Source organism: Benincasa hispida, chromosome 10 (genome assembly GCF_009727055.1).
Source record: "Benincasa hispida cultivar B227 chromosome 10, ASM972705v1, whole genome shotgun sequence".
Taxonomy (NCBI): Eukaryota; Viridiplantae; Streptophyta; class Magnoliopsida; order Cucurbitales; family Cucurbitaceae; genus Benincasa; species Benincasa hispida.
Window position 1 is genome coordinate 16,595,621 of NC_052358.1, and position 69,503 is coordinate 16,665,123.

Below are 69,503 nucleotides of genomic sequence, written 5' to 3' on the forward strand. Positions count from 1 at the left end.
ATATATTAACACCTCTCTCTTAAATATTGATATTCTTTTTTTCTAAATCAATTTTCAATTAACCTCTCCTCTCTTTCTCCTTCTCTTCTTCTTCTTTTTCCATTAATGGCGGACACTGGCGTAGTCACCGTTTACGGAAATGGTGTCATTTGTGAGGCTACCAAGAAATCTCCCTTCTCCGTCAAGGCCAGTTTGGCCCAAATACTTCGCGGCGGCGTAATTATGGACGTCGTTAATGCTCAGCAGGCTCGAATCGCTGAAGAGGCCGGTGCCTGCGCCGTCATGGCCCTCGAGAAAGTTCCCGCCGACATTAGGGCTCAAGGTGGAGTCGCTCGCATGAGCGATCCTCGATTAATCAAGGAAATCAAGCAAGCCGTGACCATCCCTGTCATGGCCAATGCTCGAATTGGTCATTTCGTCGAAGCTCAAATCCTTGAAGCCATCGGCGTCGATTACATCGACGAGAGCGAGGTTCTGACTCCAGCTGATGATAAGAACCACATCAACAAGCATAATTTTCGGATCCCCTTCGTATGTGGATGCCGAAATTTAGGGGAAGCGCTACGCCGAATTCGCGAAGGCGCGGCGATGATTCGTACCAAAGGCGAAGCCGGAACTGGAAATATTGTCGAGGCTGTTCGGCATGTGAGGTCTGTGATGGGAGACATTAGAATGCTGAGGAATATGGACGATGATGAAGTTTTCTGTTACGCAAAGCGAATTGGGGCACCGTATGACTTGGTGATGCAGACCAAACAGCTCGGCCGGCTGCCGGTGGTACATTTCGCAGCTGGAGGAATTGCAACTCCGGCTGATGCGGCGATGATGATGCAATTGGGTTGCGACGGAGTATTCGTCGGCTCCGGCGTGTTCAAGAGCAGCGATCCAGAAAAACGGGCTAGGGCTATTGTAAGAGCCGTAACGCATTACAGCGATCCTGATGTGCTTGCAGAGGTGAGCTTTGGATTGGGTGAACCCGTGGCCGGAATTAACCTCAGCGATGGCAATGTGAATGTTGAGAGGTATGCAAATCGGTCGGAGTAATTTGGGTTTCTTCTTTTTCGTTTGTGAATCAGATCAGAGGCTCAATGATCCGATTTCCAGGAAGGTGATCTTCTTGAAATCTTGAAGTTTAGTAATCCTTATAGCTTTATATGATCCATTTGAGTAAATTTGTTATCTCTTTCGTTTCTTGAGGAGATACCAATAAACATATTCGTAATATGAGTTATTTTTGTCAATAATTATGTGTTTTCGTATGTGGGGCTTTTTTCTTTTTCCTTTTTTTTTTTTTTTGGCAACTTTCATGTTTTAGGATTGAGTTTTAGAATGAATGGTTTTGTTGAACCATGATTATATTACTGAATGATTAAAGCCACACAGAAAATTTGTAAATTATGAGTGTGATTTATCTTTGATGCGTGAAAAGTTTTCATCTTTATCCATCAAGGGAAGCTTTCTTTGCTGTTTTATGTCTTTTTCGTATGGTTCTATTAACACCATCTCTTGCAATCTTAAAGATTGATCGACAATGGCAAAACCAATATTAAAAATGCATATGCTTCATCAGGTTTATAGTCAAGTGTCCCTTGTTATTATGAGTCCTTGATCGGTATATTGAACATACATAGAATTAGACCAAATGTATTGTTATACTTAGACAACTTAAGCATAGTTCAATACACAAATTTTAAAACCGAGTTCCCCAGGTCCTTTGCTCGAACACTTTCGGCTTTGAACAATGCAGGGAAGGGGAAAACAAACAATAAAAATCATGGATCGGTTAAAAATCGTTGGATGTCGATGTTAGGGCATTCAAAATCAAATGCAAATGAATAGTGTGAAAATTTTCACACCATGATTGGTAGCACAGTGCAGCTGTTAGAAGGGATTATGAAAAATATTTTTCAACAAGGCCTGGAGAAGATTTGAATTAAAATCTTCTAATCTTCAGTTAATACGCCATTTTATTCTGCCTAACATGTCAATGGAGTAACTAATCCCATTTTCTGTTTAGAACTAACAACCTGCTCCAATTTCTAGCTGATGAGTTAACTCACCTTTACATAATATAAGGCAAAAGAAAAACAAACACACAAATTAGAGTAATTGCCTAATTGGCTTCCAACCAGAGAAGCAATATATAAAACAAAATTTTAGAATGTCTCGATGAAAGACTGACTATGGAGTTTCTGCAATATCTTCCTGGTTGCAACAAATTTGCAGGATGGATTCTGGGGGCTTGAAGTATGATGATAACTTCGAAGAAAGGCAAGGGTGAGGGAGGGAAATAATTCACATTCACGACCATCTAAAAGCACGGTTTTATTTGAGCGGGCGTCCTCCATCTGCATCGGTATTATCGTCGGGAACTTCATACGCAAAGTCCGTATCAAGATTCTCCATGCTTTTGCCAAAAAGGAATGATTTGGTTCCCATTGTTGTGAAGGGCATTAAGCCAAATGCTCGTGCAGTTTTGATCTCGCGTGCAACTTTCCTCTGTGCCTTGGCACTGATACGTGTCTGCAAATTGTTGAAGTGATAAAATACAATGAAGGTTGATGACTCGATTTGTTCGAAACATGATTTTTGTACAAAAAGTTTACCTTGCTCCTCTTGTGAATGATCCCAGCTTCGGTTATAAAGTTCGCCAAAAATCTAACATTCTGCAAACAACTACTCGTTAAATATGCCTACAGCAGCGGTAAAATATGATTTAACTCCCATCAAGTGTTTTATTTGCTTGGACAGGTACTCCATATTATAAATAAACTTCCTAAATAGAGCTATGGACAACACTAAATTTCAATGCCCACAAAGACTAAATTATGGGAAGACTATTTTTGGTAGCACTGAAAATAATAGTAATAATCCTATAACCAGATAATGTTACAAACGAGCAACTTTTCTCTCAGAGGCCATTGCATGATCTTACCAATTGAAAAATACAACCGCACACTGTCCAGATCAGAAACTCGTGAATTGATTAACGGCAATTTATATAAAAAGTTTGATGGTCCATGGCTACTGATGACAATACTACACTATGTCTATTATGACAGACCAAATTTCAAACCAAACGGCTTCTACTGTTCTAGGATCGGACAGTTTTGATAAAAACACAGATGTGCACACTCCCTGCCACTTCTTAAATGGAACTGTGCAGAAAACCAGAAGTAAACAACCCTATTCCAACTTGTCGCTTCTTATACTTCAAAATTTCTGAACTGCTCAAATTGACTAGATTTCTTTCTAAACCTATGTCCCTTCTTTTTTTAGTTCATACGCTACGATACTTAATAGATGAGAAGTTCATACCATAAGACATTCATATTCAACTATGCAGCTACGGGAGACGATTGCAACGGATCAAAAGGTATATTAGTGTTACCATACCACTAATTTCAATCATGTTTTAGTCCTAGTCCCATAATGAAATGAGACAGTGGATTAGTAAAATGGCAAGGTAAACGAAATTCAGGAATGCTCACCCTGAAATCAGCTTTTCTTAAGGCCTCCTCCGTTGTCACCTGAAACTCGACCCTTTTGGAAGGTTTACGTACACCTGGCTTTGTTAGATCCAGATCCTGTATACATTCAAAAGTACTTAGAATAATGGTAACATAACACAAAATCATCTACAAAAGGTGCAGAGAGGTACCAAGCACCCTAAAATGATAATATAGTGAAGTTCATATCCATCACAGATCATCCAATCCGAGTGTAACCATCCAGACACAGTTGGCCATAAAATTCACCTAGCATGCATCTTAAAGAAAAGATGGATTGGTTCTAGTAAAAGTGAATCTTTAGGTGATGTAATCATAAATTTTATATGGTAATGAGTGCCTGGCTATGCTCGGATTGGCATCACGTAATCACAGTGTAATAAAAAATAGAAGCTATGAACAATAAATGTAAGTTCTTAACAAGTATAAGAAAAATTAGTTGCTCAGCTACATGCCTTGATTTCGTATGTTGATCCAGGCTTAAAAGACATATCTGCTCTGAAAGTATAATTATCTTGTGCAATTTCCTCGGGATCATACTCAAAATAAGTGGAAGCTTTCTTCAACTTGCCATCCATCCCATCTGACAGCGTGGTAAGATCATCTTCCAGACCATGCAACGCATGAAAATTGTTTCCTCCACTCGGTCTCGAACCTATTCTTTCACGAGGTTTGCCAAGTCTATCAAGCTTCTCAAAGAAAGCATCATTTCCGGAATCGCCCATAGAAACGCCCCCAAATATCCGATGTTCGAAGTCATCAATAGACTCAAACGAATCAGGTTTTCCCTTATCATTATCAAAGCCACTATCTGTATAAAAGTTTTAAACACGAAAGTTGTAAAATACATGCCCTGAAGCACATTATCATTCATACAACCAAACGTGAGGTTCGTAAGACCAATATCCAAACAGAACACATTTGAGCAACATTAGCCTAGAATAAACCTGATGAATTTCCCCCAAAGTCGAAACGAACTTCAGCAATCACAGTATAAATCATAAATTCATGGATTCTCCAAAACAAGTGAGAAATTACCACGAGCGGCGTTTGTGGAAAGGTTTCTGAGCACAGAAGGTTGCTTTAATCTCCGAGATAAGCCACCGCCAAGGGTTCGCAGAGCAACCTGAACGGTTCTCATTTCGCAACAGAACGAAGAAGTAGCAAAGCCTGGAAAGAGTGAAGACTTACCTTTGGAGTTTGGACTCACAGCCACTGACCTGAGATTAAACAGAGAAAGACAGAGATGTAGACGAGAGAGACGGAGGGAGATCGACGGAATGGAATGAAAGAGCCGCCGTGGGGAGATCGACGGCGAGGGAACGAAGTCGCAAGCGGTGAGGTGAGGGAGGTAAGAAGATCGACACGGAGGGGAGTGAAATCGGCAAAGGTGAGGAGGCAGACTGAAAGGAGGGAAATGGGCCGTAGAGGCCCAACAAGACACCTTGACTTAGGCCCAGGTGGCCCAAACGCTACCTACAAAAGTCGAGTCAAAAGGCCCAAGGTCAAATGACCATCTTGGGCTCGCCCGTGTGATTTATGCTTCCATCAACAACAACATGGTGGAAGATCTAGTGCTGACAACGGGATCTTGCCGTAGCAAATTTTAACTTTTCATTCGAAAAAAATACCAAAACAATTTATATAGATAAGATTTTACTATCTTATTAAGAAAGATTATTAATTACACTTAAATTAAAACTGTCTAAAATTATCAACATACCTTTAATCGATTGAAAAAATGTGACAATAAATTTCAAATTTGAACCTTCATCAACTGGCTCACTTTTTCCAGAAGTAAAAGTCATTCTCGCATCAATCATTTCAAACATTGAATGAATAACCAAAATCTTTCAACTACCCAAACCCAAAACAAAACCAAAAGCTCTTCACTACCCCACTATAATCTCAAAACAAATCTAAAATCCCCTTCGATTACCCGACTACTCCATTGATATTTAGAACCTTCATAAGAAAGATCTACAATTCGAGAGTGAAATTGTTGATTAGTGGTGTTCTGATTGTTCTTTTGAGGGTTTTAGTATACAACCTTCCAAACACCAAAATGCATGCATTAGGACTTCAAAGACAAAACGAAGTTCTTAAAATCTACAAATTAACCAAGAATGACTTATGGCGAGAAAGGTAACTCATACATTCCTTTCTCATTAAATCAACATCGTGTTGCCAAATGTATTCAAAAGAAAATCAAGGGAGGGATTATAAAGAAATCGGAGAAGAGGGGAAATATCTATCTTAGATATTTTAGAGATTCAAAATACAAAAGTTGAAAAGAGTTTAGATCATATTAAATTAACAAAAGGATTAAAATATGTGTTTGCAGTGAAAGAAATCCCAATAAATTGAAATTTATGGTAATGGTTATTTTCATCCCACCTACCATTGAACAAATTCCCTAATTGTAGAATAGCTATAGCAAGTTAAAGGACAGATTAAGAACGATGAAATAATGAAAGAACTAATGATCAGTTGATTCAAAGTTTATTACGGTCATTTATAGCCTTATTTCATGAAATATGAGGCTAATTTTGTTGATAAAAACAATGGTTCGTAACACTATATTTAATGTTAAAAAATTGAGCCTTCAATTTTGTATAAGTGTTAAAATTGGACCTCAAGTTTACATAATTATATAAATATCACTTGGAAGTTTAATTTCTACAACATTATAACTTCGAAGGTTAAATTTTAATATTCGTAGAAGTTTGAGAGTCTAATACTTTCAATTAAATATTTGAGGGTATAATTGCAACTTTCATCATACTTAGAGGTGATTTTTATAAGTTGTTATTTTTTTTAATTTTCATCCCATCTTCTTTCTCCTTTTTATTTCTCATCTTCCTCTATTTGAGTGATATGTACTTCCTCTTTTTGAATTATATTCATAAAATTTTATTTCATACGATATTTATTTTCAAATATAAAACTTAATATAAAAAAAACTGACATGTTAATAAACTTTCTACTTTCATGTCCATGAATGTTCGAGACTACATATTCTACATTAGTTGACTTTTAGTACTATTAACCTCAATATTAGGAAGTCGATTTTCCACCTTATGTATTAAAAAAAAATGAAATGTTTATAATTATAATAAAATCTTAGTTACAAACACTTAGATAAAAGTAAAAATTTAGTTCTTGAATTTTAGCTAGTAACGACTTAGTCCATGTACTCTCAAATTTGTAACAATTTAGTCCACGTCCTCTTAAATTTATAACAATTTAGTCCCTAAGATTTGATAAATAACAATTTAGTACTTCAAAATTAAGTGTCAACTTTATCGTGTAATGACTTAATCTTTATACTTTATAAAAATATTGATTCCTGATCAATTTATGGGAAATAAATTTTAATAATATTTTTATAGTAAGAACTAAATCGTTATAACTAATAAAATATATAGACTTAAAAGATTAATTTGTTAAAAAATTTAGGATATAAGAATTAAATCATCGTCAAACTAAAGTATCGAGAGTAAATTATTTTATTAAGTTAAGAACAAAAGTGATTTTTGGTTTTTTCTTTTTCTTTTTTTTTCTTTTGTATATTTTTATCGTGGACCCTACTATTATATTTATTTAGCATTTAAATTTTCGACGCCGGTTTCAGCTTCTCAGTTCTCAGACTAAGGTCAACATTGGAGGGCGCTGCGCTTCAGCTTTGTCGTTAAGGAACTTAATCTGAACCGTCGATCGCCATGTCCCCAAACAAACACTGATCGTCGGATAAACTCTATCCCCCGCACCAAAGACCAAGAACACTATTTTGGCGGCTTCTATATACCCGTTTATATTTCTTGATTGATAAATTATTAAAAAAAAATAGTCCTTAATTTTATTGTTTATTTAAAAAATATTTCAAAAGTTTCATTAATTAAAACTTTGAAAGTTTATTAATTTTTTTTAAACAAACAAAAAAGAAAACTCAAGTAATTATACTTTTTAAGTGAAAGTTTGGAAAGTGCATTTAAATATATTGTCCATAGTTTAGCCGAAAATAATCAACGATGTTAAATTATAAGTTTGGCTTCTATATTTTGGAAGCTGTGATTATAATTTTAAAATTATCTCGACTACGGTTAGATATTTTAATTTGTTGGAAAAAAAAAGCATTTTTTTCAAGGTTTTTTTTTTGTTTAGTTTTTAAATGATCTTTTAAGTTTGTTGTGCTTTTCATTTTGAGCTTGATTTCGATTTAATTCTTAAATTTTAAAATATTACAATTTTATTCTTGAAGTTTGGATCTTGTCTCAATTTCGTTCTTATATTTCGAGATTTACACTTTTCATTTTGATTTTTTATTAAATACTTACTTTCTGTCTTCGGTGTTAATAAATATGAATGAAACTTTTAATATTATTTTTTATTATAATGAAAATAAGTAGAGAAAGTTAATTGATTATAATTCTTTTAAATTATTAGTAAATATTAACATTAAGAACTAAAAATTGAAAATAAGTGTTTAATGAAAAACTGGAGTCAAAAGTGTCAATTTTAAAATCTATAGATCAAATTAAAACTAAACTCGTACTTGAATGATAAGTATATAAAGAAAAAACAAAGCGGCGAATGAAATATGAAAAGACTAGACATATTAATGAATGTTAAATTAAAATATCATTTTTTTGGTCATTATATGTCGAAGTTTGTTTTATTTTATTTATTGTACGTTCAATAAATCTTAAAATCATAGAGTTCTTGACATTATATCCTCTATTATAGTGAAATGAACATATCATATGGATGAATTTCATCTTCTTTGGAGGAAGTCATCGTCTCCCTTAACAAGAAAGATAAATCAACATCCAATCAAAGCTCTTTGATAAACCTACTATTTCTTCATGTAGTCAGGTTGTTTTCAGAATATGTCAGTGTTCCGTTAACCGCTATTTTTCTTACTACCCTGGAAGAAAAGCTTTTTTGCTAGAATTTGGTGTGGTTGAGCTAGTGCTTCATACCTTACTGGATGAAGAAGGAAAGGGCATGAGCTACTCTCTTCTAGCCTTCCTCTAACAGATTCAATGGCATCGCTTATTCCTCTAAGCATGCTACCAGTCCTAGCTACTGATACTGACTGACAAAACTTGAATCAGAATCTCGTTCACTCCTGGCTGAGTCAAAAATCTTTGTGACAACAGAGGGAATAGCCTATCTGTTCTCTTTCTCTATCTTGAGTCAGGTTCGGGCATTGCTCATTTATAGTACAGAGATGAAAGACTAGCTTAACAAGAGCAGAGGCGTTTACAGCTATCTTCTCTACCATAGTTACAGTGAATGAATGCATTGAATGACTTTCCGCTTGTGAATGATAGTCTTTCATAGCAATAGCGGCCTATGGAATTCAATTGAATTAGCGATAGCGGGTCGATCACGTGACACTTGGTAGGAACTTATCGGCATGTTGAACAGCACAGTGACTAGCTTCCTGGTGATAGCTATCGTTCTGTTAGTCTCACTCAATAAGTCAGCTGCCTCTCTTCTTCTTCTTCCTCTGCTTCAGGCATGGGCAGAGCTTTTTGATCCGCCCAAATGCATCCCATAGCCTATCTTTCATCAGCATCTGTTACTGATCCAGGCGTACTTCCTTCTATCTCGATAAAAACCCTTCTTTCCTCTTTTTTTGATATGGGCAGACCACGTCAGCTAACTGGTTGATCGTTTAATCCATGTGGCAGACTTAATCTCGCTCTCGCTCACAATCTGCTCTCTCTTACAATTCAAAATTCTGTTTTTGTTGTTATTTTTTCATTAATGATTATTAACTTTTTTTCTCATTGGTCATGTATATAATATATATATATATATATATATATATTTCTATGGAAAGTAAATAAAGTGAAGACAATTATGAGCGAGATCCTCAAGCATTTCTTTAACAAACTGTCTTCCTAGCGATGCTCACGAGATTCAGCCCACATTTCTAGCGAGATTCCCTTCTAGAGCGAGATCCCCATCACAAAATTAGCGAGATTTCTTTATAGAGCGAGATCCTCAAGCATTTTTTAACAAACTGTCTTCCTAGCGATGCTCACGAGATTCAACCCACATTTATAACGAGATTCCCTTCTAGAGCGAGATCCCCATCATAAAATTAGCAAGATTTATTTCTAGAGCGAGATCCTCATCACAAAATTAGCTTCACCCACTTATCTTCCTTGTCGAGGGTTGAAGTTTCGACTTATGTATGTCGAAACTTCAACCTTCGATAACCTAATATACAAAATTAGCAAGGTTCCCTATGTCGAAATTTCAACCCTCGACAACCCTAATATACATATTGTTTACAAGTTTTTCTTTGTTTGTCGAGTTCTCAACGTTCGACCTCTACATTAATCGAATTCTCAACCCTCGACTTCTAGCCTCGAACTCCCAAAACAATAATATTTCTCTGATAAGTTTCAAAACAACAATATTTCTCTAATAAGTTTTGAAAATAACAATATTAATATTGAAGGTCCTTATTTAAATGCCTTTACTAAAGAGTTTAAGTTTTCTTACTTATTTTTTTCTCACAATTTATTTGACAACCACATTTTCTCTTGTTTTTTTTTTCCTCACAATTTTTGTTATAGATTTTGGACTTTTCTCTACTTTCCTTTTTTTTTTCTTCACATTTTTTGTTATTTCGGATTTTTTAATTTTTTTTATTTTACTTATTTCCATCTAAATATTTTTTAGCCTCATTCTCCCTTTCTTGTTTGAAACTCACAATTGTGAGTTTTTTCTTGTGAGAAAATTTTATCAACCAATATAATTTTTTAAAAAGGTTTTTTTTCTTGTTGAAAGCTTTTTATCAACCAACTTTTAGTGTGATATTTTTTCCCATACCACGAAGATAAAAAAAATAAATATAAATTCAAATTGAGTTCATACTCGTACCTGTTATAAAAATTATGTATTCATTTATGAAAGAGAGTAATCATGTTTGTAAAAGATGGAACTGGATTTTTTTTTTTTTTTTTTAATTCTCGTAATTTCTTGTTGCGAGAAGTTGTGAAAAAATTTCAACACCACCACCTCCATAAATGGACTAAAACACAAAATTACAAGAAGATATTGAAAAACTCAAAATTTAAGGTCATGAACGTAAAATTGAAGTCTGCAAGGGACGTCTAAAAAGAAAGCAAGGGTGAAAATTGAATTTAGGGAATAATATCGTTTTGGTCCTCAGGGATTTTTTTTTTTTTAAAAAAAATTTTTTTTAAAAAATAAGTGATATTATTATACAACAACAAGGGGATCCCATAGCCCGAGATAAGGCATCAAAGCAACAAGCACAAGCAAAGACAGGGTAAGAAAACCAAAACAAAGCCAACGAGATAAGACTAGAATAAAACCAACACACAAATGCAAACCACCAGAAAGAAAGGCAGAAAAAAGAACAGATAACAACGTGAAGTTTAAAAGGAAGAAACATCCATACACACATTAGATAAGACCAAGAAGGTCAACCCACCAGGAAGTAGCACGAGCACGAACTATAGAGATCATAAGATGAACCAGAGCAGACACCAACCTCGGTCGGCCTCCATGCAGCCGCCGATTACGCTTTTGCCAGATGTAGTATATGGACGCACACCAGAAAACACGGAATAATTTACTACGCACACCCTTATCCGACCCCACTCGGCACAACCAACTCAACTCTACATCCCAACCAGCCACCCAATGCGTCGAACTCAGCTGACGCAACACACTAGACCACACCTCTCTTCCAAACCCACACTCAAAAAATAAAACGATCCTGTGACTCCACACCTCATCCACACAGAAGACATCCCTCTCTGATAACACACCCAAACTCCTCAACCAATCCAGCGTACCCAACCTGTCCCTCACTGCTAACCACACACAGAAGGAGTGATGCGGGATACTACCCCCGCCCAAAAATACCAGTCTAAGACACCATAGGACGACGAGGACGTATACTCTCCTAAGCACTAGCGATAGAAAACCGACCACTAGCATCCGACACCCAAATCCAATAATCCTCTCCCCTCACCCTAGGCCCCCATTGCCTGGATACGATCCCATATCTCAAGCAGCTCCCAAGACACTATAGGCCACCTCCAACCTCCCTCACCATCCATGAACTCCGACAACCACGCTTCCAAACTACTTCTTGCATCATGAACCACCGTAGACCTGTATGAATCCAAAAGTTTGGTCCCTAGGTTTTAAATCTAGTTTCTATTTAGTCTATAAATTTTAAAGCATTACACGTTTGGTCCATAAGTTTTGAGTTTTGTTTTAATTTAGTCTCTGAGTTTCAAAATGTTACAACTTTACTACTGAGATTTGATTTTTATTTCAATTTAATCCATGGGTTCAAGATTTTACACTTTTAACCTCAAATTGTCATTAAATACTACTCTCAATTATTGACGTCAATTTTAATTAATTAATTAAAAATAATTATGAAATGAAAATTTCAATTTAATTTTACAATTGATAAAAACAGTGAAACTTAATTAATATCTTGTAATGATTTTTAATTTATTAACATAAACTAACTCTAAAGACGGAAAGTGACCAGTGAAAAATTGAGACTAATTATGTAAATTTCGAAACATAGAGACTAAATTAAAAAAAACTCAAATGTCAAAGATAACATCGTAGTATTTTGAATCTTAGAGATTAAATTGAAACCAAACACAAAACTTAAAAGAGTAAATTTGTAATATTTTAAAATTTAAAGACTAAATGGAAATTAAAACCAAAATATAGAGTAAAAAAGATATTTTTTCCTTGAATTAAAAAAAATAAAGATAACAATGAATTTAAATTGTAAAAAAAATTGAATATTAACATATTGTGTTTTAACATCGCGCGACGGTGGAAATGCCACGTCATTCTCCCAAACCAAAAACGCGTACGGCGTGATGATCCGGAATATCGATAGGTCCCTTTGGTGCACTATTTCTTCCACTGATGTGCCGACACGTGGCGCACCTGCAATCAAACCAAAAGACATCCAGTTCCCTTATGTGGGCCACAATTGTATTATTATATTAAAATACTTATCAAATTTTCAAATATTTAATTATAGTCTTTTTAGAGAATTATTTAATTATAGTCTATAATTACAATAAATTTTAGATTTATTAGTTAAATCTTAAATTTAGTCTTCTAAAATTGGTTGTTAGTTAAGAAAATACAATTGTGGTATTTATACTTGAGAGCTTTTTCAATTTTAATATTATATTTTAAATGTTTGATTTCAATTTATATACTTTCAACAAATTTTAAATTTAGTCTTATAGATGGTTTTTGTTATTTTTTAATTTTATCTTTGTTATTTATTATTGTTTTTCACTATAAATTTTGAAAACATATTCATACATGGTATATATTTGTAAGAAAATTATTATTACTTTTTAGGACAATAAGAATAGGGGAATTTAAGCCACGAAATCTCTTCATTCATATCCCAGTTGAGTTATGTACCTATGAAAAATATTAATCAATAAAAAAATTAATTTGGATGTCTAAAATCAACCATTTGAATTTACATGACTAAAATTTAATAAACTCTAAAGTATTGGAATCAAAATAATATGTTAAGCTTAATTTTACATCGAAATTGATTAAATAATAACAATAATTCAATAAAAAAAATACTATGTAAATATATTTTCATAAATCTAAAAAAATGCTAATTAAAGATACGACTTCTGAAAAACCAACAACGATTTAACTTGACTAACTTTAAAATTTATCAAAAATACATGACCAAAATAACGAAATCCAAATAGAAAGACCAAAACATAATTCTTTAAAAAGAAAAAAGAAAAGAAAAGACCAAAACATTATTGTATTTTCTAATTTATTATTTTTTAAATTTGTGCATTTGAGTTGCATTTCATTTGGGATTGAATTTGAGTTTCATTTGGGAGAGGAGAAAATGAAGACGAAAAAGACAAGAGAGAAAATATAATTAAAAAAAGAAAAAGAAAAAGTTTGAAGAGGACGGTGGCGGAGATCGAAGAGCCTTGGCTTATTCATAGAAGTAGTTTGGTCTTTTTGACTCCAACCTAATAAAGGTGAGAGAGCAGACGAAGAAAAGTCCTACTTTCATTCTAATCGCTTTACTCTCATAGCTAAAAAGCCAAGTCTAGAAACCAAAATCTAGCTCTGTTTCAGCTTCTCTTTCGATCTGCCAATTCCCGCTTTCTTTCTTTCAAGGTAATTTTCTTCAGCTTTTGTTAAGTTTATGTGTTGTTTGAACATGATTTTGAAATGGGGTTTTCTTCTTTTGAGTTTTTTTTTTTTTTTTTTTTTTTTAGTTAAATCGTTTGTTGTTAGCAAGCAACTGACTGAATTCTGAGTATTTCGTGTTGGGTACAGTTTTTCAGTTTCTGAGAATTATCCGTTTCTGTTCTTTCATTCTTCTTTTCTTTTTGCTGTTTTACCGGTAACCAAACAGGGGTTGTTCTTGTTATGTCGTTTTGCTTGTTGGGTGTCGTAATTTTTCTTCTCTTTCCATTTCTACTTGAGTTTGTTTGCTCTTCTAGTTTGAGTATGGTTTAATGGCTAAAGATTTGGATAATTTTTTCACCAATCTAAACTAATATACCTTCTTTGTGGGTTTTGGTTTTTTGTGGTTTCTTTCTTGTTCTGGACTTTCCTTTTATTGATTGCAATTTCTGATTGTGTTCCTTGCAAATTATTATTTCTGTAGAAATTTGAAGGTCTTAGGACGGATTAGATTATGATGTGCAATGGTTGCAATAGGAAATCTGCAAGCCCTAACTTCATGATGGACGGCGGATTTAAACAAGGGGGATTGCGATTTTGTATCTCTGTTTTGCTTGAATTTTCAGCTACAGATGATCTGATTGGATTTAGGAGTGCTGTTGAGGAAGATGGTTATAATATTGATGAGGCAAGTTTGTGGTATGGGAGGATTTTTGGTTCAAAAAAGATGGGGTATGAAGAAAGGACTCCTCTTATGGTTGCAGCCATGTTTGGGAGTATGAATGTTCTGTCTTATATCCTTCGCAGTGGTCGTGTTGATGTCAATCGAGCTTGTGGTTCAGATGGTGCAACAACTCTCCATTGTGCTGTTGCTGGTGGTTCTGCTGTTGCAGATCAGGTTGTCAAACTATTGCTTGATGCTTCTGCTGATGTGAGTGCTGTCGATGCAAACGGTAACCGGCCTGGTGACTTGATTGCTCCTGATTTTACTTCAGCCTCTTGTTCAAGGAAAAAAGTGTTACAAGAATTGCTAAATGGTCGTGAAGAAGCTCTCGGTTCATCTGAGTCAATATTTTATGAGAGAGAAACGTTGGAGCCACTGGAGCTATCAACCCCTCGGGCTTCACGAGATGGGACAGAGAAGAAAGAGTATCCAGTCGATCTTTCACTTCCAGACATCAAGAATGGAATCTATAGCACTGATGAGTTTAGAATGTATACTTTTAAGATCAAACCTTGTACAAGAGCTTACTCGCATGATTGGACAGAGTGTCCATTTGTTCACCCTGGAGAGAATGCAAGGAGGCGGGACCCGAGGAAATACCATTACAGTTGTGTCCCGTGTCCAGAATTCCGAAAGGGAACATGTAGACGAGGGGATGCCTGTGAATATGCTCATGGAATTTTTGAATGTTGGCTCCATCCTGCTCAATATCGTACCCGTCTTTGCAAGGATGAAACTGGATGCACCCGAAAAGTCTGTTTCTTTGCTCACAAACCAGAAGAGCTCCGCCCCTTGTATGCTTCAACCGGTTCTGCTGTGCTGTCTCCAAGATCAATATGTGGTTCTTCTCTAGACATTGCATCGATTAGTCCACTTACCCTTGGTTCTCCTTCAGCTCTGATACCTCCTTCATCAACTCCACCTTTAACTCCTTCTGGAGTTTCTTCTCCAATGGGTGGAACCATGTGGCAGACTCAATGTAATATTACGCCTCCGACCTTGCAGCTTCCAGGTAGCAGGCTAAAGGCTTCTTTGAGCGTGAGAGACATAGATTTAGATGTTGAGTTACTCAGTCTTGAAAGTCAGCGCCGTAGACAACAACAGCTAATGGATGAGATGTCCTGCCTACCTTCCCCTACCAGATGGAACAATGGCTTGCCAACCCCCGCATCTTTTCCATCCCCAAGGAGTAGAAATGGAGAACTGAATGGACTTGGAGGCATGAACCCTACTAACCTCGATGACATTTTTGGGTCCGTAGATCCTGCAATTTTGCCTCAATTACAAGGGTTTTCATTGGATTCTGTGGGATCTCAAGTACAATCCCCTTCCGGGATTCAGATGCGCCAAAGCTTGAACCAGTCTTTCCTCTCAAGCTATGCTAACAGCATTGGATCCCCTCCTGCAAGGTCGTCTCAACCATCCGTGTCTGCTGCAGCTAGCGTTCTAAGTTCTAGGGCTGCTGCTTTCGCCAAGCGTAGCCAGAGTTTTATCGAACGTAGTGTGGTGAACCGTCATTCGGGACTCTCACCCCCAGCTACATCCACTACTGCCATGCCTTTGAACCTGTCTGATTGGGGTTCGCCCGACGGAAAATTAGACTGGGGAATTCGTGGAGAAGAACTCAACAAGTTAAGGAAGTCTGCATCATTTGGATTCCGAAACAGTTGCACCAGTTCTCTGGCGACGTCCACGATGCACACTGCTGCTCCCGAGCCAGACGTGTCGTGGGTTCAGTCCCTGGTGAAGGATGCTCCATCTGAAAACTCTGTGCAGTTGAGTATGGACGAGCAACAGCAACAGCAACAGCAGCTTTGTCATCTCGACAATGGCGATTCAAAGCAAAGGTACATGGAACAGGAGCAGTTAGTTGCTTGAGCTTTGAAGTTTGGCCACATTTTTTTGCTTCCATTTAACGGATAACTGGTATTATATATTTGTATGATTTTTTAAAAAAGCTCATTGATATTCATCACAATTAGGTAGGGGAGATTTTCCCAAAGCTAAAAGAATATTGTATCCAGAGTATTGATCAAATTTGGGCAGAAGAAATGTTTCTGCCCATTCCATAACTAGTTACTTTTCATTTGAAGAATAACACATCTTATATTCAACCTTCCCTTTCTTTTGTTAAACATAACATTTTATCTCATTCTTTATCTTCTGTAATTCTGAATCCTGGATGTTCAAATGACCCTACAAAAATATTCAAAGCTTCACAATACATCTTTGATAGAATATTAAGATAAATTATAAAAGTACTAAATACTCTTGTTATTTATTTTAAAGGTGTAATATTATCTTTGATTTTTTTTTTTTTTATCAATGTTTCAAAACTATCATTGGTGTAGAAATTTGTTTGAATTTTATATGAGAATTAGGATATAGACAGTAACGTGGAACAGAGATCAGGTCGGCCACTACTATACTATTTCAAGTTTTAATTTTTGTTTAACATTCTAACGAATTTACATTTCTGTAAAAAATTCAAAGATAATATTACAAACTTTCGAGTCAATGAGCAAACTTCAGAGGCATCTTTATAATTTAGTGTAAAATTCTACCATTGTACATGTCATCGGATAATTGATAAAAATAATTCTTTTGAGTTTTAGACCCTTTTTAAAAAAACTTGTTTTTTTGACTCCACAATTTTGAAAATTAAGTAAAATTACCTTAATACCCTTTACATTTCAAAAGTTAACTCAAACCCTCCAAACTCTCACTCTCACTATTTTCTCTTGCCATTTCGGTCACTCTTACCATTTCCTCAATCTCACTCTATTTATCTCTATTTCCTTTGCCATTTTTCTTTTCATGTAAGATTATTTGAGATTTTTCAATTAAGATATGAATTCTCATTTTTTTTTACTCAATGTTAGTTTATGTTAGATGTTATAAAATGATTATTTGAAATCTAGGTTAGATTTATGTTAAATGTTAATTTTTTTTTTCTAAAAACATCATGTGAGGGGTCAATCATTTCATTCCATATCCGGTGAAGTCCGACCGGGAATCAAACTTATTCCAACATTTATTTTGTTCCCAGTGAAGCCCGGCCAGGTAATTTGAACTCATTTTCTTTCTACCCGGTGAATACTTGGTGAAGCCCAACCAGGTATCAAATTTATTCAAACATTTATTTTGTTCCCGGTGAAGCCCGACCGAGTAATTTGAATTCATTTGCTTCCAACCTGGTGAAGCCCGACCCAATATCTTAAAAAAATTGCTATTTTTAATTTTTTTAAAAAATTTTATAAATAAATATCAAATGCATGACATTATTTAAAAAAAAAACAAGTATTATTGAAAAAAAAAACAAAACAATCAACAAAGCAATAAATCAAACTCCAAAAATGTCATTTAGTTTTGTCAATTTTTCCAGAAATTAGTGAACTATTGAGAATACATACACAAAAGAAATACATACCTTCTTACGTTTTTTGTTAGAGGTTTTTAGATAAATTAATTTTAGGTGGAGAATGTGAATTAATTTGGTAGGTTGGTGGTTGAAATTGAAAGTGGAAATTTAATAAGGGGTATAAGAGTAATTATACAACCAACAAATTTGGTGAAATTTTTTTTGTGTGAAAATTATTTTAGGTGGAGAATGTGAATTAATTTGGTAGGTTGGTGGTAAGGGGCATAAGAGTAATTATACAACCATATTTACATCATTTTCATCGTCAATGGGTCAAAAAAACTTGTTTTCAAAAAATAGAACTTCTAATGGGTCATTTTGCCTAATTTTCCCATGTTATGGCATAAATAAGTGACAAACAAATGAACAAAAAAGAAAATTGACACACATATTTACGTAGTTCAATAATGGTGTATTAGCTCCATCTACAAACATAGAGAGAAACTGTTGTATTATCTCGAAGAGAAACAAAATACAAAATATAGATATAGAGATAAATAAAAGTTAGAGAATTTACATAACACTCTCGTTAAATCCTAAACAACGAGATTCTCGTATTTGGTCATGGGAAGGGTTTGATAATAAATTTAAAGAAGCTCTCAAAATTCTCCAATTAAGTTCAGTATCTAAAAGGTTAAAAGCTAAAAATTGAAAGTGGGAGAGGGGATTATGGAGCACTACCAAAAAGACAATCTTTCTTTACTGCTTTAGAAATATATTTTCTGTTTTGATGATATTCTTTTTCTTTTATGGTGTTGGTAGTGGGAAGAGCACTGGATAAAGAAAAGTAGGTTGCTATCCAATATAATGAAGGTGAAGAGAGAGGCTTCTCTTTACAATGCTAACTCCCTTCAAACTTTTTTGGGTTGATAAAGGGAAAAGAAAAGCACTTTCTACCTTTATCTTCCTAAACATTTTGTCGCTGTGATGAGGATTCTTATTGAAAATTGAAAGGCATTTATTAGGTTTTAATGGATGCGAATAGACCAACTTCTTTACTCTTTTAATTTGAATCTCTCGTCTTTTGATTGATTACATTTTATATTAAATAGTTGAATTATACTCTAATTAATCGCGTGACGGTTTTTTACGAGTAAAAGATTAACATCAAACTTACCTATCATTTGTGCGAAAAAAAATCGACATTGAAATTGTTGCTTTCCTTTATCAAACCAATGAAGGCCAACCACCTTACATATATATTTTTGAACTTCAATTTTATTGATTTATTTTGATAAAATATTATAATTCATATTCTACTTTATAGATCTCTATTTATCTTTTATCAATTGAAGCAACAAGAAATAATTAGTCCGGTTAGAATGAGCTTAGCTCGGTTGGTAAGTAGCATGTACACCATCTCTCAAGATCAAAAGTTTGATTTTTCATCTTCATAATTGTTGTACTAAAAAAGAAATAATTAATCTTATTAATACTATTAACATACTCACCTTATAATTATAATTAAATAAACAATGTGACATAACATCATATAACACAATATTAACATATAAAAATATCATTCAATTTTATAACATGTAAAATCCAATTTAAGTTAAATATATTGAACAGTCCCCAGTCTATTTAAATTTTATTGATTTGGTCAGTAAACTCTAAATTAGACTCTACCAAGAATTACTCCAATAAGAAAATAAGTTGCACTATTAAGAATTAGAGCTAAAAGTCTTTAAAAAAAAAGCATTAAAGCATACTTCCAAGCTAAGGTTTCTATTCTCGATGAATAGTTGCATCATTTCAAGCTTTAATAAGTATCTTTTCATCTAAAAAAAATACCATGAATATGAAAATTTAGATTCATTCTCGTTTTTAATGTACGATATACATATTTATTTCATATATTTGCACTTATAGAAGATTTTATATATCAACTTAAAGAATTGGGACTGAATTTAGACTATGTAGGTGAAAGATTGTGTCCTTTTATAGTGATTATATATTTATTTATTTATTATATGTATGGTTATATTTTTCTTATTTAAGTTTAAATTTCTCTAAAGCTCTATATTTTCTTTGTATTCTTGTGTTTAGAATATGTATTTTTAGAACTTTTTTCGTATACAATGTTCATATTCAAACTCATGCTTTGAGAATGATTTTCAAGTTTTAAATGATTAAAATCCTTTTTATCTCACTGAATAACAATTTGAAAATTTTATTTTAATATTTAATATTCATTTGATATTTGATTTTATACTTTTGAAATAAATATGCACTTAATCATTGAACTTCTGTCTATATATCATGTCTCTATATTTTATCACATTTTTCTCATGTTCAACATCAATATAAGAGGTAAACTGACATTTCGATCATATTATAAAAAATTTATAAAACATAGAAATAAATAAGAAACTATTAGTAATATAAATATAATATAAATAATAAACCTGTTAACTTGTTTAAAGAATTCAAAATATCTACCTATTTATTTAAATATTATTTTATATGTTATTCTCAAAATATTTATTGGCATCAACATTTTATCCAACTTTATCAAAAACTGTCGGATTAAATTTTCAAATAAAAGAGGGAAAATGAAAAGGCACGTGGTTCCAGCGTGCCACACTCTTCGCTTCACCCGCAAGCCATGCAATTTGAACCCTAATTTGAAAGCGCATTCGGACTCTTCAAGCTTCACGCATAAATGAAATTGAAAAAAAAAATTAAAAAAATGAAGATTCTATTGATATACTTATTTCGAAACAGAGTGAATTTCAAAAGAGTAATATAACAAATCGAAGCCTGAAGTCTCGCGAAGAAAAATGGATCGAGGAATTTTGTTCATGGTATTGCTACCGTTCTCTGTTTTCTGTTTCGATATCTACGATTTTTTCTCTACTGATCCGCCTCCAAATTCATCAAATTCTCCCGTTTATCATCTCTCAAACACCACCAATTTGTATCAGAAAATCGCCGCCTGTTTAAATCAGGCTGAAAAAACCAGATTGAATCTGACGGAACTAGCGTGTATGAACGAGACGCAACTAGCGAATTTGAATAAGATATATGAGACGCAACTATGAATCAGACATACAACGATACGATTCTCAACAAATTTAGCTCTCACTGTCCTTACAGGTAATGCATTTCATTTTAGTAAATAAGTCATATGAACGACTTACTTTTTTTTTTTTTTTTTTTTTCCGGCTTTAGTTTCTTGAGTGATCAATCGTTCGCTTCCGTTGAGTCTGATTCTTTGGTTCTTTAGTCAATCTGTGCGAATTTGTTGAAGTTGAATCGGGATTGTGAGAAGCGGAATTTCTCTCACGCTCGTTATATCCAGGAAAAATTAGGATGTATTTTTCTCTTCATGATTCTCGATTACAGATCATCATCTTAATTACTGGATTTTACTGCATGTTTTCAAGATTCGTTCGAGGATAAGAAATGGCTGTATCTTCCTCATTGATTCATCACATTTTCTCCTGTTCTACTTTGGTTAAGCTTTGAGGAACTTGAGTTTGATAGAAATTTTAGTGTGCGTTTTAAGTTTGATCAAGTTAATTCTCAATCTCTAGAAATTTTAATCTCATAATGAGAAAGAACTAATAACAAAATAACACAATCTTAGGATGAGGCAGATTCTCTAGGCCATGGTAGGTAATTCAGTAGTGGAAGAAGTTTGTAACATTATGCAACACTAACATCTCATTCCTTGTCTCCGTTAAACAACTTTGGACCTCAAACACGAACCTCAAATATGAAGGTTTTAAATTCAGACTAAACAACAAAAATTATTCAACTTCATAGACTAAACAATTTTAGACTTTATAACTAACATAGCCTCTAAACTCCCTTAGTTTCAACTTTTATGTCAAATAAATTCTTCAACTAAAAAAAAAAATGTGTATAATAAGTCTTCAAACTTTCTTAGATCAATAAGATCGACCTTTTTTTAAATTCACAAATTTATTGATCAAACTTAGACACATTGATAATCATTCTCATCTTCTTCATTTTTTTTCCTTCGTTTCGTCATCCACTTTTTAAGGATGTTTTCAAAATCCAAGCCAAATTCAACAAATTAAAAAAATATATATAGTTTTAAATTAGTTTATATATTGTTGTACTTGACATTTGGATATGAATTCAAAACTCAAAAACAAAAATCAAATGGCTACCAAATGGAGCTTTACGGGGTATTTAGGTGTTGAGTTGGTTATTATAATCCTTGCGAGTTATGATAATTTGTAGGTTATAATAGTCTATGTTTGAAGGATAACTATTTTAACCTGGGACCTCTAGATAATAATAGTTCGTGTTTGAACGGCAGACTATTTTAATATGGGTAGAAAATAATAAACACGGTAACAACGAGGGAAAGAGGATTAGTAGGAAATAGTAAACATGGTAACAAAAAGAGATTTTAAATAGTAATACTATAGATAATTATAAGTTATAATAGTTGACAACACCAACTATTGTAATAGCCCAATCCACCGCGTCAAGTGGTTGATATTATCCCCTAGGACCAGAACTTCTTGTTTTAGAGGGCGAATTTATCAAACTTGATCGACCATTAACGAGTAATCTTAATGTGGGAAGATTTAGTCAGAGAGATGCGAAAATAGTCCTTCAAGATCCATTAAGTGTTCAAGGCCTCTTGTTCTTTTTTTTTTAGTTCTTAAAAAGAAACCATTTGAGAAGATTCAATTGTCCGAAATGAATTTCTAAATTTGCGGATTTATCAACATCAAGTTCGTAAAAAAAACCAAATTCTTGTTGGCATTTCTATAATTTAATTGTGTATGATAGAAAATTTATGATTTTTTTTTTAATTGGAAGCCCAAAGATCTCCTTAATGTCTTACTAGATACATACAAAATTTAGTCAAGGACGTATTTGATATTATTAAAGTTTACAACGAGCTGCCAAAGTGAACTTCGCTCGATTGTAATTGAGCTGACGCCGGAGAATAGAAGACACCCATCAAAGAAAAAAAAGTACACCCACTTGGGATGAGCAAAACTCCAACAAACTTCAATTACACGAACCAGTATGTCTTTTTTTTTTTTTTTTTTTTTTTTTTTTTTTTTTGCCCTCCTTGGGATCTGAAAACTCATTGCACTGTTGCATGTTTTTGCAGAGGGACTGTTATATCGATTAAGTTGCTGGTGATACAGAATTTTCCTGGAATCGACGTTACTTTTTCACATCATCCTCCAGATCCCCGAAGTACATTGCTTCAAAACTCATATCAACTGCACAAGCTTTGATCATAATGATGGTGATGGCTGGTAAACATATTTTACTCGAACTGAAAAGGCCAATACCTTCTTGATTCTACTGTTTGACTGCACACAAGTTTTATGTCATCGCGATCCCTTGGCTTCTGGGCTGCATAACCATAAACTACCTCCAGAACACTGAGGACTTTCAACTTTTCTTCAATGATAATTTGGTACGAAGTTTTAATCCTTGGCTATAAGTACATTTTTAGAAATAATTCTAAAGAATCAGATATCATTTCCTCTTGTTTTCTATTGTTCAGGTGTTCTGTAAACGGCAGGCAGGACGGTTTTCCAGGGCGAAAGAGATGAAGGAAATCATTTGTAGTCAACTTGTTGGTTGAAGAAGAGTATGGCAGTGAATCCAGTATGTTTTTCCACATTGATGACTCCGGTAGAGATGTGAATAATTCATTTGCTTTTTAAGTTCTGTAGGATGGAAAATTGTTCATTAGTTGTAGAACTCAGTTTTCCCATCAAATCAAATCTTAGAGATGCTTCTTCACAATCTCTTCCAAAACTCTTTAGTTCCACTATCCATTTCTTTCCCACTTTTCTTTCTCTCTAAAAAAGAGAGATAGAACAGCGAACTAAACAGAAAAGCTGTTAGAATCCAAGCAGCCATATGGATTGAAATAATGGGCAATGAAATAACTTTATTGAAAAGCACTGATGAAGTTGCAGTACAGAACTTACAATTCTTATGATTGGCTTCATTTGGATTTCTATGAACATGCAATAATGCTTTGGATTTAACACAATAAGTTGATGGAAATAAACTGTACAGTGAGCTTCTGATGAGAAATTGCACTTGAGCAGCCATGAATCAGATTTTCATATGAACCACAAGGATCTGATAATTTTACTTCAGATTCACACAGAGAGAATAGTCAGCAAGAGGGTTTCTCTTGATGAACAACTTACTTCTGTAGCAGTGGTAGTACTGCACATGATATGATGATCAATGAGGCCCAACTAGAAAACTTTTTCTTTTCTTTTCTTTTCTTTTTTTTTTTTTTTCTTTTTTTTTTTTCTTTTTTCTTTTTTGTACTTTCGGTACGTGGAAGCGGGACGTTGAGTTCTTACTTCTAATTCTATATTCGGCTTATATCACGACCGAAGATGAAAGTTGTAGCCCAGTTCACTGCCACGTACAATCTGTTCCTCCAGCTTATGACACGTGTTAGATAAGCCGAACGCCAAACGAACCAACTGAGGAACCCTGCCATGGATAACCCCTTTGCTTCCTGTACAAAATACTCACAAGAGTAAGCCAACCCAAGTGCATAGAGTGAGAAAGAAAGGTAGCCCTGGAGCAACTAGCTTGATTGCTTACTTTACTCTGCCTAAGGTCGACAAGAGCCTTGTATCTTCCAATTGTTGCCATACTTCCGAGATGCTTGTAGACAAAAGGCGCTCCAAGTTCCAAGTCTTTTCCGCTACCTGCTCGTGCTCCACCTTCTTTACCAATTTTATTCAGCAAGGCTGCTAAATATTTGCCTTGGCGCTCTGCTACCTTCAGGATGCAAAAATGGTTGCAATAAAAACTTGACATCTCTTGGCAACAGTAACTACTATTGGAATAAGAAATTGCATTTTATGAATGAGCAGAAAAACCAGAATATTGGGGAACATCTTAACTTACCTGGGCCAAAGCTGGAAGAACTTGTTTCCCTGTACTCTCTAGGAACCCACTGCAATCACCTATTGCAAACACATCTTCCACAGAAGGAATACGTAACCACTCATCTATTCCAATCCTGCCAATATAACCAGAGATATATCATCTCTCTACACACAATGTTTGGATTGACTATAGAAAAATAAGCATAAATGGGAACCCTTAAGCATAACTTATAAGTGTGAGGATTCTAAGATTTGAATAAAGATGACACGAAAATTGGTCCAAAGCAGATCAAATGGGAGGGGAAAGAAATAAATTTATTGTCCATGACATTTGAAGTTGAAATTAAACTTTTTAAGGTGATAGATGGTGAGGTTAGTGAGCCTGAGAAGATGGCGATTTTCCCTGAATATGAATGGATGCCCACAAAGTTGGGGAACAACTTAACTATCTTAGGAGGCTTATAGAAAAAGAAGCATGACATCTCTGAAAAAATTGCTTGAATGTTCTGAAATCTACAAGGCAAACGAACATTTTGGATAAGTTACTAGGAAATTTTAATGTACCTGCCACCAGGAGACTTTGGAACTTCCAAGGAATTTACAAAAGGTGAGGGCCCAACACCAGTAGACCAAACTAGTAACCCATAAGGAACCTCAGAACCATCATTGAGAATGATGCTCTGAGGTTTAACATCTTTGACAATGCCGCGTACAAGTTGAACTCCTGACTGCAGGATATGAATAAATAAGATGAAAGAATTTCAAATTCAAAGCATCTCAAGAAAGGTGAAATTGAAACCTGTTATCATCATCACCAAGGAAAAAAATGGCATGACTGTGATGTATTAACTTTCCTACCTTTGTCAATTGCTTAGTAGCATAATGCCGGAGTCTATCATCAAAGGAAGACAATATCTCATTTGCCTGTTAAACAATTAAACAAATACAAGCAAGTAAATCCCCTCAAATCCTAATACGTATCCATTAAACTTCCCAGACAATGTCTTTCCTTTTAAACAAATGCCAACTTTTTTCTTTACAGAGATATTAGAAGCTCAACAACCTAATATAGAGAAACAAATCAGCCGAAACTTCGCGAAACCGAGAAAGACAATACCATAAAGAATTCGATGCTTGGGACGACATTTTACAAACCTCAATCAAAGTAACTTGGATATAATCTTTCACATGAGCATATCTTTGAGTAACATCTTTCATGATAAAATCACTAAGCTCCCCACTGAACTCAACTCCTGTTGGTCCTCCTCCAACAACAACACAGTGTAGAAGCCGACGTTTCTCTTCCTCTGAGATGCCTGCCGATCAAAAACACTCCAAATTATGTCCACTGAAAAAAGGGGAAGAAAAATTTCTAATACCAAGTTCTAACAAAACCATCAATTCTATACCTGGAACATCAGATAACATCAAGTTCAAAAGCAACTTCCTACGAATTTCCTGAGCATGATAAACCTCACGAAGAAAAATAGCGTGTTCTTTGACCCCATGAATCCCAAAAGTTAACGGCTGGGATCCCAACGCTATGATCAACTTATCATATGATAATTTAAACCTCCACGGTTCCAAAGTGTTCAACCCATCAGTAACCGTTTCACATTGCACCTTCAATAACAAATGAAAGAATCTCCTTCTCAGAAGGAACTCGCAATGATTCCATTCGATTCTATGATAATTTTAAGCAAGCCACGTTGAATCTATGAAACAGTGAGACAATTGAGAAGCATACCGAATGTTCATCAGTGTTGACGGCAGTACAATTAGCGAGGAAGAAATAAGAACCAGGTTCGCGAGAAATGGCGGGCTGGATCCGGGCGATAGGTTCAGCGACGGATCTGAATTCCAGAGTTCCAACGCAAGTTGAAGCGAGAAGAGGAGTGAAGACCATGTGGTTACGAGGCGAAACACAAACGACGTCGTATATGCTTGTGTCCAAGCCCTTCATGACTCTGCAACCTGCCCAGCCGGAACCCAAAACCACCACCCTCGGCTTCTCGCCGGTCTCCGTCGGTCCAAGTGCCGGCGGCCGTGAAACCGCCGCCGCATCGGAGATGGGGAGAGAGGTAAAATGAGAGAGGAGGAAGGGGAAGGGAAGAAATGGGTGTGGATTTGTGGATCTGAGTAGTGGTTTAGTGGGTGAAAGTTTCTTCAGATACCTGAGCCACGCCATGGATGCAATGGAATATTCAAAGATTCTTTGTTATTATTCGAATCTGTGTGGTTGGAAAATAAAGAAAACGGTGAAGATTGGGCGAAAAAGAAGAAGTAACAGAAAAAGTGGCTCTTCTTCTCATTACCTAACAAATGCTTGGGATTTGAGAGCTGCTTCCGGTTAGCCGGTTATCCTCTTCCTGGTGAAAGAAGGACAGCGAATTACACGTGGCCAACACAATGGTGAGTCAGCATTTTTTTTTCTTTCAATTTTGTGGTTTGAAGTATAATATTTGGAAGATTTATGTTTATTTGGTTTTCTTAAAATTGGATTAAATTATAAATTTAATCTGTCAAAGTTAGTTGGGTTTAAGGTTTTATATATATTTAGAATATAATATTTAGTTATGTATTAAAAATGCTATCAAAATTTTATAAATAAAAATTATATTTGTATTTAATTTATGAAATTAAGTATGACAGTCTTATATAATTGTAATAGATTAATTAATTAATTAAAAATAAATATCATTCAATATATTGATAAAAATTAATTAATTAAGAATAATAATAATTTTAATCATAAATATTTGAAAATTGAGTCCTTCGTAATTAAATTAACCAACAAATGTCATATTAATTATAATTTAATATTTAATATTTTTATAATTAATTAAGTTCAACATTAGTTTTTAATTTTAAGATAATGTAAGAAAATATATTTTAATAAATTGAGATAAAAATATGATATATTAATAAATAATATTATTAAAGAAGATTGAAAAAGTTTTATATGTTTATAATGAGAGATCAAAATAAAATTAATCTCAATAAATAGTTGCTTGATTATAAAAGAAACAAGTAATTGATTATTATTATTGAAAATAAATTTTTGTACTAAATAAATTTAACTGATCTTAATTTACTAATTAAATATATTTAAGATATTGTTTGCTAACTATTGATTGTTTATATAAAAATGTAATTTCATTCCTTTAATAATTTTTTATTGTAAAAATAAGTTAAGTAAATATTTTAATAGATTATTATTGGTTTATTAAATAAATATTTATATTGATATTGTTAAATTAATAATAAGTAATTAAGTAACTAACTATATTCAAAATGAAAAAAAGTTGAGAACCACGATTTTAGAAGGGAATATAAAATGCTCGTATGTGGGAAATGAGGATGTTTGAGAATAGCTTATTTTCATGCAAAATGTTGAAAATTGTAAAACAAACATGAGTTTTGTATGCCTGTGTCATTTCCTAGGTAAACTCATGTTTGCAGCTACAATCAGATCTAGCATCATTCATTTCTCAATTAGATTACACGATTTGATTACAAATTTCAAGACGGGTCTTACAACTTATAATAATTACGGAAAGTAGGTAAACAACAAAAATAATTAACGAGTGTAAACGTGACCTTAATTGCATTTTGGTCACTCTATTACTTTTATGTTAATTAGCTAACATAATACAATTTCTTTTATAAATAAAAATTTGGTGGACGATAAAAATGGAAGGCTATGAGGGGAGAGGGAGAAGTTGGAATGAGAAAGAAGAGGAGGAGGTGAAATATATATATATATATATATAGGGCCACCACAAGTAAATTTGAAGGGGACGATTGGTGTAAAGATCTGAAAAAAATGTTTGAAGTTTATTCGAGGGGTTATGAAGCTTATGAATCATAAATGTTTGTGTTTGGAGTGCAGTGTTTGAAAGTTGGATTTATGTTTTTAAGAAATTGTTTTGTGAAATGTATAATCTCTAATATACCGTTTTGATAATTTTGAATGAACATTTAATCGATGCATTTTAAAATAAAATTTATATTAACTATATATTTTGTAACTCTAAATCAATTCCTTTACTCAATTAAATTTCATGACAATAATTTGGTTATTTTTATAACACATTTAGTTTTTTGGTAAAAAGTAACATATTTTATGTCAAAATTAATAAATTTATTAGACATAAATTTAAAATTTCGTGTTTAATTGGATAATAGAGTTTCAAATTTGAGTTTAATAGGTTCTTAAATTCAAAAAATTTGTCATCAAAAGCTCATAAATTTTTTAAACAACATCATAAGTCTAGAGATTTAAAAATCACATTGGATACACGTTGAAAGTTCATGAGAAACATTTTTTAAAAAAAGTTTAATGATCCATTTGTTATCAACTTAAGAACTCTACTTATAACTCAACCAATATTTTATTTCACGACATTGATGAATTTGAAGATTTGCTTACTAGATCATTAAGCAAATGTTTTACATTTACAATTGACATTTTTTCTGGTCCACCTTCATAAATTTTAAGTTTAATTTTTAAAGAAATTGATTTAAAAACAAAACTGTTGAAAATATTTTTAAATATACCAAAATATTGATCTATCATTGTTTCAACATTTTACTATATTTTTAAATAAATTTGTTCATTTTTCTATATTTGAAAATAACTTTTTAACTTTTAAAAGAACCAATGTATTAGAACCGTCTGAATTTTGATTACATTTGAATTATGAGAAGATACTTTTTTTTTTTCTAGAAGTAATTTATTACGTACCTACATAGGCTACATTTACCTTATAATGTAGTTAAAAAGATAGTTTGACTTCTAATTAAGAAAAAAAAAAAAAAATTATTCGATATGTATTACAAAAGAAAACCTGGTCAATAAGTATGCTCTGTTAGGAAAGTATTTTCCTTTTTACATATTTAAAAGAAAAATTCAGCAAATCCTATAAGATCTTTTGGTTGAAGATTTTATAAATATCTAGGAAGTAAGGATGTCGAGAATAATAAATTTGGAAATAAGATTGATGAAAATCCAGATGACTGTGTTTGGTTGTGCCATGAAAATATTGTCGAGATTCTCTAGGAATAAATTATTTTTGTATTTAATTTATAAAATCAACCATGAAAATCCTGTAAAATTTTAATAGATTAATTGATAAACAATAAATCTAATTTAAAGTTTTGAGAAAAATTAATTACTTAACAATCAAATAATAATATTAATTAAATTATTAACTACAAGCATTTGTAAAATGAAAAATTTATAATTAAAGTTATTTGATTACATAATTTGTTAGGATAAATTTGATGAATTTATATAGTTATGATGTATTAATTGATAAAACAACCAACGAATCCTAATTAATCAATGATAAACTACCCATAATTATTAAAAAAATAAACTCATATTATATTAATCATAACCATCATTAACTAACTACAAATATAATTTTGCCGATGTGTTTCAAGCTCCCTTAAACACATCACAAAACTTTTCTTGAAATTATTGGAAGATTCTATATGTGAATTTATGTCTCGAAGCAGAGATAATATATTAAATCTTCTTCGGCTTCAATATATTCCATTTCTAATTTCACTACTTTCAGAGTATGATTCACAGTCTTAACTAGGATTTTTCCTCTCTTAAGAATCTCACACCATTTCTGTCATTCGATTTTTAAATCATCTATCTGTTGTTCATCTTTTCTTTGTTCATATTCTTTCAAAATTTGATATATGTAGTTAATGAAATCGTAGTATTCCAATAAGATATATCAAATTCTTCCTCTTCCTTTTTTTTCACATTCTGCTTCGTTTGATTCTGTGATTCTTCTTCTATATTTTGCTTCTTGATTTCTGCCATTTTTATGTTTGATGAATTGCCTCTTATCTTCTCTCTAATGGTGATCTTGGGAAATGTCCTTAGTAAAAATTACGAGGGAAATGATAACAATTGAACCTTCCATTTATATAGTCCTTTCATTTTCATTTTTATTGAATTCTTAGTCAAATTTTTTTATTAACAAAATTTAAAAAAAAAACTATTTTTGTTTTAAAAAAAAAAAAATGATTTGGGTTTTTAGACGTGGGTCAAAAGAAAAAGTTAGAAGTGGAAAAAGTGTTAATAGACTTAATTTTCAAAAACTAAAAAAAAAATGAAATATTTACTAAACGATACCATAATTATATCAGTCTAAATGTCTAACTTTAATGTTTGTATAAGTTTGAAGTTCAATTTTTACAATTGAAAGTTCGAGGATACAATTGCAACTACCACTATACTTTATGAGTGGTTTTTACAATTTGCTCAATAAATTAGAGTTAATTAATCTTATTTTCTCAACCTAGCAATTAAATCTTTGATTGTGCGTCAAAAAATATATCTAATATACTTTATATATACCTTATTAATCAAGTTATATGCTTTTTTTTTTTTTTTGTATATCGGTCAAGTGATATATTTTTATAAAATATATATGCAACTGATATACCGTGATTTTAATTATGTTGTTGTAGAAGTTGTTGTTTTTTGTTTGGTTTTGATAAAGTTTGCTTTCATTCGATTTCAATTGTCTGATTTAGGTGTTGGTGTTAGTTTTCTTATGTTTTCAATTTTTTTAATCTAATTTTATTGACATAACTTAATTGCATTAATTAGTCAACTAATATATCAAATGCAAAATATCAAACCTTTTATATGATTTTGATGAAATGTAAATTACACTTAATTTGATATATCAATTATAGAATGTATATGTTTCATATTTCGTATGAATGGAGAAACCTCGATCATGTAAATCCTTTCAGGATGGAAGCTTGATTTCACCTAAGTCACCCTCTTTGGTTTGTCTAAACTTGAGCAGCATGTAAGATCCATTCTTCATATTTTTTTGAGGTGACGTGATTGAGGAAAAAGAGTTTGGTATAATGAATGGTAATTTTAGTGTATTAGTTGTTAATTGTATAACTGGCTGATATATCAAATATACAATTAAATGATACACTAAACATAAAATATATTATAATGTTGATATATTTGATCATATACCAAAAAAAGGGGTAAATTTTCAATATTTTACTACAATTGTAAATTTTAATAAACCATTGCTAAATTTACAAATTTTAAAAGACTTTTTGGTATTTTTGCAACTGCCCTAAATCTTTTTATCCAACACTAACCAAAATGGAAAAGTTATCTAGCATATGTTAGATATACAAGGGACAATATGTTTGGAAAATTCAAAATGTTCATGGATGAACATCTAAGATTTTGTTTGGTAACCACTTGTTTTTTTTAAAAAAAATTAATTCTCTAAGATTTTCTTCTTGTTATTAAGGGTGAAAGTCCATTCGGTATTGTCCATTTTGGGGCCAACCAAGAATCAAACCAATTTATTTGTTTTTATTTTAAAAAAACAAAGGCTAATTGCATAAATGGAATCCAAGCCCAAAATACTAGAATATGTAGTACAATGATACAATAATTGTATGTATAGGACAAAAAATGGTAAAAAGACAAAAAAAAAAAACTCTCACCCAGCCACCATTTTGTGTGTTGCTTCCCAATTTTCTCAAATTGAAAGCTATCACTTATAGCTCTATCACGGATAGCTTTCAATTTGAGAAGTGTGCGAAGTGGCTATCACTCTATCGGTGATTGATTTTTTATTTGGGAAGTGTGTTATCAGTTGCTATTACTGATAGTTTCTATCGGTGATAACTTTCAATTTGAGAAGTGTGTTATTAGTTGCTATCGTTGATAGCTGCAATCAATGGTAACTTCCCATTTAAGAAATGTGTTATCAACTGCTATGACTAATAGTTGCTATCAGTGATGCTATTATCGGTGAATATCACTGATAATTGCTATTAGTGATAATTTTCAATTCGAGAAATGTGCTATCAATTGCTATCATTGATAACTATTATTAGTGATGTTGCTTTTAGTTATAGCTTTCAATTTGAAAAATAGGCTATCAGTTGCAATCATTGATGTGTTTTTAGCAATGATAGCCAAATAGTGGCTATCGGTGATATGTTTCTATCAATGGTAATGTTTTGATGATTTTTGTTGTTTGAATTTGATATCATGTTGTACTTGTTTGTAAATAATCAAGGTCTTTTGATTAATTTGCTGATACATGTAGTGTGCTTGTACTTCTTTATTGATAGATATAGGTATAAAATGATATTCTTTTACATTGATAGTCATAAAGGATATAGCTACTGTCAATGATATTTTCTTTTGATATCAATGTAAATGATATTATTGATGGTATTTATGTATTATGTAATATTTGGAAAGATGAGGAGTTGGGGAGATGTAAGCAAAAATTGGAGAAATAAAAAAAAATAAAAAATAAAAATAAACCGAATAAAGGAAAGAAAATTAAAAGATTAAAAAAAAATTGGAGAAAGAAAAAATTAGAAAAAATAAAAAATCGGAGATAGTAAAGAAAATTAAAATAAAAATTTGGATAAAGAAAATAAAATAAAATAAAGAGAGAAAAAAAGGGAAAAAAAAAGAAGGAAGAATAACACCTGTAAAAAAAAAAAAAAAGACAAAATTGAAAATTAGAAAAAACCCAAAAGTTGACTGGTCAACAATTTCATATTTACAAATATTTTAAAAATATACTATATTTCTAAATTCTTTTCCCATATTGTTCTACCTATTATAAATATTAAAAAAATAAAAATTGATGTTCACTAAAGAACTAAACCAATAGATTAGTTTTTATTTGATTCAATTTATTATCGATTTGGTTTCGATTTATGACATTATCTTTTTTCTTTGAAAATTTTATTTTATATCCACTTTAGTTTTGAATTGGTTCTCTTTGTTATTTTCAAATTAAATTTGGGTATACTCTTTCTTATGGATTGAAATTGGAGATTTTTATTCTCTTTTTTTTTTTTTCTGGGCAATTTTCTAAATCACACACATACATGCGTACTATAATAATTAAAATATTAAATAATATACCTAAAGTTAGAATTTATTTTTAAGAATAATATACCCTCAATTTTGATTGGTTTTTCCAATAGAAAATCGATATGAACTAGTACTTTTTTTCCCACTAAATACAATTCAAGATATCCAATTTTGATTGGCTTTTTGGTATTTTTTGTGGCACCTTTTTTTTTTTTGGAGTAATCTTGGTTATTATCTACTTTTTTTAACCAATGTTTTAAAAAATCGAACCAAATCTTAAAAATTAGGGATAACCATTTTGTTTTTAGTTTTTGATTTTTGAAAATTAAGCCTATAAACATATTTTCTAACTTTAAATTTCTTACTTTGTTATCTATTTTTAACAAATATTTTTAAAAACTAAGCTACATTTTGAAAATTATATATATAAAAAAATATATTTTTTAAATTTGTTTTGGAATTTGGCTAAGACTTCAACTCTTTTACTTTTTTTAAATAATGTAAAACATTCTAAACCAAAAATCAAAACAAAACTTAAAAATGTGCAAATTATTATAAGAAAATTGAGAGAAGCTTAATTTTTAAAAATTAAAAATTAAAAATAAAATGATTATTAAATGGAACTAAAATAATTATCAAACGCGACATAAATTAAAAAAAAAAAAAACAAAGAATTTAACTTTTGTAGTTAGTAACATTCTTAGTCTATCCTATCATCGTTGGCAATGAAGAACACTCGACAAGGATCCACAATTAGCACAATTAATGCCATACTTCAATTTTGAAGTTCCTAAAATAAGGATTTCATCTTTTTATTTCTTATCAATTCATCAAACTCAAAAAGATGGAGATTAACATGTCCAGAGAAATTTAATACCATGATTAAAAACACTAATTAACAATGATCAAGCACGTTCTTGATGATCCTGAAAAGCCACAACTAAAAAAAGTTACCAAGAATTAGATTCCAAATACATTTTCACTGAAATCTCTGTAAGATCAAGCACATTCATCTTCTTCCATTGCTTACTCTGTTTCTTCTTCATCATCATCATCAGCATCATCATCATCATCTTCTGATTTTAAATCCAGTTCCTTCAGTACTTGAATTACATCAATCATTTCACTCAGTTCTTGTTTGGAGGTCTCAAGCTCCCTTAAACACATCGGCAAAACTTTTCTCCTGTTCTTGATGTTTGAAACAAGCCTGAAATTAGTGGAAGATTCTATACGTGAATTTATGTGTCGAAGCAGAGATAATATTTGAGGAATATGTGTTTTTCTGAAAAGATATTGCTTCTCAAAATCTTCTACTGCTTCAATACATTCCATTTCTAATTTCACTGTTCTCAGGCTTCGATTCACAGTCTTTACCAGGAGTTTTCCTCTCTCAACAATCTCACTCCATTTCTGTTCATCTTCTTTCAAAATTTGATGATATATGTAGTCAATGAAATCATGGTATTCCATTACGATTTCCTCTGTTGCCAACAGAGGATCCTTTCCAACTTCAGATGAATCAGATTCTTCCTCTTCCTCATTTATCGTTGATTCTGCTTCTTCTGATTCTTTGATTCGTGATCGTTTGCTTGATCTCTCCGATTCTTCGCCATCCTTCGATTCTTCGGTAATCCGAACTTTCTTGATCTGGTTTTGAGAGTTGGATGCACCGATTTGAAGGTTGATGTCTTCTTCTTCTTCTTCTACATTTTGCTTCTTGTTTTCTGCAACTTTGGTGTTCGATGAATTGCCTCTCTCTTCTCTCTCTCTAACGGTCATCTTGCTAATCTCCTTAGTAAAAATTAAACCCAAATCATAAAAATTGAACCCTCCCACTTTTATATAGACGACTTTGTTTTTTAAAATGTTGGATTTGTTTTCAAATTTTGATTTTACTTCTTAAAAGGTCGGCTTTTTAATACGCATAATTTTCAATTTTCTAGAAATGGTAGCAGTTAGCAATAATTATATAAATTTTGAGACTAATTTAGAAGTGAAATGAATGTTAATAAATTTAATTTTTAAAAATAAAAAATAAAATAAATAGTTACAAAACGAGATCATAAACATATAAGTTGGAAGGTCTAGTTTTAATATTTGTATAAATTTGAGTGCTTAATTTTTACTATTGAAAACTTGATGATATAATTGTAATAGTCACTATATTTTATGGGTGATTTTTGTAATTTACCCATAAAAATTAAAGTTAATTAATCTTATTTTCTCAACCTAGCAATTAAATCTGAAAAATTTTAATAGGTAGCAGTTATGGAAATTTGCAAATCTAGCAGTAATTTTCTAAAATTGCAAATATAGCAAAAAAAAAATTAAGTCTGATTTTTTATTTTTTATTATTCCAATTTTATCCTTGATTGTATATCAATAAATATATGTGATATACTTTATATTTAGCATTCAACTGATATGTTCGATATGTTTTATTTTTTGTATATCGGTTAACTTATATATATATATTTTTTAAAAAAATACTTAAAAAAAAAAAACTCTCAAACACAAAGGGACAAATGATGACAAAGATCAAGGTTAATTACATCCAGAAACCAATTAGGAAAACAATAGTTCCAAGTAGTGGCAGATTCAAGAATTTCATATAAGGGGCACAATGTAATAAAAAAGGGTAAAAAATGTTTTTTTTTATTTTTTTTTATTTTTAAATATTCATAGTTTCGTGGATTAACTAATTTAATACATATTACAACTGTACTCAAGGAGTTTTCAACCCAACATGAGTTTTCAATTTCTCTTTTTCTTCCAATTAGAAAATCCTTCACTATCAAAACATTCACCTCCTGATTTTTTACTTAAATAAAATGCAACATCCTTTAAAATGCAATGGTATGATACGTAGATTCGAAGATGAACGAAAATAATCATCTTATAACTTTAACTTTGAAATTGATTAAAATAAATATATATTGAGTAATGTAAATCTGAAAAATGATTTAATAATAATAATAATAATAATACATTTTCAATAAAATGTTGATAAAACTTGAGAGTGAACATTTAGAGAAAAAAAAAATCTACGATTAAATGAATTTGCTTTTGATTTTCTCTTCGTTTAAATTTTTGTTAAAGTGACAGCGAGAAAATTTAAGTTAAGGGTTTTGACAAATATCAATTTGTAACCTTGAAACTTTAAGATTGTATCAATTTAACCCTAGACTTTAAGACTATATCAATTTAAACCCTGAAGTTTCATAAATATATTAATTTAATTATACCTTAAACTTTCATAAGTATATTAATTTAAATCTTGATTTTCATAAATATATCCAAATAAAATATAATAGATGGTTTAAATTGATATAATTATTAATTAAAATTTAAGTTAATACAATTCTCAATGTTGATGATTCAAATTGATAAAATTCTAAATAAGGATATAAATTGATATTAATGTTTTTTTTTTCTTTTGGAAAAACCTAAATTCCTTTTTTGGATCAAGGCAGCTACTAGTATGCTACAGACGCAATAAGCATCAGCACTGGAATTCGAAAAATTCAATTTTTAAAAATGTTAAAGAAAAGGCTTGAACCTAGATTAGCCTATCATCATAGGCCTTTTACCATTACATTACCTTCAAATTTTGTTAAAAATAATGGTTTTCTATATATATATATATATTTAAACAATGCTTAAAATTTATATTAAAAATGCAAAAACCAATAAGTCGAGGGGGGCACGTGCCTCCCGACCCCTATGTGGATCTGTCGGTGGTTCCAAACCTCCCTATATCTTCTGAATTGGAAGAGAAAAAAAAAAAACTATAATGAGACTTAAACTCAACTGTATAACGAGCTATAAGGTGAGCAACCTAGTTCCTCATGCGAGGACATAAAGAGAAAGAGACATTTTCTAACCTTCTCGCCAACACAAGAACCTCATCATGTGCGTTCTTCAACTTGGTCAAATCAGACAAGCTGTTGTTGATCAACCTAATCACCTCCTATGAGTCAGATTTAACCAAAATGGCATTGAGGAGGGTGATAATGAAAAAAGAAAGATGGGTCAGACCTTTAATAATTGCTTGAACCTCTAATAGCTTGATCGACCATTCCTGAGAGATCTTTTGAAACTCGACACAGATAGGATCGCCAAAGGACTTATGGACCACCCATTCAACATCGTCGCATAACTTCATAGTATTCCAAAAGGCATCAACATTTATTTTCCACGTTCCCCTGGGATGAACTACGAAAACAGTACAAGCTCGTTTCTCGATCTAGTTGACCTACAAAGGAACGAAAGGTAAATCAAACAGCTCATCAATATACAAATTTAACCTTATGTGGATGTGCTCCAAAGATGCATCCATCCCATTAATGTTGATAGTATTTTATAGAAAGTATATGCAACATTACTTGTTAATTATCGTGGTTTTAACTACGTCACCGTAGAAGTTGTTGTTTTTTGTTTCTTTTTGTTATAGAGTTGTTTTCATTTGATTTTAATTGTCTGATTTAGGTGTTGGCGTTAATTTTCTTATGTTTTCAAAGAATATTTTTATCTTATTTCGATGATATAACTTAATTGCATAAATTACGTTAACTAATATGACAAATATAAAGTATATCAATTAATTTATTGTATTTTTAAAAAATTTTTACATGATTTTGATAATATGTGAGTTTACATTTGATTACTAAGATGAACATTGTTCAACTGACATAGTATTTGCACTACCATAATTTTAAATACATCATGATTTTGATAGATGTTTGATTCCCCCATCCCATATATTTAATCTAATTCCTTTGTTTAAAAAAAATTGTTTTGGTATGTTAATTGTAAAATGTATATATTTCATATTTCGTTTGAATGGAGGAACCTCAATTATGTAAACCCAATCATGATGGAAACTTGATTTCACGTAATTCACCTTCTTTGGTTTGTCTAAACTTGACCATGAGAATTTAGTATGATTAATGATATATTTAGTGTATTAGTTGTTAATTATACGATTGGTTGATCTACCACATAATACTCTGGTCAGGAGGCTAGTGGGATTACGACACAAACGACAACTTTACTTCAATGAAAAATCCTTAAACCTTAAATCTCCGTCACTTTGACTTATTGATTACGATAGAAAGTCTTTTATTCTTTGCTAAGTTTCTTGTATTTCTAAAAAAATTGCAGAAACCCTAAGTTATTTAAATTCGATAATTTGTAAGATTTCCATATATTATTTCTTGAATAAAATCCCTGCAACAAGATTTCCTTCCAAATTGAGAGGCCAATAGTGGGGCCCCGAAAACAATCCGATGCTAATTTCGTAAATACGGAGACTCATATTTACTATGGTGCGCTCTCCCGCAGCAGATCACGCACTTTTCGAATTTCCTTTTTCAAGCATTTAATTTTTAGAAACTGCATGGAATTACAAAGAGAGACTCCAGAAGATACACACAACACCATCTTAAAGAAACGTTTATATGCGCCACGTAAACCAAACAATGACGTGTACCAATCATATTTAGCCTTATAGATTAATTACCATGTACACGACCGCATACGATTCCTCGTAATCTTGATCTCCGTTTCGTTGCTACCTTGGTGACAAAGTATCAGAGAAAAAGAGTAAGAACGGTTCATCGCATTGCCGAAACAACTTTCAAATCTCTCTCTTTTTTTGTTTCTTCGTTATGATTTGTATCTCCGTTTTTTTTTTTTTTCCCATTTGATTCTTTAAACTTTTTCTCGTAGTTTCAGAAATTTCGTAGGCAATGGTGTTTTCTTAGCCACGAATTCGTTCTTCTGTTTCTACTTCCCGTTTCAATGGCGGTTCTGCGCTTTGAGGTACAGGGTACTGGGAGGAAGAGGAAGCGGAGAACTGAAAGAAGGCTTAGCGTTGATGAAAAAGTAGAGGTAATGTAACTACATTTTAGCAGTTTATGGTGTTTTTAAGTCTTGGGATTTGAAATTAAGGGTACGGCTTCTGAGGCTTGTTTATCTTCTTTGCTGTAATCAACGCATTCTCTTTTTTCTATTTGTTTATTTATTTCGAGGTTCATTGGAGAAGTTCTGACTCCTGAGGATGATAATTATGTTTTTTTTTTTGGGCTGTTATGTGTAGCATTTTTTTTTTTTTTTTTTTTTTCCGGAAAGAGATTGGGGATTTCTTTTTGTTATGAATTTGTTACATTATGAATGTGATACATGGCAGGTGAGGAGTTTGGAAGATGGTTTTCTGGGTTCTTGGCATAGTGGGACTGTTATTGCGTGTGATAGTGGAGTTCGTCACGTTAAGTACGATCATCTTCTTCGGAATGATGGTTCTGATTTCCTTGTTGATGCTATTTCCGTTTCTGCTGGTTTAGACGATGTTAATTTCTTGAGTGGGAATACGGATGTTCGAGGAATTATAAGGCCAATACCACCTACGGTTGATTTTGGAAAGTGGGGTTTGCCTTATGGATTGTGTGTTGATGTGAATTACCAGGATGCGTGGTGGGAAGGTGTTATTTTTGATCACGAAGATGGTTCTGAAGAGAGAAAAGTTTTCTTTCCAGATTTGGGAGATGAGTTGACTGTTGGAATTGAAACAATTCGTATTACTCAGGATTGGGATGAGGCTACTGGGGATTGGCAGAGGCGTGGGACCTGGATGTTTCTCGAGTTTATTGACCAATGTGAGCAAGAATCCTATCTTCCTGTTTCTTTGAAGCAAATATGGTATGAAGTACGGGTGAAAGAAGATTTCATGAAGATTAGAGAGTGGACTTCTCCCATGAACGATTTGTGGAAGGAATTGGTGATGGAGGTTATTGACGAAAATTTAGATGTTACTCTAAAGGAAATGCTTCGGGTTTTAGAAAGTTCCTCCAGTGTAGGATGTGAATTAGGTAAAACTAATAATTGCATGGACAAGAATCCTTCAATCAATTTTGTTGACTTTGATGCAGTTGCAATTACAGGGGAATCTGAAAAAAGTGATATGATGATCAGGAATGATTTCAATCAGGAAAATGCATTTGATGCCCTTGGTTTGGTAATGGAAGAAGTGCACACACATGATAGGAGTGATTTGAATCAGGAAAATGCTTTTGATGACCTTGGTTTGGTAATGGAAGAAGTGCATACACATGATAGGTGTGATTTCAATCAGGAAAATGCATTTGATGCCCTTGATTTGGTAATGGAAGAAGTGCACACACATGATGGGAATGATTTCAATCAGGAAAATGCATTTGATTCCCTTGGTTTGGTAATGGAAGAAGTGCACACACATGATGGTTTGGATGCAGAGTTGCTGGATTCTGGTCCAAATTCTGTTAATATTCATCTAGTTCAAGGAAAACCTCTACTGGATGATGATACCAAAATGAAATCTTCGAATGATCTAGATTTTTCCTGCCTTGATGAAGCATTGTCTATGCTGCCCAGAGGATCATCATCTAAAACTTCTGATGCTGAGGGATTTTCTGGAGCTAGTGGTTCCATTAGCCGTCAGCAAGTTCCAATTATTGAGCATAAAAATGTAAAAAAACAGCTGCAATGTTCGGGGCGTAGAAGCTCTGTTAAGTGGGAATTTCTTAGTGCTACAATTCCTCTTGATGCTGCATCATGCCCTGATGCTGTTATAGAATATTCACGTTTGGGTAAAGAAAAGCCTTCACAAGCTTTGCTCGAAAATGTAAAGAAGCATCTTTTATATCTTGGCTGGAAAATTGAGTGCAGGAATGATAGGCCTATTTTTAGATATACCTCTCCCAATGGAAAGTGTTTCTGTTCTCTTCTCCAGGTGTGCAAGCTCTTGCAAGAACCCTCCACTGAGATCCCTCCATCTATTTCCAGAAATGGAATGAGAAACATGCATGGCTCAGGTCATGTAATACTCTCATCTAGTGTTGCACAGAGAGAAAGGAGTTCAAGTCCCAACAATTGCTTTCAGACTACTTTTGATGGTTCTGGCGTCGCTTTAGGACAACCTGAACTTTTGCATAAAGCTGTCATGGACTACTATAACTTGAGTAAGTTTGGAAGAAATGGAATGAAGGGCGTGGTTAAAATGCAATCAGAAGCAAGGAGGCATTTGTTATCTTTGGGATGGCGTTTGCTTGTCAACCCAAAATGTAAAGGAGACAGGCAAAGATGGCACTACACTTCACCTCTAGGAAGAACTTGTACGTCACTTGCAACAGCCTGCAAAATCTGTTTAGATGAAGAGGGTGTCGATAATAGTACAGACTCTCCTGGTAGAACAATGGAAAATATATTTTTAATACAGAAGGCCGAGGGCCAGATAGTGAATAATAAATTTTACTCTGCACCAAGTAATATGGATGAACAGGAATGCTCGATGCCTTCAGATTCTATCAGAACATTTTTTGGAAAGTCTCCTGGAATATCTCCAACCAAAGATCTCATGGAATTTAGTCATGATAAATTTCAAAGGACTAAAAAACTCAGGAGCACGACTAATTTATTTGATACTTCATCTCACTTACTTCAAAGCCAACATAATTTAGATGGTATAGTGTATGAATCTGGCGTCCAGACTGTATGCAAAAAGTATGCGAGGCCCATAAGGAGTTCTGGAGCAGTTAAGCAAAAACTGAACAGAGGAAATGTATCTGCAGGTGTCAATAAATTTTCAGAAGACATGGAACGTAGGAGGTCAATGCGTGTGTCACGCTCAAGCAAAAGAGTGCATGAGGTGGTCACTCCAAGTCCTTCGCACCACAACCCTAGAACAGTACTCTCTTGGTTGATAGACAACAATATGGTGTTGCCAAGGGCAAAGGTTTATTACTGTAGAGGGAAGAGTCGTCAACCATTGGCTGAAGGAAGGATATCTCGTGACGGAATCAAATGCTGCTGCTGTCAGAAGGTATTTACTCTCAATGGTTTTGAAATCCATGCTGGTGGTACTTCATCTCGGTCGGCTGCAAATATACTGTTGGAAGATGGAAAATCTTTGTTAGAGTGCCAGATACTTTGCAATAAAAAAATCAGGAACTTTAAAAGCGAAGCTTCTACTTGTGGTAAAGGTGATTATTCTAAAGGTGAGAATGACTATATCTGTTCAATTTGTCACTTTGGAGGCACATTAATTTTATGTGATCACTGTCCATCATCATTCCACCAAAGTTGCCTTGGTTTAAAGGTAGATATACCTCTTCTTAGCTTCTTGGTTCAATATATTAGGAATTTGCGATTAGTTGACTGTTGACTATTTTAGGATGTTCCAGAAGGTGATTGGTTTTGTCCATCATGTTGTTGCGGCATTTGTGGCCAGAACAAATTGAGTGAACACGCCAATATTGTTGATGACCCTTTCCTCACTTGTTATCAGTGTGAACGTAAATGTAGGTACTTCATCTACAAGGTTCTTCATAACATAAGATCATGCATATTTTTTGCATTGTCTGTTAATGCGTGGGTAATTCTTTTTGTACAGATCATGTCCAATGCCTAAGGGGGACCAAAAAGTTTGGAAGCTGTTCTAAACCTCATTGGTTTTGTAACAAACATTGTAAAGAGGTAGGTCTTACCCATTCTTTATTTGTTTGAAAGAAAATCTTTAACAGCTCCTACTTCTCATTTAAGTATCGATTTTCCTTTGGCCTCGTCGCATGATGGAAAGAGCTTGCAACTGCATCAAGGCAGATTGTATTCTAATATGTGCAAATAAACTTATTTCTTACCAAATTATATATTCAGTTATTATTATTATTATTACTACTACTACTATTATTTTATAATTTTAATTTAAATTTTGGGCCAGATATTGTCTTAGGTCATCTCCTAAAAACACATGGTCAAAATGAGGGAAAGAGCCATTTGATAGTGATACTAAACAACCGATTAACGAAATGTAGGGTGAAGTAAAGTAAGATTAAATCGACACTCCAATTTTCTAACTAAAGTGTATATTCTATTGACTCTAATTATGGTTATTAGAGGAATGAGGTTCTGAGAAGTAACAATGGCTGGCTGCTTTCAATAAAATTATGGGAACTAAGGTGATTTGAGTTTATGGAATTTACTGTTTTTCCTACACTTTACCTTCATAATTTGACTTCATCAAGAATCGGTAGGCAATTATTTCTGTAAGTGTAAATAAAATTATGCAAATTATATAGTAAATATTCTCAGTCTTTCTTTTCTTGATCCAGATATACTGGGGTCTTCAAAAGCTATTGGGAAAATCAATTCCAGTGGGTGGTGACAATCTAACCTGGTCACTACTGAAGGCCACAACTTCTTATGCTGATTATTTCAATCCTCCTGACCTTGAGACCTTAATAGAAAATCAGAGCAAGCTCAATGTTGCTCTCTCTGTGATGCATGAATGTTTCGAACCTGTTAGGGAACATCACACAGGGAGAGACATTGTAGATGATGTCATTTTTAGCAGAAGGTGAGAAGTATTTTTAGTTAGTAGATTTATTTTGCAGTCGTTTTTGCTTCCTTCTTAATGTATCAGCTGCTTGTACTCTGAAATTGGCAACCTCCTTTTGGTCTTATTTATTTTTTCTTCTTAAAGAATATACAAGAAAATGTAGATAGGATATCTGTGCTGGATCTATATGATCTTTAAATTTGAGAAGCTTGAAATTGGAATGAGAATTTTCAGGATGAAGACTAGTATTGGTGTTGAGAAGAGTACAGGAAAATTGTGTGGAAATAGATGGTTTCATGATCACAGCTACGAGTACCTTGCCATGTCCAGCTGATTTTGTTGTTTATGACCTGGCAGGTCAGAGCTTAAGCGATTGAACTTTCAAGGTTTCTATACAGTGCTTTTAGAAAGAAATGATGAATTAGTAAGTGTCGCTGCTATAAGGTAAGCATTACATATCTCAGTTTGTAATGGAACCTAGCATTTAAACATTCGTTTGCAATGCCTTTCACTTTTTATCATCCCTATTGCTGTTTTGATGTGGAGTTACTACTCTAGGGTCTATGGAGAGAAGGTGGCAGAAGTACCACTTGTTGGCACTCGTTTTCAGTATCGCCAACTTGGCATGTGTCGCATTTTGATGAATGAGCTTGAAGAGGTAGTTGCACTCTTACATCCATATGGTTTCCTTCATTTCCTCTCTTTTTTTGTTTAACCTTTTTTCTTCTAGCAACTTCCACTTTTTCCAAATGTCCTGAGGATGGCTTTGACTTTGTTGTAGTCTGCCTGATAATTACTGCCATTTTTTTTAATCATTTGTAGAAGCATGACATCGCAAAGTTGGTGTTTATGCACTTCTTGTGCTCGGAAATTATGATATTTCTCATGTATTTGACATGTATTTTCAGAGGCTGAGAGGACTGGGAGTTCAGAGGCTGGTCTTGCCAGCTGTTTCTAGCGTGCTCAATGCATGGACTACTTCATTTGGATTTTCAAAGATGACTGATTCTGAGAGATCAGAGTTTCTTAACTATACTTTCCTGGATTTCCAGGAAACTGTAATGTGCCAGAAATTCTTGCTGAAGAATACAGTTGTGCCTAGCTCATTAACAGGTAATTTGTCACGGGCTTATTTCAAGTGAAGTGCATGTACAAACCATACTTGATTGTAACGTGAGATCTCTGTCACACTAATTGGCAGGGAAGTCTGAACTTCATGATTATGCCAAGAAAAACAGCAATAGTTCTGATAATATTTGTGGATCCAGTGGGATAACCGAACTTCATCCAACAGCACATGCTGAGGAGAGCAGTATCTTGCAAGGACAACAGGAGTATGTCTTCTTCCCCTCTCAATCTAATATTACAAAAATGGAAATGGAATTTAAACTGGATCAACCATTGGTTATTGTTTGTTGCAAAGAAGGGCTCTATCTCCAATATAAGGGCAATCATGTGGAACAATTATGTAATTTGATGTGATTGGTTGAGGATTGTGTTTGATAAATAGAAACGGCCGTAGAGAGACGTCATTTAAGGCATGCTTCAGAGTGATTTTGAAATAGTTTAAATCCTTTGTCATGTTCAAAATCTAATCATACAAAATCAATTTAATGTTTGATTTTACAAACGCGATTTCATATAATCAAAAATTGATTTAAAATCAATTTAACATATGTTTTTGAAGTGATTTTGAAAATGATAATGATCATGTTAACCATTTCAAATTTCCTTCCAGAAATGCCCTTAATTATATGGCTATATATCTTGAGAGAACCAACCACACGGTAATTATTTTTACTTTATAGTTTCTGGGTTTCTGTTGAATTTGCTTGAGCAACTTTTTCTGCTTCAATCATGAAAACATCTTTCGGACTAGTTTCTTCAAATCTGCTTACTATATAACCCTAGTCTGCATTTATTTCTACAGACCCTTTGCAGCTAACAACAGTGATAACAGCCCCAGTTCAGAGGTTAACATGGTAATTTCGTCATTCTACTTTTAACCAACCCACCGTTCCCCGCTTGTTCCATACACCTCTGTAGCCTGTAGGGAAAACATGTTATTGACTGTTCTTCCGGTTCCTAGGGGAAGCCGGAGAACCATCTTCAAAACAATACGACAATCCACATTGACCAATTTCCCACTTGCTCAGCCGGAGGCTACAAACATTTTGAGGATCTCCAAGAGAATGCTCATGATTATTTGAAGTATTACAGGCGGAGAAGTAAGTTGATCAGTTGTTAATCAAGACTCAATTGTGCTTTCAAGCTCGACAATTGCTTTGAACAATGATAATCGCCCACGTGCATAAGCTGTTTTCTAGAATTAGTTTGTAGCTTTGAATTTTTGCGCTAGGACTTTAGGGCTTAGTTTGTGTTCTCTTGTACAGAATAATTGCAGGAGAGAATCAGTAAGCTCATTTTGGATAGTTAAGTTTTCTAGAAATGGGGTGTTGTAAATATTGACATGGATTATCAGTTTTAACTTGATGGGGGCTGATATATAAATGATGTAAACCATGTGGAGAAACAGCTATTTTGCAAGGGAACATTTAGAATGAAATTTACTTTATATAAATAATTTGTAATGAAGTTTTAATTGAATTGGTAGCTCTTGCAAGTCAAAAATTCGGTTTTTGAAGAACAAGTTTTCTTATACGGTTTTCAATTGAAAATTTCATGAATGGCAATGAAAATTGTGTTAAAAATTCATTTTGAATAAGATATTAAATAATTTGATGTGATTTGATATAGATTTTATGAAAATAAATGAAACAATCACAAAAATCTATGGAGACTAATAATCACATTTTTCTACAGAAATACTATTTGGTTGTCTCTAATTAACTATAATTAACACTATTTCAACGTTTTTACTATTTTACATTCATCATTTTTTTTATTATTTGTTACAATATTTACTATTTCCTTTTCAAACTAAAATAGTTTAGACCGAAAAAACATACTTAATTTAAACTAAAATGATGTACACCCTAAATACAAACTATTATAATTTAACTGAGATTAAAATAACCAACTCCTGACGTCTTAAGTATCAATGTATGTTTGAAGTTAAATTATTGATGAAAGAAGTTAGAAAAATAATTTTTAAAACATCATTACAAATAATTATCACCATAAAAAATAAACATATTCCAACCGTAATTAATTTGCTCTTGAAATCGAACTAAACAAAATATTTATTATAACTACCGTATAATGTTTATAAATTGTGAAGTGAAGGAACCAAACTTTTGTTACCTAGTCAATGTCTGAATTTTATATTAATTAAACTATGTTCATATTAGTGATATTAGTGATTTTGTAGCTTGTACAACCTAAAAACTGATGGTAATCCATCTCGGATATGCTTGATTCTATTTTGAAATTTTTGCAATCACTCCATACAATTAAAATGTACATCTAAACATGCTTAAAAGGAAAAATAATACATAATCCAAAGATTCTAACATAGATATATATCCATAGAAAGTTTTCATGGAAGGTCTCAAAATAATACTCTACGTGAAGACCTTCACACTCTACTTCTCTCCCGTATGGTTTGTACATTGAAGGCATACAATTTGGAGGACATGATTTATCATCAAACTGGACAAGCTACTACTATCCTATACTAGCTAAGGATTTTTACTCCTGGTGTACCGACCTCAATTCTCGGAATGGTATCAATTATCTTTGGCAGGACGATGTCGTTTACATTGTTTGCCTCATCTCCATAAGCTGAAGCATGAACTCCAAGTGCAGCTCTACCTGAAGGATCAAGATTTTTAGACCAAGCAGCATCCCATTCAACAGCCTTTGCAGTGCTGCAAGCAATGCTTGGTCCTCCTGGGACAGTAAGACGAGCTGAGTTCTGCAAAGCCATAGAAAGTGCAAAATAAGGCAAATGAAATTCACTGAGAAGTATATCAAGACTATTGTTGATGAATGTAAATTACCTGGGGGAAAAACCTCTCAAATATAGTTCTATAGTAGTAGGCTTCCTTTGATGTTGGAGTATTTTGGGGGAAGATGTGTTCAGCATTCATCATCATTTTATCAGTCACCTGAAACCATGAATCGAGCATTCATAATCAAGCATATCAACATATAACTTCCAAAAGATTAGATTTCAAAACCCTGAATGCGCTCGAAGGCAGACAGGGTTATCGAATTACATGTTGAGCAGCATGGACTTTAAGGCCATCGATCCAACCATATCCAACACCATCACTGAATTGTTCCTTTTGCCTGTACAAAACATGCTGCAAACAGGAACAAAATGTTAAGTTTTTATCGAAGTTATAGTTTTTGTATACTATTAGAACTAGAAGGGTTTTTCTTTCAAAAACCTTAGGGAGATAAGGTTGTTGCTCATCATCAAAAGCTCTCCTGAGAACCCATTTCTCGATTCGACCTTGATCACGTTTGATCTGAAATTAGAAGATTAGAATGAGAAACAAGAAAAGTCTATTAAGTTGGGGAAAAAGTTCATTTCTCTACCATTTTCCATTCTGGATCAATGGACATTGCAATATTGATAAATTCCTTATCTAGAAATGGAACTCGAACTTCCAAGCCCCAGGCTGAAGTTGCCTTGTTTGCTCTTAAGCAATCATACATGTGAAGTGCCTTTATCTGCAAGTAGGAAACAAAAGTTTATGATACGAATGCAATTTTTCTTATTCCAAACCTAATAAAAATCAAGTAATGCTCTTCATAAAACCATGTACTTTGCGACAACTTTCACGATGAAACTCCTCCTTATTAGGAGCCTTATGGAAGTACAAGTATCCACCAAAAATCTCATCAGCACCTTCACCAGAAATCACCATTTTTACTCCTAGTGACTTAATCTTTCGTGCCATAAGAAACATTGGTGTGCTTGCTCTGATTGTAGTTACATCATATGTTTCTATATGGTAGATAACATCTTCAATGGCATCAATCCCGTCCTATTATAAAAGAACATGTTAAAATTAAGTGGGGGATGTATATTTGTTTGTTGAGTTCTAGATATGACGTACCTGAACTGTGAAATGGAACTCATGGTGGACAGTTCCTAAGAAATCTGCAACTTCTCTCGCAGCCTTCAAATCTGGTGAACCCTAAACATCAGAGGATAAATCTTATTGGCTAAAAGAAACAAGAGGTGTTCAAAAAATTCGATGACCCAAAAAATCTGATCAACCCAACACAAACCATTTGAGTTGAGTTATCAACTCATTTGAGTTGGGTTCAAATAAATGAAAATTTATGGCTTGGGTTGATTCATAGGTTTATCTAAAAGAACTCAAACCAACCTGAACCAACTTAGACTTATTATTAATTTAGATAACTATGTTGATTTTACTTGTGATACAATAGTTTTTACATTTATAAATTTTTATTTTATTTAATGAGAGAACCAACCACCTATTTCATTTGACGTTCTGGGGCGGGGGTTGCCACCTAATTCGACCTACTTTTGGATTTAGAATTTGAATTGATGTCCTTTCATTGAGTCCTCCTAAATTGCATTGGTTTAGAATGAATGATGAGAACCAACCTAAAAACGCATCAGATCAAGGAATCCTTGATTTGAATTTCCAGTTCTTTCTTATTTACTACGACGATGAAGGATCAAAGGCGATGAAGAATCAAATTATCACTATATTTATTCCTTTTTCTATTTCTTTTTCCAAGTACGGGATAGGCAAAGCACGAAGGGGTGGGCATATGAGTGGTTGGATGGGTTTGATTCACACTCCATATTCTCAGAAATATTTACCATCCGAAAAGAGGGAAAAAAACAAAGTCTTTATTTAAAGAAATGCCTTGAGAAAGGTTTCTTCTATAAAATAGAAATTGAAATTGAGTTATTAACCTTAATTCAATATATGAAAATAATTAAATACATATTAAAAAAAAATTACTTATTTTTAGAACAAACATTTAAATAAATGACCCGATTATCCCAACCCAACCCACATTGGGTTGAATTTGGTTCATTATTTAATAAGAGTTATTTAAGTTGAAGAAAGTTACAACTAGAACAATTGAGTTGGATCTAAAAAGTGTTTTAACCCGGCCCAACTCAACCCATGAACACTCGTATGAGAAATTGTTCCTGGTATATATACAATCAATAATTGTAAGAACAACAAGAGTAAGAAAAAGAAACCAACCTCAAGACCAACACAAAAAGAATGGAGTTGTGTGCCCCAATGCTTGGCAGCTCTTGTGCCAGCTAAGTGACGAGATGTGATAGAGGCAACCAGTGATGAATCTAGGCCACCAGATAGCAAAACTCCAAAAGGGACATCAGTCATCATCCTTTTAATCACAGCCTGCATAAGTTAGCATGTAAGCTCGTTATCTAAATACAATTTTAGAAGACGTTAAACTCAATAAAATGCCTTCAAATCTTATCATACATTCTCCAATGCAGCCCTCAGAATAAGTGGATCATATGGGGTTGATGGAATATCCTCAGAAAACCAAGTTGGATTATACCATCTCTTGAATCTAGCTTCCTTGCTAGAGTACAAGTGACCCGGAGGAAAGATTTCGAAATGTTCACAATCATCATTCAGCCCTTTGAGCTCCGAAGATATCCAAACTGAGCCTGACATAATCAAAATTAAAATATTTAGAGAACGTTTGTGGAGCTTTGGATTAAAAGACATGAATGGGCAAATGAGATTCAATATTATTTCATTTACCATCGAGTCCCCAACCAATGTAAAGGGAAGTAATCCCAATTGCATCACGAGCAACAATAAAACTATTGTCACGTGTGTCCAATAGCACGAAAGAGAACATTCCATCCATCATGTTCACAAAATTCTCTCCATATTCTTCATACTACATAGACACCAACAATAAAATATCATAATCTCATCCTTCCTGAACTACATCAAATGAATAAATCATGGAAATATCATATCATTTCAAGAGAAGTTATTCTCGTAATCATATCTATTAATACCAAATGTGAGATAACATCACAGTCACTTCCAGTTCGAAATTTATGGTTCATCAATTTCTTCCTCAGCTCCTCATGGTTGTATATCTCTCCGTTGACCTGTTTTCAGGCAAAAACTTTTGCACATCAGCACAATAAGATAGACTTTGTATTCATTTGCCTACTTTTCCTCTCATTAGAAGAAACAAAACACACCCATGAAACTAAATTATTTAGGGGAAAAAAAATCTTTCTAGTCCTTAGATTTTGGGTCTAATTTCTATTTGTTCTCTAGGTTTCATAATATTACACCTATAGCCAATAAGTAGTTTTAATATAGTCCCTAAATTTCAAAATGTTGGTTTTATTTCAATTTGGTCCCTAGATTTCAAATTTTACATTTTTTAACATCGTTTTTTTTTTTACTAAATAATCATTTCTCATCTTTATTGTTGATGTACCTTAAGAAATTTAAAATAATTAAATGAATTGTAATTAATTAAGTTTCATTATTTTTCATTACTTTAAAAATTAAATTTAAAATTAAATTTCATGATTATTTTAAATTAATTAATAGACATTGACGTCAATGATTTAAATTGAGTATTTAATGAAAAATCGAGATTAAAAATGTAAAATATTGAGACCTAGAGACCAAATATAAACAAAACTCAAATAGGATAAAATTGTAATATTTTAAAACTTAAACACTAAATGTATAACATTTTAAAATGTGAGACCAAATCCGACTTGAATTTTATATATACTAATAATATATATACAACTTTGTTTAAAATTTGACTATTCTGTATTTAATTAATTTGTGATTTTTTAATATTTTTCTTTTAAAATTGTTATGATATTTGTCTTTATTTAAAGTTTCTAATAAATATTGTAGATATTTGATATTTAGTATTTAAATTTTATGAGATTTTAATTATTAATCATGTATTATATATAAATTTACATATTTTTAATTAAAAAGAAAAAAACAAGTTATAACCCTACCACCCGACCCAATCTAATCCAAAATTTAAGGGTTGGATTAGGTTTGAGACTTTATTTGGGTCACTTGGGTTGTCAACCCGATCAATCCGGTCCTGAAAACATCTTCAACCTCATCCAACCCGATCCATGTAAATCTTTAGAAAAAGGTTCGAGAGTGTACCGTGACGACAATGGACTCGTCTTCATTAAAGAGAGGTTGATCACCAGATGCAGGATCGATAATGGCTAAACGTTGATGGGCTAAATAGCAATCACCTTGCTGGTAAAGCCCACTCCAGTCTGGGCCACGGTGTCTCAATCTGTTAAACCAACCACAAAAAGTAGTTAATATCAATTCTATTGCATGCTAATTAATGAATTTTTTGTTTTATTTTTTCTTTTCTATCTTCAAATTATCCAGTGACGTTGCTCTAGATACAATTACAACAAAAATGTATTAAAAATAACCCCAACATCAAAATAAACAACCTAAAAGACTCATATATGAAGAGAAATGAATCTTCAACAAATCAATTATATTTCATTAGTTGATTTCTACCTCCTAAAAAGTTAAAAGGGTGTTATTATCAAACTCAAATCAAACATATATGAGATGTAAATTAAGTAATGAGACCAGAGAAAGAATGTACAAGCAAGGTTATTAACTCGTGAAACGAAATTTTAGTGTATGGTTTCAATAAAAACGAGAGAGATAAAAGGTCTTTGAAAAAAAAATTTTGTCCCCAAGTATAAGGTCTAATTTTTTTTTTTTTTGTTAGGTTTCAAAATGTTATGCATTTAGTCCTCAAACTTTAAATTTGATTTCAATTTAGTCCTTAAGTTTTAAAATGTTGCAATTTTATAGTTCACATTTGAATTTTGTGTGAATTGACCTCTAAATTTTAGGATTTTACATTTGATATTCACTTTTAAGTCAATGTCTTAATTTATATTATTTATGAAGTAAAATTTTAAATTTAATTTTAAAATGATGAAAAATAGATAAACAATAATTAATGTTAAATTTATTAAAACACATACAGTTGAAGAGCGGAACAGAGTATTTAGTGAAAAATTAAGTTTAAAAATTATTTTAAAATCTGAGATGAAATTCAAACGAAACTCAAATGTAAAAGTAAAGCTATATAATTTTGAAACAAAATAATAAAATCTAAAATAATAGAAATTAAACCGCAAAACTAGGGGTAAAAAAGTATTTTTGTTTTTATAAAAAAGTCACTTAATTACACGTGTATGCATTAAAGAAAATGGTCTTTTAACTTTTAAGGATTTTTAATTATATTTTGATCTTTTTCAATTTAGTTCCATCATCTCTTCTTCTATTTCCTCTTCTTCAAAATCCTCTGCACCTTCCTTCCTTAATTTTTCTCTACAACCCTGATAGAAAGAACTATTTTACATTTACAGATTCTCAAATCGAAAACAATGATTCGCACGATTCAAAAACTTAACTCAACTAGTATATATATATATGTTGATGGCCAAGAGTTCCGTGGTTGAAATCTCTCAAACCATTTCACAAAAGGAAAAAAAACATTATAAAAGAAAATGAAATGCAGGAAGAAGAAGAAAATTTAAGAAACACTTGCCGACGAGAGAGTTCAAGAACACGAACACGTTTTGCCTGAGAATCGTCGGAGCAACCAAGAACAGCAAGAATTCCACACATTTTGAGAGTAAAGAGAGAGAAGAAAAAATAGCTGAGATTAAGACGTAAATCGTTGTTGAAAATGTTCAGAAAATCCGCTGTTAAGGCCACGTATTTATAATGAGACGATCCGGGAAGACGTCGTCGTTTTGGTTATTATCCAGTCCGTATCCTACGTGTAGCTCCGGGACCACGGCTACAGTTGAGGTACTCTGTTCTAACACCACGTGTCTAGATTTGGTTCGCCTTTGGCAGGTCGGTTTCCATTTTGGGTTTATCCGTTTGGAAAAAAGTTGGAAGTGTTGAGTCAGCATCAGCACCGCTAGGGTTAGAATGGTCAGAGAAAATAGACAAAAGAAAAATAAAAATAAAAATATATATGTTCCATAATTCCATTCCATGAGAAAAACGAGTCATAAAATTAAGGTGGAAAAGAAAAAAGTCAAATTTGATTGGGAGTGAAATTGCCAGAAAGGGGTAATTTGAGTTTGAAAATAATGGAGTTCATGAAGTTCATGAGAGTTCCCTTTTATCTCATTAGAGATAATCTTCTTATGTGGACGTCCTTTTTTATCTCTAATTTTTCTCTCTACTTTCTTTCCTTTTTTAATTTCATCTCCAATTTTTCTCTCTAGTTTCATTCCTTTTTCAATTTTGTGTGATTAATAAATTGTTAAGGCTTCGGTGGATAATTATCTTCTTTTTTTTTAATTTTTTTTAAATTAAGTCTATACACACTACGTTCACCCCCATATTTCTTTTTTACAATCTACTTTTCATCAATGTTTAAAAATCAGAGTCAAATTTTGATAACTAAAAGAGTAATTTTTCAAAAGTTGTTTTTGTTTTTTAAATTTGGCTAAGAATTCAACTATTATACTTTAATAAATATGCAAATTATAGTAAGAAATGTAGACAAAATATGCTTAATTTTTAGAAATAAAAAATAAAAAATCAAATGGTTATCAAACGGGGCCTAGAAAAATGGTTGTTTTCAAATATAGAAAAATGAGTCAACTTACACTATTATATACCTATCATTATCTATCACAAATATTGATAGATGTCTAGCAGTATCTACCATTATCTGTTAATGATAAACAATGACATTTTGTTATATTTAAAAATATTTTCAACAATTTTTTCATTTAAGATAAGATTTAAAAAATATTTATGAAAAATCGTAGTTTTGAAAGTATTTATAAAAGTATTGTAGATGTGGTGATGTGATTTGTTTTACTAACACTCTACCAAATTGGTTTTTTTTTTATAATGGAACACTCGACTAATTTGTTTTTTTTTCCCTCTATTTTTGGTTTTTTTAAAAAAAAAATTGTTCTCTTTGCACAATGGTTTACGTGTGTTGTCGATTGTAATGGTGGAAGTTCCCAATTTTGTTACAAAGTTCTTAGTTTTTTTATATTTTTTTTTAAGGCTAAATTATAAAAAATGTCCATGAGCTTTGCATTTTGTGTCAAAATGTTTTTGAAATTTCAAAAGTTTAAAAAATACCCTTGAATTTTCAAGATGAATTCAAAAATACCATTGTCATTAGTTTTGAATGGAAACAGTTAAAGTCTTGTTTCAAAAATACCCATGAACTTTCAAAAGTTTTAAAAATACTTTTAAACTCTTTAAAAAAGAAAGTTAAAAAATATCATTTCTGTTATATGAATAGATACGGTTAATACCCTCCTACCCTGCTCCTCTATTTTCCATCTTTTTCTTCCCTCACTTCTTCAATACACTTGTATTCCCCTTTCTGTTAACTATTTCATACTTGTTTATCTAAAATAAATAAATAAATAAAATTGCACATTTTAATTAAGGTGTATGAACTATAATAAGAAGAACAATAATAAATAAAGTACCAAATAATTTCAAGACTTGCATATTTTAACAAAATTGTACGATAATAGTTGTGTGTGTTAATAGCCAAATACTTTTATATTTGACTATTTATTATTTTGGTATATTTTAATAGGAGATTTGATTTTGGAATTTTGTGAAATATTGTGAGATTTTGTATTTTAACTTAAAATTTTGGTTTTTATTTTGGTTGTTGAGAAAATTGGTGTAAACTAGGAATTGGAAAGTTAAAAGTAATATGAGAGTATCAATATTAGGTATCTATATAATTTATTTTAAAATTGGTTCTTTTCGAACTTAAACAACTTCAAACAAATTGATCATCATATTAATGGTAGAAACATTTTTTTAAAGTTTTTATTTTAATTTTTGAAGTTATTTTTTCACAAGAAATTAACAGTTTATATTCAAAAACTAATGGTGGAGGTATTTTTTTTTTAACTTTTATTAAGTCAAGAGTATTTTTAAAATTTTTGAAGGTTTGAAGGTTTGAAACTTCTGTAATATGCATGGTCCTGTATATTTTATGACAACTTATCATCATCAAACTCTAGAAATTGTGTCCCTAGTCATATTAAACTTCATCTCGATCCTCTAGTTTTATTAGTAGGTGGGATGACATCGAGTAGCATTTGACAAATATTCAACCAATTATTATGCATTACTCAGGTAATAGGATCGTCGTCAACAGGTACCCAAACAATACTTATGTGTCCCGTAACGTGATAGTGCACTCTCCAGTAGGCACATGAAACGTCCTCCATCTCTCAATCAATCCAGCGATGACATGCCAATCTATCTGAATAAATTCCAATATGGCCACTCCATAAAATCCTGATGTACGAATAGGGGTGATCATTGAAACCTCTAAAATCGAATCAAATATTAAATCAAACCAGAACCGATTCGAAATCGAATTAATGTGGTTCGGTTCAATTTAATATATTTTCAAACCAAATTATTGTGGTTCGGTTCTTCAAATTCTAAAATTGATTTGAAACTGAACGGAACCGTTATTTTAATAAATATATTAAGAAACAATATATATATATATATTTATTTGCATGTATATAATTTAGAAAATATGAAAAATCATAAAAATTAAAACAAAAAAAATATGTATGCGGTTCGGTTCAGTTTTTGTTTGATTCGATTCCATAAAAACACTTTTAAAATTTGCGGTTTGGTTTGGTTTGAATCCCAAATCGAACCGAACCGAATCGTGAGCATTCCTATGTACGAAAGTAGTGGTAGTATTCTACGGTGGAGTAGGATAGTGTACGAAGCAGTGGTAGTATTCTACGGTGGAGTAGGATAGTGTGATAAACAACCGCCTCTAGACTTCTACCGTACATCTCGCTTGTAGTACGATCTTGCCATACAATTGATGATCGAGGAATAGATTGATGGTATAAAACATCAATCGGTTCTGGATTTAAAGCCATGATATAAAATAAAAAAATTATTTAGTTCACGAGTAAAACATACAAATAAATTAGAACTTAAATAATAAATTATAATAAAAATATTGATTACATAATAAAAATATTAATTGCAAGATAAAAAAAATTAACAATAAAAATTCCTAACTCTCTGGTACCTGTCTTTGTAATGAATGACACTTCTTTCGATTGTGACCTAGTTGATTACAAAATTCACATCCTTGGTTTTGTCCCGTCAATCTCATTATGGTATCATGAACTCTTTGATCTATCAAGTTTCCTCAACAACGATGGGTTAACATGTAATACAAGCATATTAGGATGTGTGATCGCATAATCTTCATGCGGTATAAGTTGGAATTGAGGAGTAGCATACAACGTATGTTGACAATTTATAGTAATCCTCAATAAATTCTTTATAGTTTATGTTAAATCGTGAACAAACCATCATGAAATGCCAAATGCTTACTATTGTTACATGAACAATACCAGTCAGACCTATTAGACTCAATATTTGAACATTTCATCATTTAGCATTAAGGTTGTGACGTCCGATTTTCATAGAAACACACATTCGTATTGATCATATGGTTGTACTTCATATTTATTGGATCTTTGCAGCCCATTTTAATTTTTTTTTTTCGTGTTGCGTATCTAAATATTTACTCACTTAGTATTACAAATACATTTGAAATGAATTGTTGATTATTTTTTTTTATTATTATTATCAGGTGTATTTATCTTAACACTCCAAAGCAACTCTTATTTCTTATCTTCTTTTTTCAGAATAGTTTACACATTTGTAAAATGTTATTTGAGCGAGAAAATTTATCGACAACATTCCTCCTTTGAGGACTCTATTGATGCACTCTGATGGACCAATGTTGTTAGAAAAACTCATGCAACTCTGATTGAATAGACATCTAGCGTGATAAACATGATTCTTATGAAGATGGTACAATTTTTTTATGTCAGTATAACTATGCTTATTTTAGCAAGAATTTTTCAATTGTTTGAATAATAAATTAAAGGTGTTAATTTAAATTCGAGTTTGAATTCAATAAAACTCAAAATTTTACACTTTGAAATTTACACTAAAAAAGGAAAGAATGTTGAAAAAACATGGATTTAAATCTATCTTAATTTAAAAGTTAAAACTTTAATTTAAAACCAAAACATAGTGGTTTATGCCAAAATCAACAAAAAAAAAAAAAAGGAAGAATAAAAATAAAAAAACATAGTGGTGTTGATTGATTTAGCATGCCACTTTGTGTTATTTTGGAGGGAGGAAAAAAGAATCAAAATGAGAGAGAATTTGATAAAATTAAAAATGGGCCAAAAATGGTCGAGACTTCAACTTTGATCTAACTCAGTCGAAGGATGGTCGAGACTTCAATTCTCTGTCATAATTTAGTTGAATAAGTTTATTTATTTTTTATTAATTGATCGACTTGTCAAATCTTTACCTTCTATATATCTCTGCCGCATTACCACATTTTTCTAAATATTTTCAAAATCACTATATTTTTCTACTTATTTTTTCAAAATACAATATTTAAAAAAAAAATCCTAGAAAAAGGTATTGTCTCCGTCAAAGTTTAAAATGTTAGAGAGCTTAATTTTTTTTTAAAAAAAAAAAAAGAAAAAGAAAAAATCAATATAAATATTAAAAAATGCTAATGTCGTTGGATATTTTTTAAAAGATTATAAAACAATAAAAGTCAAATAAAATTATTTGAATTAAAATCAAACAATTTTATATTTTATACAAGTTAAAATGTTTTTATCTATACTATATTCACATTCATCAATGAAATTGTGTTACTTATTGTTTATGTTTTTTGGTTTTTTTTGGTATATAATGAAATGTCGATTCAATCCATGTTAAAATCGAAACCATAAAAATATTAAATGTTGATGAAAATGTCTACATGTCGAAAATATTTAATAATATGTTATCAAAGTTTGTAATTGTAGAACTTAGTAAAATAAATCAAATCTAATCATCGACTTGTATCAAAATACAATAATATTTAATTAAATTAAATATAATTGTATGAAATAGAAAGTTTCATGGTTCGAATGATATATGTTGATAAATTTATATGGACGAAACTGAAATTGGTTATTTTCCTAAAAATAATTGTACCAACTTCAACTGGTCCACACGACATATCACATTTCTTTTGTTCATGTGATTGACATTATTCGTATACTTTGACGTTATTCACTTTTTTCATGAATTTGTATTTATTTCTTTGTTGGAACAAACTTTTCTAGCAACTCTATCTATATATATATATATATGCCTCCCGGATAATAAAAGTAATAATAGTAATAAATAAAAACTCACTCATATAGTCATATGTACTTTATAGTTATGGTTGAAAACTAACATTTGGTTTTTAATTCAATTTTAAAAGCTAAAAAATACAAGTTTTAAAAATATAGGTTTTTTCTTCTTAAAATTAGCTAAGAATATAAACATTATCTCAAAAAAAAAATGAAAATTATTATAGATAAATTAAGGGAAAAAACCAAGTATTGTTTTAAAAAACTACAAAACAAAAGTTGCCACATTTACTTTAATGGGCTTACCCACAGCACACGTCCGCCGCGTGGAACATAGAACAATTATGAAATGATATTTATGTCATTCAATATTTTACCAACCGATAAATTCATTCAATATTTTACCAACCGATAAATTCATTCAATATTTTAACCCACCGACAGATCTTTTAATTATAATTTACTTTATATAGCTTTTCAATTCTTTTTCTAGTACATATTGTTTTTCCGCTTTATTAACTATTTGGTTTTTAAAAATTAAACTTATCTTTTTGAATTTCTTAAATGATTTTATTTTTTTTAAAGTAAGAAGATTGAATTTTTTTATTAAATTTAAAAAACAAATACATATTTTACAAATTACTTCTTTCACTCCTTTAAAATTCGACTTGATTTTTTATAAAATTAATAATAAATTAATAGTGAAACTAAATTTAAGATTTAAACGACCAAAATGCTATTGTAATATTTACTTGTTTAATTGTCAACTTTTCACTAATATTTTTAAAAATCAAACCAAATTTTGAATGCTAAAGTCATTTTTAGTAACCATTAGCTTGATTTTTTATTTCTCAATTTCTTAAAGTATAATTCATCTATCTTAAGTAAAATAGTTGAATTCCGAATCATATTAAAAAATAAAAATAAATTTATAAAAACTATTTTTTAAAAATTTTCAAAACTTAGTTTGATTTTTGAAAATATTGGTAGTAAATAATAAAACAAGAAATTTAGAAGTGAAATTGGTGTTTATAGACTTAAATTAAAAAAAAAAAATCAAATGGTTATCAATTAGAACTTGAACAAATAGTTTTGGAAAATTTATTTTTGTTTTTAGAATTTGATTTATTATTCGAGAAATGTAAGAACTACAATATGAAATTTATGAGAAAACAAACATAATTTTTAAAAATATAGAACAAAAAATAAAATCGTCACCAAATAAAATCTTAATATTCGTATTTCTAGATAGGAGAACAAATATGTTCATGGTTTAATAGCTTTGATCTCATCTCAATGTTGTTCTTGGATAGAAAAGATGTTTTTTCATATAAGAATCTCTCTCTTTAATGTTAATGAAGTGTTGGTTGAATTGAATGGTGTTGGTTGTTTATCTTAAAAAAAAATTGTAGTAAACAATTATATATATATATATACTACAATGATTTGACAATTTTTTAGTACACAGAGATTTTGACATCAATAAAGCCAATGGATACGACATAAAATAAGAAAATAAATAGATAAAGCCGTTGGGATAAGACATTCACGAACCACCATTCACCACGAGTTTTTGTGACTAGTAACGCCGAATAACATTCTTCGTTACTTTATCATTTTTAATTTTGGAGGATATTTGTTTATTTATATATTCAATGTCCCCACTTTTTAAGAAAAAAATTAATTTTTATGTGCGTGTACGACAAATTTGAAATACTTTTATGGATTGTTCTATATTATAAAATATATAAATTTCCGTTGATATTTATTTTTAGATGTTCATATGGTCATGTTATATATAGAAGATAATATGTGTATCGATATTTTTACTGTTTTTAAGTCTCAATTTCTTAAAATCATGTTCATATTTTTCGTTTTTTTCTTTTTATGTTTAAAAATATGACTCGACTAATTAAGAAGTCAAATGTTTTACTTACACTCTCATGATTTGTTAAATTAAAAAATAAAAAATAACTAAGGTTCCATCTGGTAATCATTTTGTTTTTTGTTTTTGTTTTTTAAAATTAAGCTCATAAACACTATTTTCACTCTACATCCAAAATTCTTCATTTGTTATATATTTTTCACCTATGGCTTAAAAAATCAAACTAAATTTTGAGAATTAAAAAAATATAACTTTCAAAATGTTGTTTTTATTTTTGAAGTTTGGTCAAGAATTCAATCATTATATTTAAGAAAGATGTAAATCATTATAGAAATGTAGATGAAATAGACTTAATTTAAAACAAAAAAAATTAAATAATTACCAAATAGGACCTAAATAAATTCGTTAGTGTGTGATTGACATTGCATATACCACATGCATTCAATTATTTAAATAAATTATTTAAATTCATTTTTGGATAATTCATTTTCCAACGTTTTGAATAATGATGGTCCTTTAAATTAATTTGAGTCAAAAGTGTTATTTATTTATTATAACTTTTTAAAAATGTATTTATTATCTAATTATATACTAAATATACTTTTAACTTTCCTTTTTATCTCTTTCGGTTAAAAAAAAAAAAAAAAGACATCTATTTCTTTAAAGATGGGTCTTATTGGAAAAAAAAAAGAGGTGATTTTATTTAAATATAAAATTCCCTAAAAGTTATTCTAAGCACAATATATAAAGTATGAACAAATGTAACCTGGGGGGAGGGGGGACGTGGCAAATAATCACATAACTTTCCTGCAATTTTTTAGAAAAATGAACTACGAATGTACATAGATTGAATTGGATTGGATTAAGAGTATTTTTTGGACCAACCCAATTCAAATTGGTCGGGTTTGTAAACCAAAAAATCCAAATAAAATCTCTAACCCAACTCAACCTAACTCTCTGATTGAGTTGGGTTGGGTTGTCGGGTTATAATTTTTTTTCTTTTTAATTAAAAATATGTAAATTTATATATAACACATGATTAATAACTAAAATCTCATAAAATTAAAAGGTTAAATACCAAGTATCTAAGATATTTATTGCAAACTTTAAATAAAGACAAATATCATAACAATTTTAAAATAAAATTATTTAAGATTCATAAATTAATCAATACAAAACAATTGAAATTTAAACAAAGAGTATATAGTATATTTTATTTATATATATAAAATTCGGATTGAGTTGGATCAACCCAAAAACAAAACTAATCCAACCAAACCCTTATATTTTGGATTGGGTAGTCTATGTTATTCGAGTTGTCAGGTTATTTGAACATCCCTAAAATGAACTATGAAACCAAAAAATATATTGTGAAATAAGTTTTTTTTTTTCCATATATATATATATATATAATTTCAATTTTAATTGGTTGGTTTTATAAATGAAACAGTTAGTGATAATTTTGTGTTTAATTCTACCTACTTATTTTAAGAATAATACATGTATATATTCATATAAAAGAAACATAATTTTTAAATATGTTACACCTAAACAGATGACAAAGCATTGATCGTATAAGGATTGAAAGATTTAAAATCAATACGATCTACTTATCATAAAAATGTCAACAAAATATATTTGATAACTAAAAAATATATATATCACAAAGTAAAAGCTAAAAAACAACTAAAATGTCATTCTTATCTTGAAACTTAAGAGATTGGGGTTCGATCTATTACTTCTACTATACTAAAAAAATAAATTAAAAATCAAATATACATGCATAACATACATTTAAAATTTCTATCCCAATTGGCTAGTACATGATTTTGTTATTTTTTTTAGTTGCATTCATTCTTTCATAAATACTCCATCAATATTTTACCACCATCTAGCTTAATTGAAGGCCTCTTGAATTTCACAAATACACCATATTATAAGTACCCCATAATATTTTACCAATGTGATTTGCTTTGATTGAATGCTAACAAAAGGAAAAATAAAATAAAATAAAATGGAGGGAGTTTTCTTTGAATAATGGGCTTTTAAATTAGGAGAAATGTCGGTCAGAAATCTTAAAAAAAGAAAAAGAAAAAGAAAAAAAAAGGAAAAAGACATTTGGTTGTTTGTTTTATTAAATAATGGTCGTTTGTTTTTTCCAATATGAGGCTGAGATTTTATATTCAAGTACTTCTAAGGGTTTTTTTTTTTTTTTTTTTTTTTGACAAATTCTAAGGTAGATTAATAATTCATAAAAGTATATTTTGAAAACAATTTTTTTTTTAGTAATAACCACAAATTTACAATGAGGTGTCGTTTGTTTCGCGGACTTTTCTATGAGATTTCATAATATTTAATATTGTTGTTTGTTTTAAAGAATTTTACTTTTTAAAATTCATGATATTATTGTCTAAGAAGCCTTAAAACTCATTTGACATGGGTTTTTTAATACCCTGCAAACTATGAGATTTTTATGTTTCGAAGATGAACAATAAAATATAACTTAATTAATTAATAAATTAATATCAAGCATTCATTACTATTAATTTTAATTAATTATTAAATATAAATATATTATTTAGACTTAATAACTTTCAACTAATATATTTACCATTAATATTTGGAAAATTATTTCAAATAGTAAAATTATTGAAAATATTTACAAAATATAGCAAAATTTTAGAACTATTAATCATAGACGCTGATACACGGATAGACTTTTATCAATGATATTGATAGACACTGATCAATCAACGTCTATCATTGATAGTTCTAAAATTTTGATATATCTTGTAAATATTTTGGTTTATTTTTCTATATTTAAAAACGACCCTAAATTAGTTAACGTTAAATTTAGCTGATCTCTTATATTTATAGTTTCTATGTACAATATTGAATTGAACACAAATACTTAACTTTCAGGTATTAATTATTCTACACATCCAAATACAAATATTAATTATCCCAGATATTTAGAATTCAGATATTCAAATTTAGCTATTTAATATTTATACAAATGTAATAATATCTTCGATCCAAACCATCCCTAAATGTGAATTTTTGTGATCATATATCCATAGGGCCACTTGATTTGATACTTGATAGCCACCGATATAAACCTTATTAAAACGTGACCATTAATTTCCATTCAAAAAAATAAAATCATCAAGGGTAAATATGTAAAATATTTTGGTTTGCATTATCATTAAAAAATTTGTTAAATGCCTGATGGCCAGATGTAGAAGTACTATGGTGACTAAAGCTCATATGCTTAGTTACTACTTATCTTTGTACAAATTCATAAACTTATTTTTTAAGAAAATATTTGTTAGATTGGTACAAACTTTTAGTGCATTTTTAGTAGATAATCTCTAACCTTTTTTAAAATTATTTTTAATTTTGAATTTGAAATTTTAAAATGCAAAATTAGATTAATAAAGATAAATAGAGAAATGTTAATAAATTTAGTATTTCATGTTGTAGAATCGGTTCATTTTCTTTTAAATTAAATATGTATTTTGTAATGTACTATTATATGAACTTAATAACAATTATACAAGTTTTTTTTTGTTTTTTTTACATAAAACATGTTCATAAAATAATTAATAATAGTTTATATTCAACCAAATTTAGTGAGTAACTACATCTAGTTTTATTAAATATACTATCAAACACGTTTCAAACAATAATTTAAATTGGAATCCATTTTCTAAATCTACTAATAAACACATATTTAAAAAATATGAAATATAACTTCATTTTTATGGAATCTATTTTTTTCAAATTGCCTACCAATTATGTTTTACTACTTTTATAACTATGTTCATATGGGTGATTACAATTTTTTCTCTTGGGCATATCGTCATACCCCTTCTCGAATTACCTCCTAATTCGAGAAGTGTGAAAATAACATTTGTCAACCCTCTTATGATAATTATTGCCTACATACTTCCATAAATCTGTACTCCTAGTACCTGATAAACAGTTTAATAACTCACAACAGATTATTATCAAAAGGTCAAGTCAACTTAGCATACAAATCTTCACATAGTAAGATACTTAATTTACAACAACTACTCAAGGTTCTGTCCTAATTCCCACAACATAAACATAAAATCCAAATTTAACAGGACATGATGAGCCACCTAAACTTCAAATTCTCTAAAGTTTATGAGAAGTGACTGACTAACAGAATTGTTAGGCTTCTGGACGTCGACCGCTACTTGGGGAGGAAACATAGGAAAATGATGAGTTTAAAAATGCCTTGTGAGTGACTTCTTTAAAAGAAACATGTTTTCATAAACTCATGGTGTAAACATGTTTATAATAAAACATTTACATTTACATTTACATTTTAGGGTTCAAAAATAAAAATTAGAAAATGTAAAATCAAAACCCTGAATTGAAACTCTTCAACATTCCTTATAAAATTCCTAAACTCCTTTTTCTGAACATGCGGGAAAGCCCTTTTGCTTAATCCCTAATAACTTTAGTTGAGAGAGAGTCCTTTTGCTCGATATCATCAACGTCAATAATAAAGATCTTACGTGCACTTAGAACTGAGTAGGATCCCGCTTACCTTACCATACATTTGGTAGCAAGGATCGTCATATAATTGGGTACCTTACCATACCTTCGGTACCAAATGCAGGAGTAGGTTTTACATACTAAATATACATGTTAACGTCATAAGATCATACTTATCATCATGCTTAAAGGAATCAGTAAATAACTCATTTTAATACTAAATCACGGCGTAAAACTCACGTAGAATGCATGGAAATTACACATAAAAACTCTTTAAATTATTAACATGCGTTCATACTCTTATTCCTTTTCTCGAGTTTGGAATTCACCAATCTTTACAACTCGTCCGCGTGGCCTAAGATTCTTAAACACGTGAATAAATTCTTCAACCTTTAGCTCAATTCCATAGAAATCTTCTTCTAGTAGCCTTGAATTAGCTTTCTCACAGCTCAAGCTTCAAATCGGTGACAAGTTTTCTCCCTTAGCACGCTCAAAATGTCCAAACCAAGCTCTTCAACTTCAAACTCCTTTTTTATAATAAGGATGCATGCTCATAACGTTTCTTAATGTGATAACTAGCACACTAATCCATCCTTAGGGCCTTTAAGCACGCTACTTAGCCCACTAATTTGGTGATTAAGCTGAATGCTTAAGTCTTTCATCAATGCCCAGGTTTGCATCCCTGCTAGCCTTCCTCCTTAGTCAACGCATACCACGGCTAACGTCACATTCCCTTGCTCACACATCACTAACCAATGCATAAGCTGGCTTTACCCTTAGACACTCGTGCTTAGGCTCGTTGCCCGTAAACACATCCCTTACTTCTAACATGCCTCAACACTCCTTGGCTACCAAGCGTTCACTTAAGCAAACTCAATTGCCCGCATACTATCCACCTTGGGTCTTTACTAACCTCATATGGCTCTTCACGCATACCTTCCATTAGACTTAGCCAATTTCCACTCTTAGGCTCCTAAGCCCACAGATACTCTTGTCTTCCTTACCTCTACGTTTCTGATTTCATTTTAAGTGTTAGCACTCTTAGGCAAAGTCCTACCTCCCTTTCAGCTTGACGTCGCGCCTATCTTCATATGTCTTAACTTCCCAAAGTTTTGTCTAAGTGTTGGCTATGCTTTACTACCTGAGAGCACCATTTCAAGACTTAGAAATTTTTCCTCATCTCTACCTCACACGCATACTCACTATAACCTCCATTTAATTTTCTCTACTACAAACATTATAACCACATCTTACAAGAATTTAAACATATAATAGGGTAATTAAACACTTAATTAAGAGGACTTAAACATGATTAGCTAGTAAATAGGATTAGAGGTTTACACATATAATATAATTTGTTTACATTTTTTAGGTCCCGTTTGGTAATCATTTGGATTTTTATTTTTGTTTTGAAAATTAAACCTATTTCATCTACCATTCTTATCAAAAGAGTTTAAAATAAGCTTTGAAAGTTTTCCAAAATCTATTTTAAATAGTTGCTAAATGCTCTATTTTTTCAAAATGACTTTTTAAAATTAAATACTAACTTCTTCTAATATTATGTTTAAATAAAAAATGGGGCGAATTGTTCAACATAAAGATAGACTTTTTTTCTTTCCTTTTCACATTTTCTCGAGTTAATCTATTATATCAAAATTCATACTTATCTAAACGTCGCTTTCCCTATTTAAAAATATGAAAATCAAAGGGTAAATATGCAAAACAAAAGACTATTTTTAAATATAAAAAATTGTTAAAAGATATTTTCAAATATAGTGGTTGAAGGAGATACTTGGGATTAATCATAAATTGTCACGTTGTTTACTAAATTAATGAGGGAATTCTAAAATATTAAATTTGGGACCATTTAGAACTTGACATGTGTCCCAAAATGAAGTTGAATACAAATTCCAATGACGCCACGTGATTTCATCATGACCGTTGAATAAGATAAGATTAATTTGGTCGAATTTCATATAATTATTTGGTTTAAAATCCAGTTGAGTCCAAAAATTATCTTAATCTAGCCCGAAAGGCAAAGCAGGTTGAAGTCAAACCAATTGGGCCCAGGGGCCAGACCCATGTACTAATCAAGCCCAAGCCCAAGCCCATGGAGCCTATTAGAGAACTGAGCTCTCTTCATTTGTGAGTGGTCAGAAATTTTACACTTAGAGGGCCTAGAGAGAATTCTCCCAACAATAGAGGCTTTTTTTGGTGATACAAGCTTTCTTCCAAGACTTTAACTCCAAGAATATCACGTGGTTCACTTCTTCAAATCAAGCGTTGCATTCAATTGAGAGAATTAGAGGATCAAACACTAGAGATCGAACCATATCGCATCAAATCAACATCTACATCAACACAGGTTCAACTCCACGATTTAAGTTTTCCTAGAAACCTTGAGCGAACAATAACAAAATTTCACTGTCTATCAATGATAACACTAATAGATATTAATATGCATTTATCTGCATCTATCATTTGTTGATAGATGTTTATTACTATCTATCACTAATATTTTATTATATTTAAAAATATTTTTTAGTTTATCATTTAAAGCAGTTACTCCAAAATAAAATTTCATGTCCCTATTTTAGACTTTCCCCCTTAATCTTATCGTGTATATGTGCAACTATGTAAGTAACTTTGTGTACAATTAAAAAAAGAAAGAAAAATAATTGAATAACAACTTTGTGTACAAGTTTAAAATTGTCTACCATTATAAATTTAAATATATTAATTACGCATTTTAAGTTAATAACCTTTTAAATTGTCTACCATTATAAATTTAAATATATTAATTACGCAATTTTTAAACGAGAGAGAGCAAAATTTGACTTCAAACTTTATTCAATTTAACAGAATAAAAAATAATAATATTTAATGTGTCCATATTGTACTCATTTTTATCCCGTTCATTGAATTCGCACAATAAAAAAATTTAAAAATATTAAAAAAAAAAAAAGTTAATCACATAGCAAATTGTGGTCAGACTTTCTTGTTTTGATTTTTTTTTTTTTTTTTTGTGACAGACTTTTCTGTCCCTTTGAGTTAAATCATCACAGTTGTATTCATTGATGGTGTAATTCTACTTACTTTAGATAGTGGCGTTTAGACTTTCTTTTTCATCACTTTCCCCTCCCAAGGATGTGAGATTGTACATGAGCAACATTAATAATATTCAAACCTAACAAATATACCTAATTTTGTTTTTAAAGTTATTTGTTTAGCATATAAACTTTTTAAGTTTTTATGTCAAAAAGAATATTAAACTTTAATAAATATCTACACATACATCCACGAACATTCAATTTCCAGTCTAATACATTCATGAACTCTAAAAAAAAAAAGTCTAATAAGTCTCGAAACCTTCAATTTCACATCTAATAAATTTGTAATATATACAAACTTTTTAGAGAGATATTTTTTCAATTTCTAGGTTTTAGTTTTTGGATTTAGTTTCTATTTGGTACATAGGATTCAAAATATAAAAATTACACTTTTGGTTTTTAAGTTTTGAGTTTTATTTCAGTTTACTTGTTACACCCCCTCCCAGATTACCCTCTTAACTCGAGAAGGGATGTGAAGATTGCAATTGACAACCCTCTTACGACAACTACTGACCAACCTGTTCCTATGAACCTGTACCCTTAGTGTCATGGTCATGCTTGTCCAGGGCCTATTGCCCATGGCCGCATGCCCGGTCCAACCCCCTTCTAGCATACTTTCATATCTTGTATTGTATTAGCTTAGTTAGCTTGCTTGCTTTACATTTTCATTGTAAGTGACCACTCGCCCTTTTGCATATGCAAGGGCGCCAGTTGGCTTTTTGTTCAGAATGCACTAT

General features: G+C 31.4%; 7 protein-coding genes and 1 pseudogene across 12 annotated transcripts; 4 read left to right on the forward strand and 4 right to left on the reverse strand.

The window, feature by feature from the left end:
* Window positions 1-24: 24 nt before the first annotated feature.
* Window positions 25-1,449, forward strand: LOC120088392 (probable pyridoxal 5'-phosphate synthase subunit PDX1). Its single transcript, XM_039045654.1, has one exon. It carries the CDS (start codon window positions 106-108, stop codon window positions 1,042-1,044), a length of 939 nt encoding a protein of 312 aa, XP_038901582.1. The 5' UTR covers window positions 25-105; the 3' UTR covers window positions 1,045-1,449.
* A 500-nt stretch (window positions 1,450-1,949) lies between these two features.
* Window positions 1,950-4,896, reverse strand: LOC120088393. The gene is made up of 5 exons (XM_039045655.1): window positions 4,548-4,896; window positions 3,965-4,320; window positions 3,492-3,587; window positions 2,607-2,666; window positions 1,950-2,523 (listed from the first exon to the last, which is right to left on the reverse strand). Exons 1-5 carry the CDS (start codon window positions 4,648-4,650, stop codon window positions 2,326-2,328), a joined length of 813 nt encoding a protein of 270 aa, XP_038901583.1. The 5' UTR covers window positions 4,651-4,896; the 3' UTR covers window positions 1,950-2,325.
* An 8,634-nt stretch (window positions 4,897-13,530) lies between these two features.
* On the forward strand, window positions 13,531-16,574 carry LOC120088359 (zinc finger CCCH domain-containing protein 66). Its single transcript, XM_039045586.1, has 2 exons — window positions 13,531-13,718; window positions 14,215-16,574. Exon 2 carries the CDS (start codon window positions 14,245-14,247, stop codon window positions 16,330-16,332), a length of 2,088 nt encoding a protein of 695 aa, XP_038901514.1. The 5' UTR covers window positions 13,531-13,718; window positions 14,215-14,244; the 3' UTR covers window positions 16,333-16,574.
* A 3,966-nt stretch (window positions 16,575-20,540) lies between these two features.
* On the forward strand, window positions 20,541-23,488 carry LOC120088482 (annotated as a pseudogene).
* LOC120088481 (internal alternative NAD(P)H-ubiquinone oxidoreductase A1, mitochondrial-like) lies at window positions 22,722-27,088 on the reverse strand. Of its 2 annotated transcripts, XR_005484933.1 has the most exons (9): window positions 26,498-27,088; window positions 26,160-26,373; window positions 25,906-26,066; window positions 25,609-25,674; window positions 25,315-25,478; window positions 24,770-24,884; window positions 24,461-24,640; window positions 23,821-24,371; window positions 22,722-23,553 (listed from the first exon to the last, which is right to left on the reverse strand). XR_005484933.1 is itself a non-coding variant. In XM_039045819.1 (8 exons), the coding sequence occupies exons 1-8, from the start codon at window positions 26,936-26,938 to the stop codon at window positions 24,219-24,221; spliced, it is 1,494 nt and encodes a 497-aa protein (XP_038901747.1). In that variant the 5' UTR covers window positions 26,939-27,088; the 3' UTR covers window positions 23,755-24,218. The 2 variants fall into 2 exon arrangements, 1 of the variants encoding a protein (XP_038901747.1); XM_039045819.1 differs by lacking the exon at window positions 22,722-23,553 and having other exon boundaries at window positions 23,755-24,371.
* A 7,602-nt stretch (window positions 27,089-34,690) lies between these two features.
* Window positions 34,691-35,443, reverse strand: LOC120088945 (myelin transcription factor 1-like). The gene has a single exon (XM_039046384.1). The coding sequence runs from the start codon at window positions 35,441-35,443 to the stop codon at window positions 34,691-34,693; it is 753 nt and encodes a 250-aa protein (XP_038902312.1).
* A 3,669-nt stretch (window positions 35,444-39,112) lies between these two features.
* On the forward strand, window positions 39,113-46,639 carry LOC120087720. Of its 4 annotated transcripts, none has more exons than XM_039044596.1 (11): window positions 39,128-39,556; window positions 39,855-42,797; window positions 42,873-42,999; window positions 43,092-43,174; window positions 43,810-44,054; window positions 44,394-44,480; window positions 44,595-44,694; window positions 44,945-45,149; window positions 45,238-45,370; window positions 45,967-46,018; window positions 46,193-46,639. In XM_039044596.1, the coding sequence occupies exons 1-11, from the start codon at window positions 39,467-39,469 to the stop codon at window positions 46,244-46,246; spliced, it is 4,119 nt and encodes a 1,372-aa protein (XP_038900524.1). In that variant the 5' UTR covers window positions 39,128-39,466; the 3' UTR covers window positions 46,247-46,639. The 4 variants fall into 4 exon arrangements, with proteins under 4 accessions (XP_038900526.1, XP_038900525.1, XP_038900524.1 ...); XM_039044595.1 differs by having other exon boundaries at window positions 39,134-39,556; window positions 46,126-46,624; XM_039044597.1 differs by lacking the exons at window positions 45,967-46,018; window positions 46,193-46,639 and adding an exon at window positions 45,775-45,960 and having other exon boundaries at window positions 39,126-39,556.
* Window positions 46,640-47,385: 746 nt separating this feature from the next.
* On the reverse strand, window positions 47,386-53,738 carry LOC120089431 (asparagine synthetase [glutamine-hydrolyzing] 1-like). 2 transcript variants are annotated; one of them, XM_039046892.1, is made up of 13 exons: window positions 53,583-53,738; window positions 52,154-52,292; window positions 51,010-51,105; window positions 50,744-50,885; window positions 50,456-50,646; window positions 50,207-50,368; window positions 49,067-49,147; window positions 48,773-48,994; window positions 48,543-48,677; window positions 48,392-48,472; window positions 48,218-48,304; window positions 47,999-48,106; window positions 47,386-47,913 (listed from the first exon to the last, which is right to left on the reverse strand). In XM_039046892.1, the coding sequence occupies exons 1-13, from the start codon at window positions 53,660-53,662 to the stop codon at window positions 47,674-47,676; spliced, it is 1,764 nt and encodes a 587-aa protein (XP_038902820.1). In that variant the 5' UTR covers window positions 53,663-53,738; the 3' UTR covers window positions 47,386-47,673. The 2 variants fall into 2 exon arrangements, with proteins under 2 accessions (XP_038902820.1, XP_038902821.1); XM_039046893.1 differs by having other exon boundaries at window positions 47,674-47,913; window positions 53,609-53,711.
* Window positions 53,739-69,503: the final 15,765 nt, after the last annotated feature.

Bases quoted from the DNA above. Each gene is read 5' to 3' on its own strand.
- LOC120088359 (XM_039045586.1), top strand. From the start codon at position 14,245: ATGATGTGCAATGGTTGCAATAGGAAATCTGCAAGCCCTAACTTCATG.
- LOC120088393 (XM_039045655.1), bottom strand. From the start codon at position 4,650: ATGAGAACCGTTCAGGTTGCTCTGCGAACCCTTGGCGGTGGCTTATCT. The intron at 3,588-3,964 runs GCATGTAGCTGA...GAATGTATACAG, and splicing joins GATCAACATACGAAATCAAG to GATCTGGATCTAACAAAGCC. The intron at 2,524-2,606 runs GTAAACTTTTTG...AACAATTTGCAG, and splicing joins TCATTCACAAGAGGAGCAAG to ACACGTATCAGTGCCAAGGC.
- LOC120088945 (XM_039046384.1), bottom strand. From the start codon at position 35,443: ATGACCGTTAGAGAGAGAGAAGAGAGAGGCAATTCATCGAACACCAAA.
- LOC120087720 (XM_039044595.1), top strand. From the start codon at position 39,467: ATGGCGGTTCTGCGCTTTGAGGTACAGGGTACTGGGAGGAAGAGGAAG. The intron at 43,000-43,091 runs GTAGGTACTTCA...CTTTTTGTACAG, and splicing joins TTATCAGTGTGAACGTAAAT to ATCATGTCCAATGCCTAAGG. The intron at 45,371-45,966 runs GTATGTCTTCTT...TTATTTCTACAG, and splicing joins ATCTTGCAAGGACAACAGGA to ACCCTTTGCAGCTAACAACA.
- LOC120088392 (XM_039045654.1), top strand. From the start codon at position 106: ATGGCGGACACTGGCGTAGTCACCGTTTACGGAAATGGTGTCATTTGT.
- LOC120089431 (XM_039046892.1), bottom strand. From the start codon at position 53,662: ATGTGTGGAATTCTTGCTGTTCTTGGTTGCTCCGACGATTCTCAGGCA. The intron at 52,293-53,582 runs GCAAGTGTTTCT...TTGGTTTAACAG, and splicing joins GTTCTTGAACTCTCTCGTCG to ATTGAGACACCGTGGCCCAG. The intron at 50,369-50,455 runs GTATGATAAGAT...TAACTTATGCAG, and splicing joins TGAGGGCTGCATTGGAGAAT to GCTGTGATTAAAAGGATGAT.
- LOC120088481 (XM_039045819.1), bottom strand. From the start codon at position 26,938: ATGGCGTGGCTCAGGTATCTGAAGAAACTTTCACCCACTAAACCACTA. The intron at 26,374-26,497 runs GTATGCTTCTCA...TTGTTATTGAAG, and splicing joins TCAACACTGATGAACATTCG to GTGCAATGTGAAACGGTTAC. The intron at 24,372-24,460 runs GTAAGCAATCAA...TATTTTGTACAG, and splicing joins TCGACCTTAGGCAGAGTAAA to GAAGCAAAGGGGTTATCCAT.